The sequence below is a fragment of the Eurytemora carolleeae genome, unplaced genomic scaffold (genome assembly GCF_000591075.1).
Source record: "Eurytemora carolleeae unplaced genomic scaffold, Eaff_2.0 scaffold225, whole genome shotgun sequence".
NCBI classification, from domain to species: Eukaryota; Metazoa; Arthropoda; class Copepoda; order Calanoida; family Temoridae; genus Eurytemora; species Eurytemora carolleeae.
The window spans coordinates 139,499-211,587 of NW_019396157.1; the positions used below are offsets into that span (position 1 = coordinate 139,499).

At 31.9% G+C, this 72,089-nt stretch overlaps 4 protein-coding genes across 8 annotated transcripts in view; 3 read left to right on the forward strand and 1 right to left on the reverse strand.

The window, feature by feature from the left end:
• The window catches only part of LOC111696692 (uncharacterized), a 9,841-nt gene extending 6,547 nt beyond the window's left edge, over positions 1 to 3,294 (forward strand). The window contains exons 2-4 of the mRNA XM_023466393.1: positions 1,287 to 1,494; positions 1,756 to 2,425; positions 2,978 to 3,294. Coding sequence (XP_023322161.1) covers positions 1,287 to 1,494; positions 1,756 to 2,425; positions 2,978 to 3,062 — 963 coding nt within the window. The 3' untranslated portion in view covers positions 3,063 to 3,294. The remainder of the gene's footprint in view (positions 1 to 1,286; positions 1,495 to 1,755; positions 2,426 to 2,977) is intronic.
• A 2,260-nt stretch (positions 3,295 to 5,554) lies between these two features.
• On the forward strand, positions 5,555 to 11,654 carry LOC111696698 (very-long-chain 3-oxoacyl-CoA reductase). 3 transcript variants are annotated; one of them, XM_023466399.1, is made up of 14 exons: positions 5,566 to 5,646; positions 5,934 to 6,014; positions 6,629 to 6,709; positions 7,209 to 7,358; positions 7,603 to 7,710; positions 7,883 to 7,983; positions 9,093 to 9,164; positions 9,246 to 9,360; positions 9,743 to 9,807; positions 9,951 to 10,004; positions 10,577 to 10,648; positions 10,782 to 10,835; positions 11,228 to 11,337; positions 11,527 to 11,654. In XM_023466399.1, exons 1-14 carry the CDS (start codon positions 5,581 to 5,583, stop codon positions 11,532 to 11,534), a joined length of 1,137 nt encoding a protein of 378 aa, XP_023322167.1. In that variant the 5' UTR covers positions 5,566 to 5,580; the 3' UTR covers positions 11,535 to 11,654. The 3 variants fall into 3 exon arrangements, with proteins under 3 accessions (XP_023322169.1, XP_023322167.1, XP_023322168.1); XM_023466400.1 differs by having other exon boundaries at positions 11,530 to 11,654; XM_023466401.1 differs by lacking the exon at positions 5,934 to 6,014 and having other exon boundaries at positions 5,555 to 5,646.
• Positions 11,655 to 29,269: 17,615 nt separating this feature from the next.
• Positions 29,270 to 44,646, forward strand: LOC111696701 (calmodulin-2/4). Of its 2 annotated transcripts, XM_023466406.1 has the most exons (8): positions 29,270 to 29,337; positions 30,920 to 31,000; positions 32,783 to 32,831; positions 33,369 to 33,421; positions 37,973 to 38,053; positions 39,639 to 39,689; positions 42,231 to 42,342; positions 42,386 to 44,646. In XM_023466406.1, exons 1-7 carry the CDS (start codon positions 29,281 to 29,283, stop codon positions 42,294 to 42,296), a joined length of 438 nt encoding a protein of 145 aa, XP_023322174.1. In that variant the 5' UTR covers positions 29,270 to 29,280; the 3' UTR covers positions 42,297 to 42,342; positions 42,386 to 44,646. The 2 variants fall into 2 exon arrangements, with proteins under 2 accessions (XP_023322174.1, XP_023322173.1); XM_023466405.1 differs by having other exon boundaries at positions 42,231 to 44,646.
• A 5,382-nt stretch (positions 44,647 to 50,028) lies between these two features.
• On the reverse strand, positions 50,029 to 67,716 carry LOC111696697 (uncharacterized). Of its 2 annotated transcripts, XM_023466397.1 has the most exons (18): positions 67,130 to 67,716; positions 66,419 to 66,544; positions 66,190 to 66,316; positions 64,884 to 64,958; positions 63,876 to 63,928; positions 60,333 to 60,420; positions 59,649 to 59,834; positions 59,085 to 59,227; positions 58,404 to 58,521; positions 57,979 to 58,016; positions 57,365 to 57,454; positions 56,912 to 56,996; positions 55,587 to 55,754; positions 53,796 to 54,983; positions 52,906 to 53,743; positions 51,465 to 51,548; positions 50,863 to 50,921; positions 50,029 to 50,187 (listed from the first exon to the last, which is right to left on the reverse strand). In XM_023466397.1, exons 1-18 carry the CDS (start codon positions 67,153 to 67,155, stop codon positions 50,044 to 50,046), a joined length of 3,636 nt encoding a protein of 1,211 aa, XP_023322165.1. In that variant the 5' UTR covers positions 67,156 to 67,716; the 3' UTR covers positions 50,029 to 50,043. The 2 variants fall into 2 exon arrangements, 1 of the variants encoding a protein (XP_023322165.1); XR_002764142.1 differs by lacking the exon at positions 50,029 to 50,187 and having other exon boundaries at positions 50,906 to 50,921; positions 52,824 to 53,743; positions 67,130 to 67,715.
• Positions 67,717 to 72,089: the final 4,373 nt, after the last annotated feature.

Below are 72,089 nucleotides of genomic sequence, written 5' to 3' on the forward strand. Positions count from 1 at the left end.
TAAAGTTTAAGAATTTGATTTTTAAGAATTCAAAGTTTTAGATATGAAAAATCAGGTTGCACAGATATAGAAAAATTGAAATTAGTTTAATTTTGAATCTACATTATGTGGCAGACTTTTACAGTTCCTGTAAAAACAAGATTTTTTGATTTGTTTGCTAGATTAAGCTCTCATGATAAAATAGTAGAAAACTCTAAAGAGTGAATTAAAGAGTGAATATTCTTGCTTTTTTTTCTGAATTGGGTTTGATGAAGAATAGGTTTACTTCTATAATTTTTCTCTTTTAAAGGGTAAGTGGAAATTCAAGTGAGCTTTAATATTCAAAGATGACAAAGCCCGATTCACAACAGTACCCTACCTTTTCTGATCGATAATGCGGGCGCATATTGCCTTTTTTTGGTTTAAAAGTATTTAATTCTGATAATTCCTATATATTTTCCTGAAGTTGAAATGCGCAAGTCACTTTTGGAAATAATTAGTTTTTAAAATTCTGAACGTTGATATATAATTCATCCTTAATCACTCTAAGGTTGTTTAGGCCGGGTACCCTTGTGAATAGAACACTGTAATGTTTAGGCCGGGTACCCTTGTGAATAGAACACTGTAATGTTCACTAATTACGCTTACAGCCCCTTCACGGTTTTTTTCTTTAAATGAAGAGGGGTGAAAGGTTAGACCATGAATTAAGATTCGTCTGTACCTTGGGAGGACAAAAATATGGTAAAAAATGAATTTAGCTCTGACAGATTAGCCGGGAACTTCTTGCCTTTTGGGCAGCACAGACCTACAGAAATTTCAGGGTCCATCTCGTTGTGGTGGTTATATAAGATTCGCTCTACAAAAACATCAGAAAATTTTTTTTTTAAATCGTTAAAAATTTAAAACAGTCCATTTATTTTCTATATTTTTTCACAGACACTTTATAATTTCAACCCTTTTTAACTATATTGAAGAATCTGGATATTGATTCTGAAGCCAGTGTAATTATGTAAGAAAATGTATTAAATACATATTTTTTGAGAGTATATACAATTTAAAGTAATGTTCTATTTTAAATTGATATCGAAGTCATTTGTGAGAGTATATATATAATTTAAAATAAAGTTCTATTTTTAAATTGATATCCAAGTCATAAAATGTCATTAAAATTTTTGTAATTTTGCAAATAAACAAACATATATGCCATGAACATACAATCAACAGTTTTGTGGTTTTAACTATATCATTCACATCAATGTATGATAAACACGGATATTTTCTTCTTGAACCCTGATCCTTTTTTCTAGGTTGTGACGTGTTTCGCGGTCCTACTCTCTTGCAATTTAGTCCTACATGCTGCAGGACAACATTCAGACAAGAACCGGTTTTTGAAATCACCGAACGGCGAAGAACCCCAGTTTTTGACCCAACAAAATGGCGAAGAAAACCGGTTTTTGACCTCACAAAATGGCGACGATGTGGTAGGGAAGGCTGGAGTTACCTGGAAAAACACAGGTTAACAATGAAGTGCTCATCAGAGAAATTATATTTCGATTAAATGACAAATATTCAAAATCTTTCTTTAGTCTTCCATATATTTGTTTTACGATTTGTACATACATTCATATTATCATGGACAAAAGTTTTTAGAAGTAACCTAAATTTTTTTCCAATTAGTAAGATTTTTATGTATTTGAAACATTTTGAAATCATTATGAAAATGTTTAGAAATCTAAATCATAAAAAGTTTAAAAATTCAGCAATTTTTAATTTCAGGTAGCTACAATTTAATCACAATCCCCGTATCTAAGAGCAATACGATCGCATACAACGGAACTGCTGCGGAGAGTGTCTCAATTCTCGGAACTTTGGGAGCAATCGTCGGCGGTCTTTACTTTCTCGCCGGGTTCCCGTATGGAGGTCAATCGAGGTCAGGTCCCCAGGGAGCTGGAAGCAGAAGATTTGGACCTCCCCCACCTCCGCTCAGGTTCAGAGAGATAGATCACAAATCTGGATCGCTGCCTCATAGATCAGGGAAACTACCAGCCAGGGCGCCCCAGAAGAAACCAGTTCCTCCTCCCAGAAGAGAAGTTAGAAAACCGTTCCGTCCCGTCTCCTTATCCCGTCCTGGATCTAACGAAAGGTCGCTGTTTCGTCCTCGTCCTGTGAGCCTTCGTGGTCCTCCACCTCCCAATAATAGGTTCAGGAGACCCAACCCTCCTAGGGGAGCTTCCAACCGGAGACCTGTCCTAGCCACAGCTCCGCAGTTCAGAAAAAATTTAGCTGAGCCTTTGACCCGACCTGTAGCTAAGGTTCCTCAGGTCTCTAATTTCAGGGACCAGGAGAATACAGTCCTTCCGGAACCCGTTTCATTCCGCTCAGAGTTCCAAAATGATCTTAGTTCAGGGTTCCAGGAGGATCCTTTTGAAGAGTTTCGGAATTCAAAGTAAGTATTTAACTGTTTTTAATAAAAACCTTAGACCACAAACACTTCAGCATATTATCTTATTACTAAATTTTCTAATTCTTATATCTTTGCAACATGAATTTAATGAAATGGAGAAAAGTTCGCTGAACTACCAACCGCTGGTCCAAATCCTGAATCACCAATTCAAAGTTAAAGATTCGTGAGGATTGAAATCGGTGAGTTAAGATTTGAACCGGTGTATAGTTCAGTGAACTGGATCAAATAGTAAAGATTTAAACTCAGTTTAAAATTACATAAGGATCAGGAAATTAGTAGTTTGTGATGCTGGACAAATCAATTTCTTTAGTCTTTGTCACAAACTCTAGTTTTCTAATCCCTTTATCTTTACAATCCAATGCCGTAAAACTTACATATTTCAAACTCATGAATTCTGTTAGATCAAATAATCTAAGTTTAAAATATCAAAGGGTTACACTGTCAGCTTGCAAAGAAATAATAATGAGAAAATTGTAGTGTGTGCCAAAGGCTTAATTTGTTATTCCAAAGACTTACTTTTCTTTATTTTTTCAGTTTCCCCGATTCAGCATCTTTCCGTGAACTTTTAGACGAGCAGTTTGGAGATTTTACTTTTGAAAAACTCGGCAGAAGAAGTTAACAATAAACAAACTTTTTTTTCTCGATAATTGAAAAGTGACCCCTTTCTAATTCTTACAGTGCAATAATCATCAACTTTGTGACTAGTGAAAAGTGCATGTTCATATGATTGGCATGAGTAATTTTCATAAATTTTGTAAATCAAAGAAATTATAGTCCTTGTTATAAACTCAAATTTTTTAATCTCTATATCTTTGCAACTTGATTGTGTAAACCTTTGATATTTCATACTTAAACTATTTAATCTAACAGAATTTATAGTTTGGGTTGCAAAGATTTAGGAATTAGAAAACCAGAGTTTGTGGCAGACACTCAATTCCTTTCTTTTTGTATTGCACAGCTCTGCATTTCTAGAATTTGCTTCCAATTTATCAAATAATTTTAAAGTTATCGATTAGATTTGTTTCAAAAACATGATTAATAACTTTTTATGAATATTCAAAGTAAAATTATTTCGTCTCAAAATGAACAATGTGTGAACGTAATCTCTTATTAAAGATAAACTAATATTATCATAATTTTCTTTTTTATAATTAAAATACAATCCATGTGCTTAGTCTGCGATTATGAATAAAGCACCTTTTTAACTGTCATTTGTAAATTATGTAAGACGATTACTCTGCCATCTGGTGGTGGTGTTGTGTAAGCATATTTCATTAGAATGTTGATTAGCCTTCGACTAAACCAAATATTATGCAATATTAATCCACGCAATGTGAGACCAATATGTTCTCCATATATTATGTCGTTTTTTAGCCAAATAGCTTGTATCATACTATAGTTTATACTGAATATATTACTGTTCATTTAGAAAATAAACTTACATTGTAAATATCTATATTTATATATTAATGTAGTAATCTCTGTTTGTTTGTTTGTATATCCGATCTGGAACTACTGAACTGTTTTGCCTCCAATTTAGATTAAGGAATTCGTTAGAATTACGTTAATATTTTTAGATTGGTTGACAAATTCTAAATTGAGTGGATTGACTGTAATAGCGAAGCTTTAAAGACAAATCCATGGGTTCCCAAGCTAGTACACATACATCTCTATATAGCAGCATTCCTATCTTTCACTGTATTTCCACCGACCAAAGCCACAAAACTTGCTCGTAAATATTTCTAATTTGAAATGGCAGAACATCAGAAATGTTTGAATATGTTTTAAACGTAACCAGATAATTTGTCTCTTCTCATACTTTTGCGTAAAATCAAGAGGAGCTACGAGGTCACATAGTCTCACCAGTGATGACGCATGAAGTTTATCTTTTCCTTCTGTGTAGGCCACAATGGAATACCTTGACCGATTTGTCTCAAATTTTTATTTGGAAAACTCGGGAAAACCACGAGAATGTTCTTAGCTTGGTTTTCAGAATCTAAGTAAAGTGGGTCGACTTTTAAAGGGAAAAATAGCTAAAATCTAAATTTACGACCAAGCGCGGGTAAACGGCGGGTTGTAACTATGAATAAACTAAGCAACGCTGGGTTCTCAAACTAAAGTGTTTAAATACAACCTCCAAGATGAAGGATGCAGAAAATTATTTTAAGTTTCAGCAAAATTTTAATCAAAGATCCAATCTAAGTTTTCAATCAGTTTTCTTTTCTTTGAGAAGATTCTGAACAGTTTTATACTTTTCATCATTTCTACATTTTATTCAGTTAGACGCTTCAATCAACTAATAAATTTGATAATATGATTTATGTTGAAATGAATTAAAAAAATTAAAAATAGATGAATTGATAAGTAGGTGAAAGGATGAATTTATAAATGAATGACAAATCCGTTGAATTTAAGGGGACCCTTAGATAGATCGTCAAGTACACTCTCAGTATAGCTGTATTCTTACGTCACAAGTGTCAACGCATGTCTGACAAAATTATTAATAATAGTGATAATTTTAGACTATAGTGCTTATCTTACAGTAAAATAATTGCAACTTTATGTGTTCTTTATTTTCTGTTTTTCACTGTTTTATTTAATCTTGGAAAACATGTCAACTAATGTGCAAAAATTTCGTTTTTCTTTTTATATTTGACACTTGTGACGATGTGTATAATTGGTTTATTTCTCTGTAGCCACCTAGTGTACTTGAAAATCTATTTGGTTACCCTTAAAATCCGATTCACAGCGTTACCAACAAAATTAAGTTTTTCTTAGTTTTAAAAATTTTAATTTTGATCATTACGATATGTTTCCCTTAGAAGAGATACCACAAATGAAAATGAATAGGGTAGTACTTGAAAACCCCTCTCTAAATCTATAGNAAGTTTGTTTGTATTCTGACCTCTAATTATACCACTAACCCTCATTTTCCAGGTGTAATATCAATTACAAGGATATAGTAATTAAACAAGGAACCATTGTAGACTGTAGTTAGAACCAAGGTAGGTTTACAAAAGGTAGGGGTGTTTCGATTAAAATTTTTACTTCAAATCTCAGTTTCTAACATGAGAAATCCGCGAACGATTTAAACAAAATTCGCAAAATTAATTTTCCACTTGAAGTCACACGTGAAAATGGATTCTCTCAGTGAACTGACTTTGGCTATTCAAAGTGCGATAAGTTTAGTTCTGAACTGTCAGGTATCTTTCATAAAGATTATACAGGGATAACCACAAAGGATGAAACTGTAAAGACGACCTGAAACTCTTAGAATATGAAGATTTCAAGGTTTGACTTTTGCATATATAAAGGCATATTTTTAACTATTTCTCAAAGATAAAAAACTTACAGGTACTGGGGATTTTAAATATAAAAAAACAGACAAAATAAATTTCGTACAATCGTCTATTAAGTTCCATCTTTTGTGGGTAACCCTGGATATTCATCCTGTTCTTGTTTCATGTCTCATATTTTCTTTTTTATTCAGAAACTGATGATGATATTCACGGTTATCGGAGTTTTGTATTGCATATGTTTTGCTATCCATTTGTTTAGATACTTGTCAAAGGTAATTTTATAATTTTGTCTGTTTTTATTCTGATGCTTTCATACGTTTGTATATGTTTCCAGAGCCAAAAACTTTAGAATGGTGGATATCGAAATCAATGCTTGATCTCCTCTTTTTCTTAATCTCCAGATTAAATAATGCTTGTTCTCCTCCTGTTATTAATCTTCATATAAATTAACCGATCGGGATTAAAAATATCCCATTCTAAAGTTGTCAGCACCGGATAAACAGAGGCATTGTATGGAGTGAATTTTGTTTTAAAAACGCTATGGTAAATTTAAAGACTGCCAAGTGTCAAATTATTCAACAATTCTCAAATAATAAAAATTTTTCTAATGGTTAAAACGCTATCGTTATCTACTTTTAAGTTCTAACTCTATAATTTGCAGTGGTTCAGTTGTTATAAACACAAACTGAAATATACGTATGTCATAAGTTAAAAGTTCCATTTTTAAAGTGTTAAAATTGTGAATTATTTTATTGGGAAACTCCATTGTACGTAATTCGTGAAATTTAACTGCTAAATATATTCAAATCGTAATTTCGATTAAAAATTTTACTTCAAATCTCAGTTTCTAACATGAGAAATCCGCGAACATTTCTTTTTTATTCAGAAATTGATGATCTTATTCACGGTTATCGGAGTTTTGTCATGCATTTATTCAGCTAACCATATGTTTAAATACTTGTCAAAGGTAATTTTATAATTTTGTCTGTTTTTTTCTGATGCTTTCATACGTTTGTATATGTTTCCAGAGCCAAAAACTTTAGAATGGTGGATTAAATAATGCTTGTTCTCTTCTTGTTATTAATCTCCGGACTAATTAATCGATCGGGATTAAGGATGTCCAAATCTAAAGTTTTCAGCGCTGAGCTGACAAACTTAGAATTGAATACCTTTAATCCCGATCGCTTAATTTGAATATCCACTGTGGAAACTTGATTTCTGCTTAATCCTGCTCTTTTTGGATAACAATACTTTAAACTGACCTGACTAAAGATAAAATTAATCTTGGGACTAAAAAAAAGATGAGATTTAGCATTGATCTCGATATCCATAATTTTAAAGTTTCCAGCCCAGGATGAACTAATTTTTGTAATTGAAACAGCTCATACATTTTTTTACGAATAATGTTTTACTATGGATACGATAATTTACCGTTACGATTAATGTAAAATCATCTGTTTTATCAGTTTGTTCGTTGTGCTGTGGATGTGACTACACTAGGTGACTGGGCTGTTGTGACCGGCGCTACCCACGGAATAGGGAAAGGATTTGTAGAAGAGCTGGCGAGCAGAGGAATGAATATAGTTCTAGTTAGTAGAAATCAAAGCAAACTAGAGGTTACAAATTTATAATTTTGATAAAAATGCAAAAAAATGAAATTACATCCTTTTATTCAAAATTTATTTAGAATTGATTCTCGCACAAAAAAAAAGTTTTACTTGAGGATCAATATCTCCCTCAACGGGTGCCGTTGTCAATCTTAAATGAACTTGAAATTTATGCTTATAGTTACTTGAATGAGTTACAGGTCGTCATTAAAGTGTCAACTTTGTGAGTAGCCCTGTTTATTTATTTGTTTAGGATTTAGCTGAGAAGCTTGAGCGAAGGTTCAATATCAGAACAATAATAATTCCTGTAGATTTTACTCAAGCTGACACAGTTCTAGAGAAGATACAATATGGCATAATGGTAATTCTTATCAAATAATATATTGTAAACTTAGGTACAGACCACAGAATATTCAAAGTTTTGACCTCTCAACTAAAAACTTTAAACGCATTTCAGATCTTTCTTTTCCAATATAACTGATGTTAAAAAATCCACTAATGCATGACAAAATTATATATATAAATTGTTTCAGGATATAAAAGGAGATATTGGTCTGCTGATCAACAATGTTGGGATGGGATATGAACATCCTGAATATTTTCTAGATATTGAAAACTGTGCTCAAGTCTCAAGGTATATTTCATTACAATACAAAATTCATATTTATGGGGTATAATAGGAAGTTGGGAAGTTACTTAGGCATAAATAACTATCTATAAAACTATCATTTAATTATGCATGGCTATAACTTTTTAGACAGACAGTTTCACCTCATTTAGATCGGTCCTATAAGAGCTTGCACGTTCTGTGACACACTGTATAAATAAGAAACTTTGAAAAGAAAAAGAGGTTTTGCCAAAAACTTTATTTTTTATTATCTCTACATCTTTTCAACCTGGTGTCGTAAACCTTTCATATTTCAAACTATGAATTCTGTTAGATCAAATAGTCTAAGTTTAAAATATCAAAGGTTTATACCCTTAGGTTGGAAAGATTTGTGACAAAAACTCTAAAACCAAAAGTTCTGTAAACTTATGACGCATGCAAAAAATGACCACAGATATAATGAAAATGTTTGAGAAATATTCAAGGCTAAAACTACCATTTGTGCAATGCAAAATAACCTTAGGTGCGTGACATGTTCTGAATTTTACTGATTAACCCTGACAAGTGTTTAAAGACATGTATTGTCGAAGGGACTGTAAACATAATTTCAAGCGACCCTACATTTATACATTAAGTGATAGGTTCGATTTACAACTGTACCCTTTCCACGTAGAATATAGAATAAATAAATATGGAATTATGTTTTTTTTGTGGTTTCTTTACAAAATGAACATGAACATTTCTTCTGTTCTCACCAACTCAACATCACAACAGAGAGGTTGTAAGAATTAGACAAGATTTTATGGGTACCCTTGTGAATAGAGAAATCACTTGAAGTTACGACTATAAGTAGAATGTACGTATGTGTATTACATACGTTCAGGGTACCCACAAAGAATGAGACTGTTAAAACGACATGAAACTCTGTTAATATGACGATTACAAGGTTAAATTAAATTGTCTGTCTATCTGGCTTATCTAATGATTTGGCAAAGAGAGAATCCAGTTCACAGATGCAGAGAACCACGAGCTTAAGTAAACAGACAAAATATGTTTCGTACTGTCGTCTCTGAAGTCTCATCTTTTGTGGGTAACCCTGTATGTTATTATTGTACACATGACTTGACTAATTTCAGGGATATGGTGAGTGTGAATGTGTCTTCAGTTATAAATGTAACTCTAGCAGTTCTCCCCGGAATGGTAGAAAGGTAAAATTACTATTTTGGGTAAAGGATCGACGTCAGCCTGGTCGAATACTGGTTATAAAGGGTCTATTTAATTATATTTAGGAAACGAGGAGCTGTGATAAATATTGGTTTTCTTTCTACTCTACAGACCTCACCTATATTCTCTGTATACTCAGCTTGTAAAGCTTTTGTTAGACAATTCAGTCAGGATTTAGAGGTACAAATTACCGAGTTCAGAATGATTTTTTATTATGATATCTAATAATAGGGTCCAAACTCCACCACAAAGAAAATTACATTGAATTGGAAGAAACCAAATAAAGATTTGTCAACAAAACTCTTAACAATGTAATGCTTCTCTCTTAACAGTATCTTTTAATGCCATCTTGCTTTATGACTACATGCATAACTTTCATAAATATGACGGTCTACATCTGAAGGTTATCAGGAATTTGATAAAACAATACTGAATAAATCCCGTTCTCTCTGAAGTCTGAAGTTGCCTTAACCTTTGTGTTTACAAGCCAACTTTTTCACCTTAATCTCTTATTCCTTACCTTCATTCATTGTTAATTACGTAAATATATTTAATATTGCAGATCAAGTATAGAAGTAAAGGAATAATTGTTCAAGCGTTAGCTCCAGGTTTTGTTGTTAGTAATATGTAAGTAAAATATTACATACAAATTAACCATTTAAAGCACAATGTAAAGCTTTATTTTGCAAATAATACCATAAGATATAAAATATATAAATAAAATTAGTAAAAACAAAAATGTTAGAATAATACTAATATTCATCATTCAGGTCAAAAGTTGAAGAACCATCATTCTTTGTAGCTACACCACAACAATATGTGAGGTAAATTTACATGGTTTAGGTTTAGGGTACAACAATAATACAAAGTACTCACACAACTGTATTCTTTGTACCTACACCACAACAATATGTGAGGTAAATTTATTTGGTTTAGGTTTAGGGTACAACAATAATACACAGTACATACGCAACTGCATTCTTTGTAGCTACACCACAACAATATGTGAGGTAAATTTATATAGTTTAGGTTTAGGATACAACAATAATACACAGTACATACACAACTGTATTCTTTGTACCTACACCACAACAATATATAGGTAAATTTATATGGTTTGGGTTTAGGAAACAACAATAATACACAGTACACACACAACTGCATTCTTTGTACCTACACCACAACAATATGTGAGATAAATTTATTTGGTTTAGGTTTAGGATACAACAATAATACACGGTACACACACAACTGCATTCTTTGTACCTTATCTTTGCAACCTGAAAAGCTAAATCTTTATATCTTTGCAACCTGAAATACAACTAAAAACTAAAATTTCAAATTAATTTTGATATTGCAGTAAATTGCCCATGTTTATAAATAAATCAATTTTTAGGAATGATGAAGGAATCAGTAACAAAGGTTCTGATTCTAATGAGCTCATGAGGAAACAGGGGGAGGGGGAAAAGTAAGCATATTCATATTATTATGATTATTGTTATTATTATTATTATTATTATTATAATTATTTTATTATTTCTATAATTTCTAAAATCTTAATATCTTTGTAACCTTAAAACTTNTACAACTGAAATTTTTAGGACTGCTGAAAGAAATGCAGATGAGCTCATGAGGAAACAGGAGAAGATGAAAAAGTAAGCATATTCATATTATTATGATTATTGTTATTATTATTATTATTATTATTATAATTATTTTATTATTTCTATAATTTCTAAAATCTTAATATCTTTGTAACCTGAAAACCAAAATTTGTATATTGTTGTAACCTAAAAACTTAAAATGTTTATATCTTTGCATCCTGATAATTTAAAATCCTTATCTTTGCAACCTAAGCACTTAAATGTTCATATCTTTGCATCCTGATATTTTAAAATCATTATCTTTGCAACCTAAACACTGAAAATGTTCGTATGTTTGCATCATTATAAATTAAAATGCTTTATCTTTGGAACCTGAAAAGCTAAAACTCTATATCTTTGCAACCTGAAATACAGCTGAAAACTAAAATTTTAAATTTATTTAGATATTGCAAAGTGTCATGGATCAAAAATGGGAAGCAGGACATTCTTGATATTCAGAAGGAGGTGAAATCTAAAGGAAACCGAAAGGTTAAGAAAGTGGTAGAATCCAAAGGTGAGAGGCAGTCCACCCCTCCCCCTTCTTGTCCTCCCCCAATGAGCAATAAAATTAGTAAAAACAAAAATTAAATTTACATGGTTTAGGTTAAGGATACAACTATAATACACAGTACACACACAACTGCATTCTTCCTCCTACTAAGGAACAAAGCTACAGAGAAATTTTAATTTAATTTTTGTTAAGAAGAATAAAGAAGAACTGAAGAGAAAACAGGAGGAGGCTGAGGAGGAGCTCTTGAGGAAACAGGAGGAGATGAAAAAGTTGTTGTAATTCTTGCTAATATTGATAACAAAATAAACAATTTAAAAATTGATAGATTTCAGTCTAAGTATCAATTAAACCTTTTGATGAAATTTATAAGACTTCTAATATTTAACAGTGTTAAATGCTAAGTTAAAAACCAGCCCAGTTTATAAGGAAAATTTTACAAGTATAAAAAGATGGATAAAAAAATGTTAAGTTAAAAACAAGAAGATATTAGAGAGGGAGGGTTTAGGGGAATATGAATATATAGAGAGACCTGTGGCCGAATTTAAAGAATTTGAGCGGCGGTTTAAATTTAAGCCGCGGTTTAAATATGGTTGTTTCCACTTAAAATTGTATCAAATGTTTCAAGATTTAAGCTGGCGCTCAATTTAAACCGGGTTTTGGCGGATTTAAACCGCGGCTCAAATTCTTTAAATTCCATCTCTGGTTAGAAGAGTAGTAGTAGTTCTGCCTGTGAACCCCAGACTGAATCTACTACGAAAAGGTGGCCTTTTTATACGGCCGGGTATTGCATAATGATGATGAAAAACTAGGACATATTTGATGGCTTGTAAGGGAGAGAACGTTCTAGAATATGCATATTGCACATTGATGACAAAAATATAGGGCTTGAGAAGATAGAAGTTGTAAGAATGAACTAAATTTATAATTCAGAATGTTCTAGAATATGCATATTGCATAATGATGATAAAAATATAAGGCTTGTGAAGGTAGAAATTGTAAGAATGAAATCAATTTATAATTCAGAGATTATAAAGATAGAAGAGGAGGGGAGGGGAGAAAACATGTACAATAAATACAAAACATATATTTCTGTAAACTAAATAAAATTTTCTTGATTCTTAATTGTCCAGAGTAACAAAAGGAAATGAGCTCCATCGATGCTGAATATCTCATGAGAAACCTCTCCGTCATATATCTCATCTCTAGTAGGAGCCAAACAGTTATTTTGATAGAAAATATCGTTAGAATTTATAATCTTGGAGATTATAACAAAGTATGCATATTTTCTCAAGAAACAGGATCTTGACCTCTTGCAAGGATCTTGGAGGTTCATTATCTTTGAAAAAAAGTGTTCTCAGATAATCCCTGTCTTTGGGAAGGAAACATCTTTTGGGAAAGAAATGTGTTCCTTGACTGACTTCAGAGGCCAGAGTTTTGGTTTTCTTTGCAACAGATGGAGATGCAGAATCAGAAATAGATGATTCTTCTGAATCCTCCCTTCTCCTTTTTTACTGGCAGCCTTGTGCTCAGTATCTGACTCATTATCAGGAAACTTGACAATATCATCAGGAAACTTGACAATATCATCAGGAAACTTGACAATATCATCAGGAAACTTGACAATATCATCAGGAAACTTGACAATGTTTGACAGGATTGCTCTGCCAAATTTGATGACATTTTCTGGGATGGAGTCAGCATAATTCTTGATCACTGTTGCTGTGGACTGACCCATAGCCTGTTGTCCTGATGGTCTTAAAGGGGTTCTGATGTTTCCAGTTTGCCCAGCCATGTCTCCAGATTTTGGGTAGAAAGTTGTCACTCTCAGTTTTGTTTGAGAAGTAACCATCTAGGTATTCACTCTTGAACCAGGTGTGGTTCTCCACTAGATTGAGCAGAGAATACAGCATAGTGATCCTCTGCATAGGATTTGAAGTAGGAGATGTATGATGAGATTGCATCATACACTCCATTATAGAAGAAGGGTAATGGAGCAAGTCCCCAGGACATGATGGTCTTTGAGGCAAAGACCTGAGCCACCATTGTCCCATCTTCTGTTTCCACTGCATTTTTGAACTCCTTGATTGTTATTCTCAGAGCAACTGATGGCCTAATTCCTCCTGAGAATATAATAAGAATACAAACAAGGAGTTTTCTTGCTGCCTCCTCACTCCAACTCTCTGGATTGTCTGTGATAGATTGAACTGCATCAAACACAGACTTCAGATTTGCAATGTGTTGGAAAATCTCCCGAGTTCTTTTGGAATTGTGTCTCAAATCTTGGCCTGAGGACCTCTGCTCCTCCTTGTTTATCATTGTCTTCAAACCTGCAACCTTGTTGTGAGCTCTCATGTCTGCTGAGTTGCTTAACATTCTTAAATGTATATGTTGCTCAAATGCTGTTTTTTCCTAAAATGAATAGTCAGAAAGTGATGAAGAAGTTTGTTGAAAATGAAACAGCACAAACAAGCACAAGTGCTTGTATGCTTTTGCTGCCTCAAATCTTGTAATTACACTTTTGACAGTTTTCAAAAAATCAGAAACATTTGGCAACACAGCCTATGTTTGCAAGGAATGAAGAAGATTTGAAGAGAAAAAGCCAACAATTTTTGCTTCCCAGTACATGAGGATGTCCTCAACCAACTTGATGTACCTTGTCTTGACCTTGGAAGTATTTGGACCATTAGATTTCATATAATTAGTGAATAATTTTATGAATTCTACTGGTCCTTTGACCTTCTTTTTAGGAGGAAGCAAAGATAAAGTTGGCTCATTTTCTGTTTCAGCATTTTTCATTTTTTGAATTGATTGTAATTTCAAAAATTTTTGACAATGTCTATGGTGTGTGGTTAGGTTTTTTTTCATGACCCCACACCATGTACATTGCTTGACAGTGTTTTGAATTTGAATTTTTTTTACTTGATTAACATCCATGAAATGGATTTTAATCATATGCCTCCTGATATTTGAGGCATTGTAGAACAACTTGTCACAGATGGTACAAGATGTTTGGAAGATCTTCTCAGAAGATTTCATACTTGAATCAGGTATATTCAAACATAACTAAAAAAGTGGGTGGAGCACTATGGCCACACCCACTTTTTCATTTATTAATCAATTTTCTTCGTTTTTTTTGCAAAATCCTCATATTTTTTTGAAGATTTCATACTTAAAATAGAATTCTACCTACATAACCCAAAACAGGGCGGAGCACTATGGCAACACCCACTTTTTTGTTTATTAATTGATTTGCTTCGTTTTTTTTAGAAAAACCTTCAATTTTTTTTGACGATTTCAAATCTAAGATGGATTTCTACATACCTAATTGATGAAGTGGGTGGAGCACAATGGCCACACCCACTTTTTATTTATGAATGGATTTTGTTCGTTTTTTTTTTACAAAATCTTCATTTTTTTTGAAGATTTCATACTTGAATCAGGTATCTCCAAACATAACTAAAAAAGTGGGCGGAGCAGTATGACCACACCCACTTCTTTATTTTTTAATGGATTTGCTTCATTTTTTTTGCAAAATATTCAATTTTTTTAACAATTTCAAACCTAAGATTCATTTCTACATACTTAATTGATAATGTGGGTGTAGCACTATGGCCACACCCACTTTTTTATTTTTTTGCAAAATCTTCAATTTTTTTTTTTAGATTTCATACTTGAATCAGGTATCTACATACATAACTAAAAAAGTAGGCGGAGCACTATGGCCATGCCCACTTTTTCATTTATTAATCAATTTTCTTCCTTTTTTTTGCAAAATCCTCAATTTTTTTTTAAGATTTCATACTTGAAATAGAATTCTACCTACATAACTGAAAACAGGGCGGAGCACTATGGCCACACCCACTTCTTTATTTATTAATGGGTTTGCTTAGTTTTTTTTACAAAATCTTAAATTTTTTTTGACAATTTCAAATCTAAGATGGATTACTACATATTTAATTGATAAGGCTCAAATTTCTTGGGGAATCTCTCAAAGTATAGAACATGACTGAAAAAAAATTCAAGTCACTAGCTCTCATGGTTCATAAGGTTATGGGCTCCAAATTTGAAAACTGAAATTCATAATGTACATATATGTATAACAGTACAAAATTTGAAGTTTGAATTTGAAATACTCCAAAATGTATGAACTAAAATTTTAGAGCTGTAGGTCAAATACTTTTTGAGTTATTAAAGATCAAAGTTGAGGAGCTAGGCTATATGGAAGCTTAAGCTTCCATATGGTCTAGCTCCTCAACTTCAAACCTTAATAACTCCAAAAGTNTTATCTAGCCCCCATCCTTTATATTCTAGTTCCAGCTAATATTATCTAGCCCCCATCATGTATATTCTAGTTCCAGCTCATATTATCTAGCCCCCATCCTTTATATTCTAGTTCCAGCTCATATTATCTAGCCCCCATCTTGTATATTCTAGTTCCAGCTAATATTATCTAGCCGTCATCATGTATATTCTAGTTCCAGCTCATATTATCTAGCCCCCATCCTTTATATTCTAGTTCCAGCTCATATTATCTAGCCCCCATCATGTATATTCTAGTTCCAACTCATATTATATTCTATTAGGACAAAAATAAAGACAAGGAATGCCATTCCAAACTTTCAATTTTTTAGTACTGTGATATTTTTAAAATTGTTCGGATTCTTAAAATTTTCGTTTAACAGATACAGATATGTCTTATGAAATATTTATAAAATATTAAAATTTCTATTTTTTTCCTCAAGTCTAGCACACCTCATATTTTAAACCCGAAATTAAATTCAAAATTTTTAAAAAGATTTTGAGATTTGTTTAGAGTTGAGAAAACATGAAGGAGCTCAAACTTGAAAGTTAATTTTTATTTTTGTCATTCAAGATTATCTTGAAAAAAAATTGCCCCTCTACCCGACCCCATAAACGATCTTTTTAATATTTAAGCGTAAAGCGGACAAATAAAGGATTTTAATAAATTTTTGTTTGTGAAAATAATAAATATTTGTGGAAAATTATATTTCTATATTTCTCTCCTATTACTTCAGACAGCACATAATGAGTATATTAAAATCATATTAAATCGTTATTTATCCATTTCGGAAAATATTTTCAATGTTTTTGGTCATTTTATTTTGTTTCAGACGAAAAGTAATTATATTGCAACTACGTTTCAAAAAAAAGATTGTATGTCGTTTTATAACTAAAATAAAGAATGGGGCTAGATAACATGAGCTGGAACTTATTGTGAAGAGAGGGTTGGGTGGTTTTTATTTATTAAAGAGAATGTTCAACTAAATAGTAATCAATGTTCTAATTCAGGTTCATCAGCTCTCGGTAGGTGTTGTCCGAGATCTTCTAGAGTGCTTGTAGTAGAGTGTGCAAGATCTGGGTTTTTTCTCATCATCAAGAATTAGATAATACGAGTTACGAAGCATAATCAATACTCTCTACAAAATTATGAAATATTAAACATCAATTATGTACAAAATAAAACGAGCACTATTTAACTTCCTTTTTTCATTTACTAGTTAGAATTACATAGTGTAGAGTATATTTAAAATAATCGGTTCTTTGTANCCGTCATTTTTTTGTTGGTATTTTGTCCAGACATCAGGGATGGGATTATCTCTGATTAGGGAGGAGAGAGGATTCAGATTCTATAATTGTTAGGTGCAAGAGATTAGATCTATGGGAAAGAACAATAATTCCATCATTTACTGCTTTTAACGTTGAAATTGTCTGAAATCAAGGATTCAGGAAAACAGGGATTCACTACAAACTAGAATATAAAGGATGGGGGCTTGATAATATTAGCTGGAACTAGAATATAAAGGATGGTTGATAATATTAGCTTGAACTAGAATATAAAGATTGGGGGCTAGATAATAGTTGCAATTAGAATATAAAATGGGGGCTAGATAATCAGAGCTGGAACTAGAATATAAAGGATGGGGGCTAGATAATATGAGCTGGAACTAAAATATAAAGGATGGGGGCTAGATAATCAGAGCAGGAACTAGAATATACAGGATGGGGGCTAGATAATATGAGCTGGAACTAGAATATACAGAATGGGGGCTAGATAATATGAGCTGGAACTATAATATAAAGGATGGGGGCTAGATAATATTAGCTGAAACTAGAATATATAGAATGGGGGCTAGATAACATGAGTTCGAACTAGAATATAAAGGATGGGGCTAGATAACATGAGCTGGAACTAGAATATACAGGATGGGAGCTAGATAATATTAGCTGGAACTAGAATATACAGAATGGGGACTAGATAATATGAGTTGGAACTAGAATATAAAGGATGGGGCTAGATAATATGAGCTGGAACTAGAATATAATGTATAGTGGCTAGATAGTATTAGCTGGAACTAGAATATAAAGGATGGGGCTAGATAATATGAGCTGGAACTAGAATATAAAGGATGAGAGCTAGATAACATGAGCTGGAACTAGAATATAAAGAATGGGGGCTAGATAAAATGAGCTGGAACTAGAATATAAAGGATGGGGGCTAGATAATATGAGCTGAAACTAGAATATACAGGATAAGGGCTAGATAATATTAGCTGGAACTAGAATACACAGGATGGGGGCAAGATAATATTAGCTGGAACTAGAATATAAAGGATGGGGGCTAGATAATATTAGCTGGAACTAGAATATACAGGATGGGAGCTAGATAATATGAGCTGGAACTAGAATATAAAGGACGGGGACTAGATAATATGAGCTGGAACTAGAATATAAAGGATGGTGACTAGATAATATTAGCTGGAACTAGAATATACAGGATGGGGGCTAGATAATATGAGCTGGAACTAGAATATACAGAATGGGGGCTAGATAATATGAGCTGGAACTATAATATAAAGGATGGGGGCTAGATAATATTAGCTGAAACTAGAATATACAGAATGGGGGCTAGATAACATGAGTTGGAACTAGAATATAAAGGATGGGGCTAGATAACATGAGCTGGAACTATAATATACAGGATGGGAGCTAGATAATATTAGCTGGAACTAGAATATACAGAATGGGGACTAGATAATATGAGTTGGAACTAGAATATAATGTATAGTGGCTAGATAATATTAGCTGGAACTAGAATATAAAGGATAGGGCAAGTAATATGAGCTGGAACTAGAATATAAAGGATGAGGGCTAGATAACATGAGCTGGAACTAGAATATAAAGGATGGGGGCTAGATAAAATGAGCTGGAACTAGAATATAAAGGATGGGGGCTAGATAATATGAGCTGGAACTAGAATATACAGGATAAGGGCTAGATAATATTAGCTGGAACTAGAATATAACAACTTTCTCTTTATAGACGCAACAGATAGAATTGATTAGTAGCGATCAAAAGCGCATATTTTTCGCCCATACCCCATACCCCCTTTCAGTTTTTGCGAACACTCCCTTTAACGACCACCGCATTGTATTCGGAATTCTTAGGGTTTCTATTTAATGTAATATCTAGATTGTTTTCAAGTAATAGATTTCATATTTCTGTTGAAAGAAAGAAAAATGCTGATCCTCGCACTTTCTTCTTTTTTCTTTTTTTCCTTTTCTTTCAAGTATATACTTATTTTATCTTCACTGTTCATTAAACATTCTCGCAATAATTACTCGGATAAGCTTTCAAATTTTTTTCTTCATAACAGTATTGTTTGGCTCCATTTTTCTAAGAAACGATTTTGTCTTCCGAACGATCAGGATTTTGAAAAATGACTTTGATTGTTTCTTTAGTGACAAAAAAATATTGAAAACAAAAAAATTGTTTTTGAAATGAAAGAAACAAATTAGAGATAGTTTTTGAAAAGAAAAACGATTCTTTTTTAAAACGACAGTTTTCAAAACGAATTTTCAAAGGTAAGAAAAAAGAGTATTTTTAAAACGGAACGATTGTTAAACAAAAATTGTTTTCAAACTGATCGTTTTTCGAAAGAATAAACAATCCGTTGTTCGAAATTGAAAACGATTGATTTGAAACAAAAATCGACTTTTCCTTAAAATGTATATGGATCAAAGTATCAAAACTTGCTATAATTTTGTTATGGCCATGTTATGGTCATAACAAATTAACAAAATTGACTTTTTAAAGATAACATTCATAAACCATGCTTATTCAGAAAAGTGTTTTAAATAATTTTACTATTTTTTTGGGTCAAAAGCTATTGTTTTGTTTTTGCAAAACTCAAGGTATTGACGTTACATTTTTTGGTTTCAAAAACTTAAAACTAACACTCAGTTCAGCTGTTTCTTGATTAAACAAAGTCGTTAAAATAAAATGAAAAGATTATTTAAAGAATGTCTATAACTTTGAAATGGATTTATCTATTTAAAATTAAATTTTCATAAATTCAATTACTAGGTTAGAAGCAAACAGTTTCTTCGTATCAACTGTGCTTTTTTAAATATTTGAAAATTGTGCGTCAGTTGTTTGTTGCAATCAATGACCTGCCTTTGTAAAAAACCGGTTCTTACTGGACCTGTAGAAGTGAGAACTTGTATGCTGAGTATCGTTCATCTTGAACTCTTGAACTCTATATCAGATTTAGGCACATTTAATTTTAGGATTAATGCTTGATCAATTTAATTAATCCCTAGATCTTCAAAAGATAAATGGGATCAAGGCTTGATCACGGAATTCCAAACACGATTTTTACATAAATGCGATTTATGCAATCCCTATATCTTTTATCCTGATGGCTTAAACCTTCGATATTTCAAACATGGATTATGTGTTTTAACAGAATTCATACATAGTTTAAAATATCAGAGGTCTATGACGTTGGCCGTTTCAAAGATCGGAAATCGGAGATAAGAAAATCGGAGTTTGTGACAAAGACTCAATTCCTGAGTGAGATTTAATGAACAAATTTTTATAAAGAAAGATTTTTTCTCAGTAAATGCTAAAATTGAATTTTGATTTGGGTCCATTTGAATATAATTCCTGTTTTACCAGGGGATAGGTTCATGCCCTGTCAGCATATTTTAAACAGAAATAAAGAATACTTGAATGGAATTATTTCTTTATTTGGTCTTGTTAAGAGGTTCTCAGGGAAGTTTTCCCAAAAATAAAAGAAGGTGATGTAGCGACGCAAAAAACCGTTTGTTTGTATCCAATAAAGGTCAAAACTGCTAAACTGATCAAGCCTTTTTTTGTGGAAACTCACATGACCAAGAAAAGGTTAAACAATGTTGCCTCTTTAAAATTTTGATTTGTCAAAGTTTACTTGAAATCCACCAATAAAAACAGAAAGCCTCTAGTTTTATTTATAAAAGCAGATTTTTCTTCTGAAATTAAATAATCAGAATTTCTGTTCCTGTCATCTAACTTTGAATTTTTATCCTAAATTAAACCTAACAAGCTAAAACAAGCTCTAATTAGCAAAACTCATTTTTTATCATTTTACCTTGTTTTGTTGCTTTCAAATTCTACATTGTATTTCCTAAAGGGGCTGTAGACACAATTTCAAGTGAGTAGTTTACAACCCTTTAAACCTTTAAAGGGTACCGTTTAAAAAAATGTAAAATTCTGGTAATTTCCCTTTAATAATTTCTTTAATAACCGCTTCTACAGAGAAACCTCAGTAAAAAATTATGAATTTTCAGTTGATCAGATTATCACGGATTAATCCTTGATTAGACAATTGTGAATCGAACATATCCCACTCTATAAATTGAGGCTCATATGTATAACAGTACGTCTATAACAGTCTCCTAAAAAAAGGAAGAATCAAGGTTATAATGCAAAGAAAGTTAATTGAAGTTGCGTATACTCTGCGTACATATTGAAACCAGCTCTCTCTGGGCGGAATTTGTAAACTTTAGTATCCGAGGAGGTTAAAAGCATTAAATTTTGATAATTTTGATAATTCGCATAATAGTTTCCGAGACCAGAATATTTCATAAAGGTTTACGGCGTGACGGAGTTTATTCAATATTTAGAAATTATATATTTAACCTTCTGCGGTGGAAAAATACTTTAGCGCGGTTTGGTTTTCTTTATTTTAGTATTTAGTGATATTATTATACTTAGTGTTGGCAGAAGGGGAGGAGGGGGGGGGGGCATATAGTTTGCAAGGTAAATATCAGGTTTAAATGTTGTTTATTTTGTTCATCAGGATATGACGAGAACCTAATATATGCAGGGCAAACGGAGCAGGGTTAATTCTGTTAAAAACTGTAAATAGGGTTCTGCTAGATACTGGAGTAGGGTTCTGCAAGGCACTGGAGTAGAGTTCTATTAGGAACAGGAGTAGGGTTCTATTAACAACTGGAGTAGGATTCTGTTAGGATCTGGAGTAGGGTTTATTAGGATGTGGAGTAAGGTTCTACTAGAAACTGGATTAGGGTTCTATTTGAAACTGCAGTAGGGTTCTATCAGAAACTGGAGTAGGGTTCTATAGAAACTGGAGTAGAATTCTTTTAAGAACTGAAGTAGGGTTCTATTATAAACTGGAGTAAGGTTCTATTAGGACCTGAAGTAAGGTTCTACTAAAAACTGGAGTAGGTTTCTACTAAAAACTGGAGTAGGGTTCTACTAGAAACTGGAGTAACGCTCTATTAGAAACTTGAGTAAGGTTATACTAGAAACTGGAGTAGGGTTCTACTAGAAACTGGAGTACGGTTCTATTAGAAACTGGAGTAGGGTATTATTAGAAACAGGAGTAGGTTATATTAGAAACTAAAGTATCATTAGAATCATACTAAGAGTGGGGTTCTTTTATACAAGAACAACCATCAACTTTGGAGTGGGTTTCTTTATACAGGAGAGCCTAGAGTAGGTTTCTATAATACAAGAGAACCTGAAGTAAGGTTCTATTATACAGGAGAACCTGGAGTATGGTTCTATTACACAATAGAACCTGAAGTAGGGTTCTTTTATGCAGGAGAACCTGGAGTAGGGTTCTATACTACAAGAGAACCTGAAGTAGGGTTCTATTATACAGGAGAACCTGGAGTAGGGTTCTATTATACAGGAGAACCTGAAGTAGGGTTTTAATTTTCAGGAGAACCTGGAGCAGGGTTCTATTATACAGAAGAACCTGAAGTAGGGTTTTAATTTTCAGGAGAACCTGGAGTAGGGTTCTATTATACAAGAGAACGTGGAGTAGGGTTCTCTTATTCAAGAGAACATAGAGTTCCCCGGTATCCGGGTAAGGCCGGAGGCTGGTTGTGAGAGGCTGCAGAGGTTGAAGGAATACTTGGATATAGCATCATTTCTCCTCCGGCTCAGCTCCTGATATATTCTTCCAGCCTCTTCTTTTCATTCTAATAGTTGGTAATACACTATAGTGGGGGGAAGTGGGGGTGCAAGGATATTTGAGGCTGATTATGGATTATTTTATAATGTTGACAGCTTAGAGCTTTCGTATTATTTACATTCAGTACAGCTGATAGCACAGTATAGAGAACTACAGGTGGATAATACTTTTATAGAAACTTTGTAATTGTTCCCTTGTATAGGGGGACATGCACTACACATGTGTTTATGTTTAATATGTTGCATATCTTAACAAGTACGATGTTACAATACATTAATTTTTTTTAACGTTTTCATTATTGTTTAATAATGTAAAGACACATTTTATATATATACATGCAACGTAACTTAACATAATATACATTTTTGTATTCAAAGTTACACGTTCATGTTACAAAATTTATACTATTTGTATTTATACATAAATGTTACATGGTATCAAATATGTTACATGCATTTGTATTCACTGATATACAAATATGCTACTTAATATCAAATGTGTTACATGGTATACAGCATTTGTATTTAATGATAGACAAATATGTTACTTAGTATCAAATATGTTACTTATACTATAGTATAACAGTATTTTTGTTTAATGTTATACAAATATGTTACTTAGTATAACAGCATTTGTATTTGATGATTTATAGATATGTTACTTAGTATAACAGTATTTGTATTTAATAATATACAAATATGTTACTTAGTATAACAGCATTTGTATTTAATGATATACAAATATGTTACTTAATATAACAGTATTTTTGTTTAATGTTATACAAATATGTTACTTAGTAATACATGCATGATACATTTATATAAGCATTTGATAACTAAGTGCTTCAAACTCTAAATGTCTGATCCCAAGAAATCGTTGATATTTAAAATTTCGACTACTTAATCTAGATAGTTTGAAGTAGTCTGGTTACAATAATATAAGGATTAGAAAATCAAAGAATTTATAACATAAATCAATAGTTTCCTTCTTTTGCTTTTCATAAATTAGTTGATTTTGCAAATTAAAAATCATACAAAACTTAAAAATTGCTAGAAAATTAAGTTTTATAATATTTAATATATTTTCATTTTTAAAATAACGTGACGTAAATCGTTTGTGTTGTAAAATTAAAATGTTCTGCTTCAAAAAGTTTTTTTTTGGTAATTTACAGAAAATAGTTTCACATACCAGATATTTTACACTTGTTTCAAATTGCATAAAATAATTCATAGATTTTATCATACACCTTTATATGGTCATTTTTTTTTATAAATTCATATAGCTCCCTGATAATACCTGAAACATATTTCTATAAAATGTACAAGTTTATATTTATTGTTAATACAATTTCAAATTTAGAATGCTAATCACATTCAAAGCTGCAAAACTTTACACATATTTGAAATTAAACTGTTATTTTTATATACACAAAAAGTCAATACAATGATTTCCCCTTGCGGATATTTTGCGCCTTCTTTTTTTATTGCAATAAACTCAAATTTTTAAATCTTTTTATCTTTGTAACCTAATGGTCACTCCTGTATGCCGAATTTAGTACATACAGTAGCGCATTAGTTTGTTGTCTATTCTGAACCAATAGAAATTATAGTATAGTAACATTTATCTTTCTATATATCTCACCAATCAGAGTTATGAATCCTTCAATCGGCGCTATCAGTAAATGGAAATATTTAAGTCTAGTGAAACTATAGTTTGGTGTAAATCTTAGATATTTCAAACTTATATATTTAATTTCATGGTTTGAAATATTTAATATCTACGACATCGGGTTGAAACATAGGGATAGACTTTGTGTTTCTTTTACTGTTAAATTGTTTCTTTGCATCCAATAACACACCAATAGCTAAACCTATCAGGACCATATAACACACCAATAGCTAAACCTATCAGGACCATATAACACACCAATAGCTAAACCTATCAGGACCATATATTTTTGGTGCAACTAACATGATCCCAGAGAAGCTAGGATAAGCACCAATTGAAATTTGAAAAACTTCGTTTAAAAACAAATTTGGTTTTTATAAAGATTTCATAACTCCGCCATTAAAAACAAAAAATCCACCAAATTTTCATAGTTTTTTTTTATTAAGTAAAAGAGAGGCATAAAGTCATTTTATGGTAATAATATAAAATGCATGAACTTTCATGACAAACAAATTGAATAATGAACATAAGTCTTATGTAAGAATACATATGATTACACATCATTGATATTACGGGAATAATGTATATATTGTGTATTGTGTCTTAATCCTTTATATCTATGTATTTATAGTGGATACTTTAGATTAAGTATGTAAGTACATGTATACATATTATATCTTAGTACAGGGTGTCCCAAAAACATCGGAATAAAGAGACAAATTCGAGATCGTCTTTGTTAAGAATCAGCGATGTACAATTTCTAAATAAAGATACGTCTGCCAGAGTATATTTTATGTATACAGAGGCCGAATTTAAAGAATTTGAGCTGAGGCTTAAATTTAAGACACGGCTCAAATATGGTTTGTTCCAATTAAAATAAGGCGCTCAATTGAAACCGCTTTTTAGCGGATTTAAGACGAGGCTCAAAGTCATTAAATTCGGACACAGTACAATTATTGTTATTCAGCAAATCGTTGTTTTATCTATTTTATTTCTAACAGAAATTTATCAATTTACTAAGTACCGGGTTTCCCACGAAACATGACAGTTGGTAAATAGTTTTGAATGTCTTCTTCCATATACAATACTAGATATTAAAGACTTTTTACAGCTTTAAAAAAAATCTTTTACACAAATTCTTTGAAATCCATTTTACTGTAATATGACTGCCATGTAATATTGTTAATTATTCTCCTTGGTATCAGACAAATAATGAAAGAGGACATTTTAAACTACTCACTGTCATATTTCGTAGGATACCCTGTACACCAGTATATTATTTATACATAAATAAAAAATTCTTAACTCTAGCAAACAAAACATCTACGGTTTACAGTTTTCCTGGTAGCAATCCCCATAATAAATCAAAAAATCATTTACAAAGACGAAATCAAAATCGTCACTGAATTCCCATATGTTTTTTGGGAAACCCTGTATATAACTTTACAAGGTATATTGACCGGAATTAAATGAATGCCGAAGAAAAATTACCAAAGTTATTGAATAAAATGTTCGCTAAAAATGACAGGAGGTATGAAGCTATTAACTCAGATTAACATTTTTCAAATCATGAAATTATTTTTATTTCCATCTTGTTTTTGTAATAACAAAATTATAATGCAGTGGGACTTATAAAAATGTGAACTAGGAAGATTACATGTTTTTTCTATTGGTATAAAGTAAATAATTTGCACAGTAAAAAATCTACATTTTCACAGCAAAATTGTTGTGTCTAGTGTTCATTGAACTTTTTAAAATCATAATTTAAAGGGACTGCAAAATGAAAAGGGGTGTAGGCTGAAACCTAAGCATTTTAGGAGCATTCAGATCCTGTCTCGAGAAATTGATATAAAACTGAGTCAAATTATACGAAAATCTATAATCTATAATATAAAATTATGCATAAAATTTTTTATATTTAAGGATCCTTTGGATATGAAACACAAAATCTTCAAAAAAGACTGAATTCATAAATGTTATGTTCATGTTTAACATTGGAGTATTTCTTTACAAGTTGTAAACTTAGGCCTACGTAGCCCACCCTGTGAACGAAGATAAGCATTAAGCAGTCTGTGTAGTCTGTGGGTATAACTATTAAGAAACGTCACAACACGTTCGATTTTGCATAATTTCGGGATAGTTTTATTGAGTCATTTTTTGCATATATATTCTGTTAGGGTCAACATTTAACATTTAGTGAGAAATGTTCAGAATTAACAATTTTAAAACATTTGCTTTTTTAGAACTATGCAAAATGGTGAAAATAATTGCAATATATGCAATTATTTAGGTTGAGTGTCGTTATGGTTGATAAGCTGCCTACATCAATATATGCAATTATTTAGGTTGAGTGTCGTTATGGTTGATAAGCTGCGACCAGATGAGTTGGCTGCCTACAAATCTGCATTTGATATGTTTAAATTAATGAAATATATAATTGTAAACAAAGATAAACTAAAGCTGTTAAATAAAACCCAACACAACTATTCAACAACAAACGTTTTGACCGTATACAATTTGTCCGGAATTTATTAGGGCACAAGTCAGCTGGGTTAAATTAGAACTGTCTGATGAGAATTAGATTAAGTTAGTCCTCTGGGATAAAACAAAGTTTGTTGTTTATAATTGATTAATATTAGATTTTCTGCACACAAAAGCTATTGAATGAGATATCGCTAAACCGTATAACAGGTTGACTTTTATTTTGTTGATATCTCAATGGCCGAGAGCAGATTTCTTTGTGACGTCGGATTGAATTAAGCTTTAAAGTTGTTCAAAAAAAAATAACTTAATCCGTTTCACTAAAATGACACAGATTAACGCTTTTGTCAGAGAATACCAATACAATAGTTACTATCTCAGGTCTCTAGTTCAAAGCTGCAGAGTTCGTACACCAATGTACCGTTTTACATTACAGTTTAACATATTTTTCATATTCACCCTTTCTTTATTTTGATTATTTATATCATTAGGTGCAGAATATTTGTACTGTTGTACAGATATTTATATCATTACGTGCAGAATATTTGTACTATTGTACAGATAGTATATCATTATATGCAGAATACTTGTACACAGCAATGTTTTTTATTGTCTCTAGAGTTGTTTTGTGCAGGTAGAACAGCATACTTGATATTGCAACTGATTTATAGACTTTGTCTGGGACATACAGGGTTACCCACAAAGGATAAGACTTTTATGACAACCTGAAACTGTATACAACTATGGTTTCTGCTGGAAATACAGTCTAACAATGGTAAATTAGAAGGTTTGGATGTGATAAAACAGGTTTAGAGCTGAGCCTGCAGGCAACCATAACTGTGAGAAAACAGACTGAATAAATTCCCTGTCTTATCCTTTGTGGGGAACCCTGTATCATTCTCTTGAGACAGCTAGGGGTATTGGCGAATGGTTTTAAGTGTTCTTATTTACTGTGGTTTAGGCTGGAGCAAGCCAAGAAATAGTTTTTTAATCATATCCTAGTTCACTTACTGAAGTAAATCCTACCCTGGTTCACGTTAAACTTAAGGAAATTCCAACCTGGTTCAAATTAAATTAAAGTAAATTATATCCTGGTTCACGTTAAAGTAAAGTAAATTTTATCCTGGTTCACGTTAAACTAAAGTAAATTCTATCCTGGTTTACTTTAAACTAAAGTAAATTCTATCCTGATTCACTTTAAACTAAAGTAAATTACACCCTGGTTCACGTTAAACTAAAGTAAATTCTATCCTGGTTCACGTTTAACTGAAGTAAATTATATCCTGGTTCACGTTAAACTAAAGTAAATTATATCCTGGTTTACTTTAAACTAAAGTAAATTATACCCTGGTTCACGTTAAACTAAAGTAAATTATATCCTGGTTCACGCTAAACTAAAGTAAATTCTATCCTGGTTAACGTTAAACTAATGTAAATTATATCCTGGTTTACTTTAAACTAAAGTAAATTATATCCTGGTTCACGCTAAACTAAAGTAAATTCTATCCTGGTTCACGTTAAACTAAAGTAAATTCTATCCTGGTTTACTTTAAACTAAAGTAAATTATATCCTGGTTCACGCTAAACTANTGCCAAAGTCATTTCTGCAAGGGGGGGGGATAAAAAGAAGGAAACGAAAAATTTGAAAGAAAGAAGGAAAAAAGGGGAAAAATTGGCATAAAATCTTATTTTTGTTGCCAATATTATGTGTTCAGCTTTTTTTTTTCTTCAAATGAAAGACAAATTGAGTACTTCCTGAAATAAATTAGGGAATATTTATTCTATCCTATCTTGTGAGATGAAAGCTGTTTATATTTTTTTTTGCATTAACAGAAGCTTATTCTTTTCCCTTCTTTTATTAGATAAATGATTCTGATGAACCATAGAACAGCAACATGGAGACAAATTTAAATTTTATACAAAATATGGCCAGGTTTAGGAGAAGCTGTTCTTTTCGAGTTTTAGTTTTAAGAAAATTGAAGATTTTTATGCATGAGCTTTTTTTGATTAAATCTTCAGTTTTGTCAAAAACTCCCCTGCAAGCTTGAGGATAAGTACAAACAGATTCTACTAAGCCTGCATTTACATCATATACTTTCCATTGGCTATTCGTGATTAAAATATTATCAGTAGTATATTTATTTAAAGTTTAACTCAAAACTCTACGTCTTATAATACCTCCAGCTATTTTTGTTCTGATGCACATAGCTTCTCAGTTATTTATTATTTTAATAAACTATAATGTGTGACAAGTTACAAATCTAGTTTTTTAGTCTTAACTCATTAATTTTTACCCTGATAGAGTTTTTTTAGGTAAACCGCCGCTCTTTACTTATCCATCTGTGCTATTTATAACTTTTGTGCCCCCTCCTTCAGAAATTCCTAGCTACGGGCCTGACTAGAAGATGGGCGCGAGGGGCTCTGAAAGTCTAGTAAGCCTAGAATTAGCTTAATTTTCAACTTTACCCTAAAATTCGTTTAATGATTCCACTTATTAGGAGCTCCACGCGGCAATGCGGCGCGCCGGTCAGAATCCAACAGAGGCAGAGGTTCAGGACATGATAAATGAGGTAGGTTAAACAAAATTTATAAAAGTTTACTTTATCATTTTGAAAATTGTTAAACTCTGACACAAAAAATTTCACACTTATTGAACAAATATTTCAAGATGGTTCGACTTCTCAGGATTTAAAAAAAACTAACAGACGGAATTAATTGAGTCTTTACCCTTTCATATTTCAAGTTAGATTGTTTGATCTAACAGAATTCATAGTTTGAAATATTAACGGACCTGCACGACATTGGGCTGCAAAGATATTAGATTATAACATCAGATTTTGTGGCAATCACTCAATTCTTTAATGTTAAAAAGGATACACAGCTTTAATTGTAGAAATTTAGGACTGAATAATCGATTATTGGTTTTTTTGTAAGAAATGAAAAGCATGAGATTACGGATAGAGAAAAGGAAAAAGGAAACTCACCGAAAAAAAAGGGTTTTAAGATGGAAAGACAGGATTAAATGCACTTTATTAGGACAAACAAACAAAAAAGTTTAGTTGGATGGATTCAAAGAGAAAACAGACAAACTTAGATTGTTTTCTTCTTAAATCATATTTTTTACTGATATCTATCAAATAGGAATTAAAATTGAAAATATCCACAACATTTCAATTCAGGATTAATCCACTACATTTCAATTTAAGATTAATTCACTACATTTCAATTTAGAATCAATCCACAACATTTCAATTTAGGATCAATCCACAACATTTCAATTTAGGATCAATACACCACATTTCAATTTAGGACCAATACTCCACATTTCAATTAAGGGCCAATACATTACATTTCAATTAAAGATCAATAAACTACATTTCAATTTATAATCAATCCCCCAAATAACAATTAGGATCACATCACATACATTACATTTCAATTAACGATCAATCCACAACATTTCAATTTAGGATCAATCCACACCATTTCAATTGAGGATCAATCCACCACATTTTAATTTTGGATCAATCTACCACATTTCAATTTAAAATCAATCCACTACATTTTTAATTTAGGAGAAATTCATAACATTTCTTTTTTTGGATCAATCTACCACATTTTAATTTAGGAATAATCCACTTAATTTTAATTCAGGATCAATCTACTATATTTTAATTCAGGATCAATCCGCATCATTTTCATTTAGGATCAATCCAACTCATTTCAATTTAGGATCAATCCACAGCATTTCAATTTAGGACCAATCCACCACATTTCAATTTAGGATTAATCCTCATTATTTCCATATAGTATCAATCTACTACATTTAAATTGTAGATCAATCCACCACAGACAAAATTAGAATCAATTTATCACATTTTAATTCAGGATCAATTTACCACATTTTAATCCAGGATCATTCTCCACCACATTTCAAATTAGGATCAAATCTACTTTATTTCAATTCAGGATCAATCCACCACATTTCAATTCAATGAAAGTTACGTACATTTACAAAAAGAGACCATTTAAGTTTTGCTTTTAAAAGTAGTGTATTTTCACCTCTAATCGATATTCAGAAAATAGAATTCAATATAAACTCTCTTTAATCTATTCAAAATTCATTATATCCATTTTTCATATTTTTGATAGGTGGATGTTGATGGATCTGGATTCCTTGAGTTCCCTGAATTCTGTTTGATGATGCATAAAAAGCTACAGGATACAGATACAGTAAGTCTCATAATCTTATTTTAAAGGAACTGGTCACTAATATTAACAATATTCTATTTTTACAAATTACATCGCCCTTGAGCGAATAATGTAAATTAACATGACACAAATCGTAAGATCTTCATCTTTTAGAACAATTTAAATTATTTTGAAAATTCGCTCAGTGGGGGCTAGTGAATAAACTGCTGATATATTTTTATTATTATTGAAACTGAAACATCTCTGCATGTCGAAGATACAGTTTAAGTTCAAAACAGTTACAAAATCCAAAATCCTATGAGGCACTTTTATCTTAAAGAAAGAACGAAGCTGACAAATTTTCCTCTAATATGGCACGCACCCCTGACCATTTAGTAAAAGTAAATCAACCTAAAGTCTGACCGTGTCAACCTTGTTGCACCGGCTAATCCTATTGAGTGTCTGCTTAATTTACCCGATGTCCGGGGATTCAGTACAAACTGGGACCGGAAACGTTGAGCCGGCTCGGAAATTCAAATGTACTACGACTGCCCATGATGGAATTATTACTGAATTTCCGCCGTTTCGTCTTATAGCCTTTGACAGTTTATCGTGAGCATACTGTCAAATGACCAAACCTTAGAACAGAACCTTTGATAAAAACTTGATGATCTACAGCAAAGTAACCTTTTGATAAATGTTTTCTCTTGAAAACTTTCATGTTATCTTGGGTTAAAACAAACTAAAGGAGAAAATTGAACAAAATTGGGAAAATATTATTTTTATTTCAGTTTGAACAACTTTCAGGTGAGAGAAAGTTAAATTTTACAACAAAGGGAAAAATCAACAAAATTTCAAGCGATCCTACATTCACAAAATTACGTACTCAATTTTTAATTGTGTCCTTAACACCCCTATCTGAGTAACAATGAGAATTATATCGTTGATTTTCTATTTCATATTTCATTTTTTTTCTAGTGCATATATAGATAAGCATCAACTTAACACAGTGAATTTGAAATCGAAAATTATCAATCATAATTTTAAATCGACATCCTCTTAAAATAAATTATATTATATCCGTTCACTTATTTGGGTGATTTCATGGTAAACTAATTAGTCTATTAGCTATTCATTGGTATTAATTCTTACTTTTCAAAGATGCCTATGACCGGAGAAAAAACCGATTTATCGTTTAGAATTCCAGCGCAAAGGTCTGATACCCTTGCAAAGACACTATTTACACGTTTTTCAGTAACAACAGTCCAATAAAATCTAAAATTATCATATTTTAATGACATCATGTGTCAGCCATAATACAATAAAATATAAAAACTTTTGATTTTGGAATTAGCAAGAAATTAACGTTTTTTGAGTTCAAACATGATTTAACAAATTAACATATTTATACAAAGACGACTTTCTCTCTCAGACAAACCAGTTCCTAGACTCCAACTCTTGAATAAATCACGGGGATTCCCGGGGAAGTAGGAAAACGTATAAAATCGTCAAATGTTTAAAATATTTTAAAAATAGACAATTTTAATATTATTTTGAAAAGAAATTAAAAATATCAACAATTAGATACTGCAATTAAATTTGATATTTTAAATTCTTTTTTAAATCCATGACTATGACAAAAAAAACATCAATTAGTGTGAATACCTTGCGCTGGAATTCTGAATGATAAATCACCTTTCTCGGCCATTATTTTCTTTGAAAAGTAAGACTAATACCAATCCTTATGGCTATTTAGTTTACCCTCAATTACCCAAATAAGTGAACAGTCCCTTTTATCATAATAATTTAATATATTTTTTACAGGAAAACGAGTTGAAAGAAACCTTTAGAGTGTTCAGTAAAGACGACGAAGGTAGAAATATTGTTGATCAAAATAAACTTGCATGATTGAGATAGCACAAAGCATCCGAACCTCTTGCTGGTCGACTCCGGAAAAGATGACCAATTAGTGTCGTGATTTGAGTCGGATGAAACGGATAAGATTAGGGTTAACGTAACGATTAATCCCAACGGATAAGGAGGAACACAGATTGCATAGTGGTTTATAAAGTTCTTGTTATCATTTCAATACTCAAGACATTCCAACGTTGGACCGAGTTTAATGAATTTGAGCTAGTTCACTAAACTGCCAAACTACTGCCGGTTCAAAGGAATTGAGTCTTTGCAATAAACTCAAACTTTCTAATCCCTATTTCTTTGCAACCTGATGGTTGATATTTCAAAGTTAAGATTATTTGATCGAACAGAATTCATAGATTTAAACATCTTAGGTCTACGGGATTGGGTTGCAAAGATAAAGGGATTGGAAATTAGAGCAAAGTTGCAGTTCAAATTTACTAATCCTATTCTCAAACTTGTGATTTCTTTATATTAATCCATTGTTGTTAAGGTTGTATAACTGCTGAGGAACTGAAGTTTGTTCTAACCCATCTTCCAGGAAAGGTAGAAATCTTTAAACTTTAATCCGGAAATAGTGGTCATAACTTCAACTGTGGACTGTGGACGTAACTTCAATTGACTCTCTTTTTAAAGATTTTTTTTGATTAAAAAACTTGATTATTTTCAATTTTTGGGTTCTGTAAAAAAATGGTTTCCGGAATTTTGGTGCAGAAACATTGAAGGGAATTGTCGGATAAAGGATTAAGTACCGTTAATCTTTTAACAGTGGTCAGTGGACTTAAAATTTGTAAGCGGACTTTGAATTTATAAATGTGGACTTAAAATTTTTAATAGTATGCTTTAAATTAGAAACAGCTTATGACTATTAATAATACAAAGAAGTACTTGACTTAAATTACCATTTTTTAACCCTATTCCTGCATGGGGGGGGGTTAATTTGACTCCCCCCTATAGTTTTTTTTTACATAACTCAAAAAGTATTGGTCTGAGGCTGTTGAAATTTTTTGACTTTTCCTACATACTCAAAGCCCTCCTTTTAGGCCTAAAACCGGGCTTTAATACTAACTGCATGAGTCCTCAGGCACACTGCGTGAATGACTGCTATTCCTGTAACAAACTAAATCTTTGTTTTGACCCACTTACACTTGTCAGATTTTGATAAAATTTAGCTTTTTGGAAAGCCTTTGACATAAGGAAACGAATTGCACAAGTTTTGCGAAAAAAAATTCAAATTTTTTGCAAATAACCTGTCAAAGGAAAATTGCACATTTTTAGTTTTTCTTGATATAAAATCAGGTTATTTAAAATTTTGCAAAAAATTTTGCATATTTGAAATGGCATAGTCAAGGGCTTTTCAAAAATGTATAATTCTTCATTTTTTGGACATATTTTTTTTGCAAACATTGTTACTATATAACTAGATTTTGCGATAAAAAATTCAATTTTTGCAAATTTGCAAATTTTTTTGCAGATTCTAAAAGTAGAGCACAAGAGCTTTCCAATGATGTATCATTTGTCATATTTTTTGCAGAGAAAGGGTTAAAATCAATCCAAAAAAAACTTTACTGAGGAAATGCGTCCTACCTCAACCTAAGACAAGGAATGTAGGAATGTAACTTTCAAGATTAAGATAAATGTTTTTCTGCGTCCTAACTTTAAAAGGAACAGAGCGCACTTAAAAAAAATGTTCATTAATGGACATAAAAATACATGATAATTATTAGTATTAAATTAAAGGAAAAAGCATGTAGATATTTATCAAAATGGTGTCGCGGTTGCTGCAAATGTTTTCTTAAAAACAAGAGAAACCGAGCGCCATAACTTGAGAAGGGGGGTTTCTTTTCTGTTGTATTGATGCATGACAATAACATGAATACCACTTCCAATTAAAGTTAATTTCACGAAAGAAAACCTTTATTGATTAGCTATAATAGAAGAAGAATATTTATGTATTAATAAGTGTAACCAAAAAAGTTTGCTTTTTCATAAATTTTTGAAAAAAAATTAAACTAGATGAGCTGAAATGTCACAAAGTCGTACCAATAATATTGCATTGACCTTCTCCATTCTGTCTATAGTGCAAAGCGAGATGCAGCAGTTGCTCAGTACAATGATTGTAAGTGTAAACCCATACCTGGCAATCACATTTATCAATTTGAATAAATTCGATATCCAGTCTAAAGGGTGAATATTGAAAAGGTTGCGGCAAAAACTTAATTCCTTTATTACAATGAACTAAAAATCCGCGAAATGATAAACGCACACATAAGGAGGGATTTTGAGAGTGTTTATTATCTAATTTTAGTGAAAACCTTTTTTAATGTACACCCTTTAGTTTTATCTACTGGCAGTGTAGCTGGGTCTGATAACTCTAGAGCTTGTGGAGTTTAAATTTCCTCTTTAATCTTCCATCTTTTATATTTAAATCCTTCTCACATTTACATTCAATGTAATACTTAAAGAGACAGCTCAGTAAAAATGTGGGGATAGGATGCAATTTGGACTACTCCTGCCAGGCCTTTGATTCAGCATACTGTGAAAAGTTTTCTTTATTTTTAAAACTGTATCGACTCTGAAGTGTCGCATGGATTTGACCTTTAATGTCTCCTCATTAACTCTCTTTATTTGTAGCCCTTGGCATGTTTATTTTAAAACTGACAAGCTTACTGTATTTCTATCGGACAAAACAAGACTTACTCATAAGTATCTTGTGAACTTACTGAACTTCATTAATGATACATTAGAACAGAACTGTACTGTATGTAAACATACACTGAACTTCCTTATAGAGAAATAAATTAGAAAAAACCTGCATTTTTAAATCAGAAATACCTATGGAAAAGTACTTTTTTGACCGGTGAAAATACAGTGCTCTTGTTTTAAAATGTAAAAAGGAAACAAAATATAGAAACAAAACTGTATCGAAAAGTGAAAAGTGAAAAACGAAATTATGTTTGTAAATAAACTCCATACTTCATAAATACAAATTCTTAAACTCAAAGAGAGTTTTCAAATTTGAATTCATATATTTAGTATTCAGTGAAAGCCTGGTTTGAATATGAATATTGAATACTTTGCTTGGTGAAATGCATTCCAAATTATGCATATTTATACATACACCAAAATATATATAATTATATTAAATATTAGAAAAAATTTTTTTTTAAAAGCTACATTCATCTTGTATGTGCAAATTTTTCCCATGAAAGTTTGCAATTCATCACTTTCTCTCCCTTGGGCAAAAAAAAATTATGATTTTGCACACGACGAGATGACACACTTTTTTTAGAAATGGTTCTCTTACTCATTTAACTTGATAGATATGACATTCCTTTACCCACCATTAAAACCACAGACTACACACAGACTGCTCATACAACTTGACCTGGATAGGCTGAGCAGGCCTATAATGTTTTTTGACTGACATCTGACGGCCACTTGTTGCATTCAGGGGTTAAGTTTTACAACTTTTAAAAATTACTTTTTTAAACTTAAGCTAAAAATATGTACTTTGCAAATTTAAAATGTGTTTGTCTAGGGCTACAAACAAGTATAAGTGGTAAAAAGTATTAGAAGTAAAACCAAAGTCTGGATATGTAATGATAACTATCAGAGTTTTCTGGAGATATCAGTGCTCACTAAAGTTTCAATAGAAGTAAATATTTCCATTTAATGATAGCGCCGATTGAAGGTTTCATATCATAAGTAGAAAGATAGATGTTACCGCCAAATAATTGGTTCAGAATAGACAACAAACACATGTCTGAACCCTGATTGGATCAGGCGCTAATGGACTCGGAATCAGGAGTGTGCTCTGGGTGTTTTATAATCGTTCAAAGTTTTTTTACTACAAGTAACAAAGAAGTTTAGTGTTTATCCGATAAATAAAATTTTAACAACACTAGGCTTTTAGGGCGCTTCACACTCTCGTTTCTGTTTATCAAATTTAGCGTTTTTTTCCTAACTTTAAAACAAAATTTTTCGGTGATTTTTATGATTTTTTTTATTAGTGAAAATTAAAAAAATAGATGTAGACATTTTTTTCGATAAAAATTGTTCAACATTCACGTGAATTTCCACAAAAAGTTGAGCCCGTTTAGTTCAGTAATTTTGACGTTTATTAGATACAGATGCATCTCGGACTCTTGTGGAGCCTCTTAAAAATATTTTAAAATGAAAAAAACACACTTAAATCTCTAAACCTTCCTGACCTAATGTTCTCACAGCCCTCACTCAACCCCTCTAATCCTTTTAGCTGCTGAATATACATTAATCCCCAGTCAGCTGGTTAGAGACCGTGTTTATATATATATATTATATACACACAATATATAAATACACTATATTGCAAATAGTTAGAGCTTTTTCAGTTTTTCATATTTTCAATACATACAAAGTTTTAAACTTTTCTGAAAAAGTTGGTAACGTTTCTCGAGACGAATTGTGTCATGTTGGTTGATTATATATTGTTTAGTGTGATCCAATGGGTGCAAGCTATTACGTAAAAAATCTATGAAAATTTTGCCCATTTACTTTTAAAAACTAAAGCTGAAAAGAAGTACTTTTAGAAAAAAAAATAAAAATTCTATAATTCACATGTCTAGGGCTACATATAAAAATAAGAAAGTTATGGAGGTAAAATCAAAGGCCAAGGTGTTGCGACACCTAAAAATCGATCCAGTCTGTAAACATTTTCAAGGGATATTTTCAATGTATTTTCACATTGAAGTCAAATAAAGTGATTACTTGAAAGCTATCAATAAGACAGAAAAATTATTTCGATTCAACTCAATTCTATCTTTAGGGTTAAGTAAAATGAAAACTACTAAGAGATAAAAAAGTCTTAAATTGTTTAAATGTAACCAAAAAATGTAAGATTATACTACAAGATGAATAACAAGGTGCCAAAGTCATTTCTGCAATTCTCTTTGAAATAAATGTTGAAATAAAGAGGTTAAAATTGGGCCAGATACAAATATACCTGATGAGGCCAAGCCAAGCCTCACACAATAATAAAAAAGCAGAAGTTGAAGCTGAACATTTGTTGACGAACAGAGTTTTTTATTTTTTTATTTTGTATTCTGATTTATTTAGGTGACTTACAAGGAGATAGATGAAATGATAAAAACTGTGGATAAAAACGGAGATGGGAAAATAAATTACAGTGAATTCAGAGTAAGCTCATTTTTATGTTTCCATTCCGTCGGAATTTCGTTGCGCGGAATTGTTTGGAATTGATGGTTTCGCGATTGCGCGCAAGTAAAATTCACTTGCGTTGCAAACCCTACTTTCATGTTTTATATGATAAGATTTACTGTCAAAAATTTGAACAACTTGTTTATTTGAAATTGAAAAATGTTTCAACAAATTAATTGATTAAACATATATATTGAGGCAATGACAATGATTATGCAAATATCTTCGTCTCAAAATAAAATCTGCAAGGACGATTTTTCAAGAAAATTCTTAAATTTAAAATAAAGGTCAATTCGGAATTCATTCAACCTCTTTCATATCACATAGCTATCAATCTGTTAGGTTTTATGACAGTTTATTATATCACATATCTATCAATTTGTTTGGTATTTTAACAGGTTGTTATTTCACATGGATATCAATTTGTTAGGTATTTTAGCAGGTTGTTATATCACATAGCTATCAATTTGTTAGGTATTTTGACAGTTTCTTATATCACATAACTATCAATTTGTTAGGTATTTTGACAGTTTGTTATATCATATAGCTATCAATTTGTTGGTTATTCCGACAGTTTATTATATCACATAGCTTTCAATTTAATTGGTATTTTGACAGTTTTTTATATCACATAGCAATGAGTTTGTTATGTATTTTGACAATTTTGTTATATCACAAAGCTATCAATTTGTTAGGTATTTTGACAGTTTGTTATATCACAAAGCTATCAATTTGTTAGGTATTTTGACTTTTTGTTATATCACATAGCTTTCAATTTGTTTGGTATTTTGACAGTTTGTTATATCACATAGCTATCAATTTGTGAGGTATTTTGACAGTTTGTTATATCACAAAGCTATCAATCTGTTATGTATTTTGACAGTTTGTTTTACCACATAGCTATCAATTTGTTAGGTATTTTGACAGTTTGTTATATCACAAAGCTATCAATTTGTTAGGTATTTTGACAGTTTATTATATCACATAGATATCAATTTTTTAGGTATTTTGAAAGTTTGTTATATCACATAGCTATCAATTTGTTAGGTATTTTAACAGGTTGTTATATCACATAGCTATCGATTTTTTAGGTATTTTGACAGCTTGTTTTATCACAAAGCTATCAATTTGTTAGGTATTTCGACAGTTTATTATATCACATAGCTATCAATTTGTTATGTATTTTGACAGTTTGTTATGTCACAAAGCTATCTATTTGTTTGGTATTTTGACAGTTTGTTATATCACATAGCTATGAGTTTGTTATGTATTTTGACAGTTTAAGCTATCAATTTGTTAGGTATTTCCACAGTTTATTATATCACATAGCTATCAATTTGTTAGGTATTTTGACAGTTTATTATATCACATAGCTATCAATCTGTTAGGTATTTTGACAGTTTGTTAAAATTTTGAAATTATTATTTGCCTGTTCAAACGTTCAGCTATTTTATCTTCAAAATTTCATAAGATAAAATATCAATTTTTTATGGTTGCAAAGATATACGTTCTATTTATCTATTCATTTGTTTCTTCAAGAGATTAAATATATATTTACTTGAAGGTGATGATGGGAGCACACCCCCTTATTATTCCTGGACCAGCTTTAGCTAAGGTACCTTTATACAACTTTTATATGTTACAATTAGTTTAGTACGTTATTTAGCACGTTACAACGTGCCATTTATACAAAATATTAGTTGCTAATAAGACCAGAAATATAACACTTAGCACTTTATAAGACTTAAATAAACGTTTTAAAGATTTTTCCAACACGTGTCAAATTTAGCCATTAGTTCTGTCAAAAAGCAAAATATACATATGTACAAGAACTTTTGCCTTAGGATCAATTTAACCCGGGTTGGGCTATTTTTGTCTAATATAGGTTAGGCAGAGGGGGGGAAATCCCAGCCCCCCCCCCTATGGTTTTGTCCTTAGAGTTGAAATAGGGGAGGGTTATACATGTCCTGAGTCCAACTTTTCTAGGCCTGTTCATTAAAAAAACCCCGCTCCACCTGGGGGGGGGTATCCCCCTCTCCTTCCCCGCTCCACCTGGGGGGGGGTATCCCCCTCTCCTTCCCCGCTCCACCTGGGGAGGGGTATCACCCTCTCCTTCCCCGCTCCACCACACTACCCAGTTGCGCAGTGGTAGTATCAAGCTATTATCATGCACTATAGCTTTCATTATTTTATATTTCTAATGACTTTACATCACACAATATTTGTTTTATTTCATTATGACTATATTACATAATGTATTTAATGAAGTTTGTGTGTTTTGTTATTTCCCAAATAGAGGTTAATAATAGAATGGATTGAGAGCTAGCTGGTGGCCAAAATAAGAAAAACAATTTAGTAAATGAAAAACATAGATATTGATGTTTACCATTGCTGTATATTCTAATTGATGAGAGGCAAATAAATGCTTAAAGGGACTGTAACTGTAAACTTAAGTGACCCTCTCTATTTATATATATATACATATCCGGTCTGTCCCTTTAAAGGGACTGTAGCTGTAAACTTAAGTGACCCTTTCTGTTTATAAAATAAAAGAGTTGCATGTCCTATTCACAACGGTACTGGTGCTTTATTAAAATGAACCACTTACAGTTTGAATTTTAGAAAAAAAATAAATAGTGTTACTTTTAGTTCTCGTTGTGCTTAACCCTATTTATCCTGCCCCCCCCCCCCAATTGTTTTTTGCGATAACTCAAAAAGGATTTGAGCAAGGAAGCTTACATTTTCTGACTTTTCTAACTAACACATGCCCATCACTTAAGGCTAAAAGCTGTACACTGCCTGAGTCCTACTTTTAGTCCTTAGATTTCAACATTGATGGAAAACCTTTAACAAAAGCAACCAGATTGCATAATTTTTGCAAAGAAATTTTGCTCAGATTTTTGCACAGACGTCTCTAAAGGGAATTTTCACATTTTCAGTTTTTCTTGAATAGACATTTATGTTATTTTAAAAATTTTGGAAATGTTTTTTCATATTTAAATTCGTTGGTTAAGGGCTTTTTAAAAATGGAAAATTGGTTGCAATTTGCGAAATTTTTCTTCCCAGTGAATATTTGGATTTATGCAAATTTCCCATTTATTCTCAGAATATTGAAGTAGAGCCGAAGAGCTTTCCAAAAATGTATCAAATGTAATAGATTTGTATCATATTAAGAAAATAGAGTGGGAACCAGTCATGAAACCAGACGCCAGGATAACAGAGTTAAAAATATGTTGGACATAGTTTCTTTAATTGATATTTGCACTCGAGACAGGGAGAGTTACTAAAACGTTAATCATAATTGATGTGCTTAAACCTGACACTTAGTGTCAGGTTTGGTACATAAGCACGGTTTGGAATTTTCTTCCCCTGAAATCCACAAGTCACATTTACAGGCATTGTACAGAAAAAAAACATTGATTTGTCGTTCGTTTTTGACAACTTAAAGGTGACCGTATATTGGTCACTTAATAATGTCTACAGTCCTTCACGCTAAACTATGCTATTGAGTAAGCCAAATAGGCCAATGATAGGCCGGGTACTGTAAAAAGTCTGGCCGCGCCTTAAAGTTGAAACCAGGCCGAGATAGGATAGGGCAAGGATACGGTCGGGCCGAGATAGGATATGGTCGGGCCGAGATAGGATATGGTCTGGCCGAGATAGGATAGGGTCGGGCCGAGATAGGATAGGGTCGGGCCGAGATAGGATATGGTCTGGCCGAGATAGGATAGGGTCGGGCCGAGATAGGATAGATCATTTTGGATTTTGAAATCTCACTACCGCCAATACCACAGTTTGAAAATAAAAGTTACAATTTTTTATTCTCATTTTGGATTTTCAAATCTCACTTTTTATTTTTTTCATGAATCTCACTACCTTAGAACTTGACACTATATACTTGTATTTTATAAAACTGGGGCATTTTATACCTACAGAGATAGGATAGGGTCGGGCCGAGATAGGATAGGTTCGGGCCGAGATAGGATAGGGTCGGGCCGAGATAGGATAGGGTCGGGCCGGTAAAAGCATTGTAGATTAACACTATTTCACTGAAGTATTTAAAAACGGATTAAAAGGGAAAGCATTTACTAATATTAAATGCTTTAAGTCAGCCAGAATTTGTTCCAAGCGAGTTTAAGGATTGTTTATATTTTAGGTTGTAAATAGTGCTGGAATTCTTAACCCTGGCATGCTATCTTCCATTCAAACAGCACCAAACTAGAACATCAAGTAACATCCCAGATGTTCAAACAGCACCAAACAAGAACATCAAGTAACATCCCAGATGCTCAAACAGCACCAAACTAGAACATCAAGTAACATCCCAGATGTTCAAACAGCACCAAACTAGAACATCAAGTAACATCCCAGATGTTCAAACAGCACCAAACTAAAACATCAAGTAACATCCCAGATGTTCAAACAGCACCAAACTAGAACATCAAGTAAAATCCCAGATGTTCAAACAGCACCAAACTAGAACATCAAGTAACATCCCAGATGCCCATCTAAAATAAAACATTTAAAACAGGTTCAAAGTATTGGAAACAAATTAAAGAATGTTTAACTAGCTGAAGGGCCCGGTGTTGCCCGTGGAAAACATTTTTTTAAAATGTTTAATTAGTTTTTGTCAACCCCAGGATACCCATAAGTTTCCACAAAAAATGTCAGCCCATTCGGTCCAGCGCGCCTTTTGGCCTGCTATAGGGAACATATATACGTCTTGTGTTATTATATAAATTGTTGTCACAAATACGCATCAAGAACCTACTTTTCATAACCAACAAATTCAGCACTGAAAAAAAACCCTAAACGCTCAAAATCTTTTTCATCTTATTTTAAGGTGATCACGAACATATTTCAAATTCTCTTGACTTGTATATATTTCGTAGAAATTTTAATTTCTGATTTAAAAACTACGAGTCTTTCTAGATTTTATAATTCTTATACTTTTTCTATTTTCTCAAATTTTCTAGCTTCTCAACAAATTGTTTAGTCTCAATTTTGTGTGTATTTTAGATTAAACAAAGATGTGTAGACATTTTCCAATTATTGTTTTTTTTATCTGCTTTGTAGTTTTTTCTACTTTATTTTATCTTTAAGTAATTTTTAAGTTTCAAATGAAATGAACCCATTTGTGAAAACCTTATCATGCAAAAAGAGTTTGTATTATTCATGCACAACGTACATTTATGTACAAGTACATGTTCAGGTACATGTACATTTATGATCTATATGTTTTCAAACTCTGTTTGTTCACAACAAGTACAGCTCAAACTACCATAGTTCAAAGTTTAATATGTGAAGTTAATATTTTATGTATAAAGTCTATCTATGTATTGTAGTTTAGAAAAAGATCCTTATGATATAGGACCCTTAACCCTTGTAATACATTCAACCCATGATTATGAAAAAAGCACAAAGTATCTGAATTTCTCTCAGTCCTGGCTTTCCAATTTTCATAATTTTTAGATTTATCAAAGCTTACTAAAATATTTTATCTTGCTTGCATTTTGGACATTTTGGATTTAACGGTACAAATTTCTTTATGGACTTGGACAAATAAATTTGATTCAACTCTACTGTGCAAGGAAACTTTTTCTTTCTTGAAACTTTTTAAATTTGTATTTTTAAATTTCTTTAATTTCCTTTTGTAAAGTTTAACTAAAGAAGGTGCGCCGGTGACTCTAGTGTAGGTTAATTCTATCAACTGGGAGGCTAGCTGCCTTTATGAGATCTAACATATTTCAAAATTTTATTCTTTACAAGTTTGCCAGCTTTTATTATATGATGCAAATTTTTGCCTCTAACAGAAAATATTTTCCTTTATAAATTAAAACAATTCTTGTTAAAGGGACTGTTAGCATAATTTTAAGTGACCCTTCATGGAAAGATAGCAAGCCCGACTCACAACAGTTCCCTTAAAACCTTTGACTGTTTAATGTTGTCAGACGTATTTTCATTAATCTACAAAACCCGCGTTTAATTCATGAACAGCAGCTGTGATGAGGTCAAACTGTACACAGCTTTACACCGCATTTTAAAGATATTCAAGCGGATTTCAAGATATTTTTTCTCGATATACAGTCAAAGGTTTGAAGAGTACCCCTGTAAATCAGGCATTGCCCTTTTTGCACAGAGGGTTATTTGAACTTACGGAGTTAGAATCCCTTTACAAACAATTGAGAAAATTATTTAGGCCTATAAACATACCATCTTTATTAGTAAACATTTTGAAAAGTGGAAAAAAAACTTCTAGGACATTATTCTTCAGAATTTTATGACTCAGCTTGAAATGCAAAAATATTTAAGGTTTAAAAAATGAAGAGAAAAATTACCAACCTTACTGATACGTATATGAACTAGCAATAAAGTGCTCCCAGCATCCTTAATAGACGACCACCCTGATATTAATGTGCATATCAAAATAGAATCTGTGTGATCTTTATCATTATTGCCTCCCTATGTAACCGTCTTACGTAAACTCAGATAAATTTACGTAAACAGGTTACTAGGGTAATAGTTTATCCTGCATTTATGTATCTGAGCTTATAAATATATTAGTAAACTCATTTGCACATGTTAATTTGTTGGTTTTACGTTAAATCAATTGTTGTTATATGTATATATACTTACAAACAGTTACCCTGAACTAGGAACATATTGATATAGAGAGAGATATACATTTGAAAGAGTGAAAATCTAAATTAGAGTTGGAAGTTTCATTACTTTGAAGATTTACTTTATATTTATTTTCTATTTATTTCCCAGATTGTTCTAAAACAAGTTTAACAAACTCATTTTTTTGAAAAGCTATTGAAAAGAAGAAAATGTTATGAATTTTTGATAAATTGAATTTGCTCACGTGTGTGCCTAAAATCAAAGCTGGAGGAGCTACAAGGCCACAAAGTCAGACCAATATACTCACATAATAGTTTGACCGTTTGCTTTTGTAAAGTATACAGTGGTGTACATGTATGACCAGAAGCGTGCTGTAGATGTAAAACAGGAACTGTAGATTTAGAACAGAAACTGTAGATGTAGAACAGAATTTGTAGATGTAGAACAGGAATTGTAGATGTAAAACTGGAACTGTAGATGTAAAACAGGAACTGTAGATGTAGAACAAGAACTGCAGATGTAAAACAGGAATTGTAGATGTAAAACTGGAACTGTAGATGTAGAACAAGAACTGTGGATGTAAAACTGGAACTATATATGTAGAACAGGAACGGCAGATGTAAAGCAGGAACTGTAGATGTAAAAGTGAAACTGTAGATGTAAAACTGGAACTGTAGATGTAGAACAAGAACTGCAGATGAAAAACAGGAACTGTGGATGTAAAACTGGAACTATACATGTAAAACTGAAACTGTAGATGTAGAACAGGAACTGCAGATGTAAAACAGGAACTGTAGATGTAAAAGTGGAACTGTAGATGTAAAACAGGAACTATAGATGTAAAACTGTAACTGTGGATGTGAAACTACAGACGTAAAACTGGAACTGCAGATGTAAAATAGGAACTGTAGATGTATAACCGGAACTGTAGATGTAAAACTGGAACTGGAACTGTACATACAACTGAAGGTGTAGATGCAAAACCAGTTTAAAAATGTAAAAGAAAATTTAGATAAACAATTTAGAGATTGTAGATCTACAGCCGAAAGTGTATATGTAAAAGTGGAATAGAAATTGATACGATTAAAAACGTACCAATCAAACAGCCTGCTTTTGAACATGAGACACACATTACTCTCGTGAGAGCGAAGCATTGTATGTTTTCTACTCCTATAATCTTCATATTAGGGAACAGTATGAGAAGAACAAAGGAATTGGGTCTTTGCCACAAATTCAAATTTGCTAATCGTATTATCTTTGCAACCTGAAGGCCTATATATCTGAAATTTCCATCCTGGATTATTTTATCTAACAAAATTTGTAGTTTGAAATATCTAAGGTCTACTACGTCATGGTTACACAGCTATAGGGATTCGAAAATTAGAGTTTGTGGCAAAGACTCAATTCCTTTATTGTTTACATATTAAAAATTTAAAACATTACACAAATAGGAGTAATTATTTAAAAAAAATAAGATTTCCATCTAACGTTCCATTTACTTCAGTTTATGACAGAATCATAAAGTAATGCATAAATACAGAATTAATTATATCCATCTAGCTCTACCTAATTTGTAAAGAAAGTATCACAGAATATATGAGATATCAAAGATGAATGAGAAATTCTACCTTTATTTTACTGCAAATTGATTATTCAGAATTGTGGCTTCTCTATAAGTAAATAATAGATTTATGTTGCAGATATTATGATGGGTATTAAATGTGTATTTAAAACTTTTAAGATAGAAAAACAACAATATCTTCCTCATTGTTACTTTTTAAATAAGGGGCCGATTAAAATTACCTCTTCTCTTTAAGTTTTTTAAAAGCACAAAGAAATTTTCGTTATGAAAACATATATTTAATAAAAAAGAACACTTGGAAAAAATGATGAAACATCACAAATTATATTTATGATATCACAGGTTTACATGAAATGTGCAAAAATGCACTATTTGAGATCACGATTTAGGTTACCATGGATAATTAACTTAAAATCAATTATCGTTATTTTAATTCATATTTTGTGTGCATGTAGAAACCTTAATTTTAAAACGTGAAGAAAAGTGGAAACAACAGAGCCAAATACAGTATTACATTAAGAATCAATTATCTAAACATATTTATTTTTATTAAATTTTTAAATAAATTGTCTAATTCTGTTTCTAGTTATTTTAATAATTCTCTTTCTTTCCAAAGATTATAAAAAAGAAACTAATAAAGTAGAGTTTGACAGTTCAAGCATGTTATTTAAAATTGGCTTTAAAAAAGACTGTGATGTAACAATTCATATAAGAACAAATGTCACTCTTTAGTTAAATCTTAAAAATATTTCATCACAGTTGATTATGAAATTTCACACCTATCGAACACAAACATGTCTGTTGACTAGAAAGTAAAAGTTCTAAAATTTATTAAAAGTTATTATTTTTTTCAAGATACTTTAATTTCGACTTATTACTTAGAATAACTGATAATATTTATGTAATGATCATTAGAAAGATGTGTGATTCAAGATTATTATTAGATTTATTATTATTAGATTATTATTATGATAACAGCTGATCCAATTTGCTGTTATTATTAGATAACAGCTGATTCAAGATGCTGTTATCATTAGAAAACTGCTGATCAAATATTCTGTTATTATTAGAAAATAGCTGATCCAAGATGGCTATTGATATTGGAAAACAGCTGATTCAAGATGCTGTTATTATTAGATAATAGCTAATCCAAAATGGCTATTAATATTAGAAAACAGCTGATTCAAGATGTTGAATTTATTAGGAAACAGCTGATTTAAAATGCTGTTATTATTAGAAAACTGCTGATCCAAGATGCTGATATTATTAAAAAACTGCTGATCCAAGATAGCTATAATTATCAAAAAACAGCTGATCCAAATGCTGTTATTATATTAAAAAACAGCTGATTCAAGATTTAGTTAGAGGATTTTCTTAGTTGATTGATAAGAATTGAATCAAACGAGCAATATTGACTATTTTTTTAATGTTTAATCAGTAAAATCGACCAACAGTTTTTATGTTGTATATTGTAAATATTGTATATAAAACATCCAGTTCATGATTATTAGTTTATAATAGAGTAATTTTTTTTCCAATCATGACATATTTTACCATTTCTAGCTAAAGATGAATCATTACTGGTGGTTTCATGCTTCTTGTTCATTGGAAATATTCAATTTTCATCTTTTAAGAATTCATTTTCTAAATTCTTTATAAAGCCTAGTACAGAAAAAACGTGATTAATCATAAAATAAACATAGGCCATTAAACTGGGGAAAAGATAGACAATTTTCAGCGATTTTATTTTTTTATTTTGTTATGAAAAACATTTTGCCAGTGCAGTGACTTAAAAATAAACTTTTACACTAATCCCAAGTGTATACTGTAAATTGCTCTAACGCAAAAATATATCAGTATTTTCTTAATTAATTCTAAACATTTTAAACAAAAGCTAAAAACAAGCACGAATTGTACTTTTAAAATAATTAAATGAGTAATGTAAGTAAAACCAAAGGATAAGCGTATCAGATGTTCAGTTAAATGTTTATTGGATTGACAGACTATTAAAAGTCAGAACAGTCGTCTTCCTTTGGACTAACATGTTCCGTTAATGAACGGCCTAAGTTTTCGAAAATCATAGCGAAAGATTCCGTTAACCAACGGCAAAAGTTGTTTGTTTAAAACCGTTCTATGAAAAAAATATATGTGTTTAAAAAATTGCATGAAACTAACCATGAAAAAAAATTGTTAAACATGTTTTTACGTGTTTTTAAATGTCATATTTTTTACTTATCGTTAACGGCAAGCGTTGTTATCGATTAATAAAACAGCGTCCATTAAAGTTGTAAATAGAATTAAGATCGTTAACGAACGGTAACTGTGAAAAATAACGCAACTACTGTTAATGAACGGATCGCAAAATGTTTAGCCTAAGAAAGAACGGATATCTGAAAAGTTGGTAACAATTAGATATATTTTAATTAACCGTTAACGAAATTGAACAACACTTTGAACGTACCAAGCCCTAGACTCGTAATGTGGTTTTCCCGGACGGAGAGGATTAAGACCTATGTATATTGCTAGAGCCAAATAGATTATCAAGTATGTTAGAGCTAAGAATGTTTTCAAGAATTGTCTAAACTTGTTTTTCTCCCGCTTCAAAACATGTACAGGGTTATCCGCAAAATATCAGATTTACTTAAATTTATTCAAAAATGTTTTAATAATATTTTTGAAAAAAGATACGCATTGAAATGTAAAAGATTGGACGCACTATGGAAAACCCACAGTAGTACAAAAATGCAACTATGAACATTCTTCTATATCATGCTTTTTACAAGTTCAGACAAACTGGTAAAGTCTCATTCTTTTTGGGTATTTCTGAATCAGACGGATAAAATATTTACTGCAGGACCATTTTTAAAAGAGAAAATGGTGCAGAAGCAACAAATTTATTAAATTGGATTCTTTTCTTTTCTTTCTCCAATTTCTTATAGTTTGATAAAAAAAGACATGACAGGGATTTGTTATCACAAACATTGGATGAAAGAGGACCTAAATGACATTTTTTATTTTATGTATAAATTGCTTTTAAACTGCTGCTTGTTAGAATTAACCCTATAATTGTGATCGACTCGTTTGTAACAGAGTTAATCCTATCCATGATTATGCCCCCCCCCTCCATTGTGATTTTTTCTCCTTAACTTAAAAACGGCTTAAACTAAAAATTTGTTTTAATGAGATCTATATTGGATAAGAATAGCCCAATCGAGATAAAGGATTAAAAAACGAATATGTAATCAAGTCAAAACTTTTGAATCCATGGGATCAAGCATTGATCCCAATATATTTGCGGATTATTTTCATACTATTTCGATATCAGTTAAACACGGCGTTTTTGGATTACGAGTTTAACGATAAGAAAAAGTTCGTTCTTTTCACTTTTCCTTTCCTATTGGCTGGATACTGCATTTATTAACTTTCGCTATGGTTATTAATATAATTTGATTGACTCTCTTAACCCAATCACGATTTTTTAATGCATAGGGTAGGGTAGGGTGAAGGATGGTCAAACGGTGGGTCGGTGTTTCAAAATAATCAGAAATGCTGAATAAAATTTTTTTATTAATCAATAAAAAAAAAACCTTGAAAAATGGATGTTAAAGCATGTGTCACATGTTAATATTTGTAAAAAGTAAAAAAAAATTATTTGAACTTTTTTTTAATCCTCCCCTGCACCCTAACCATTAATCTTTTTTTTCTGATGAACAGGTTTTGAAAAGTTGGACTAGGGACATGTATCACACTCCCCTATATCAAGATGCTAAGATAAAACGTTTTTTAGAATATAGATCAAAGAAAATAAAAATAAATTTTTAATTAGGTTTACCTTGAAAATCTTCATGACTGAGTTTCCACGATTTTTGACTTCAAACCCAACATTTTCATTCTCACATATACGAGTAACCTGGAGAAACAAATATGCTTTTCATGTAGTTTCTTCTTCTTTAAATTATTTCTGTCAATACTCAATATACCTCTGCAAAATAGATAATAAATGCAATAATGGTTCTAAAACCATAAAGCAGAGGAAATTTACTATGTATTTAAATTTTTTATTGTATTTAAAAATCACTTTTGATTTATATATTTATATCTAAGGGAGGAAGAAGATGCAAAATCAACTGTAGCTGTAAAATTTTGAGAGTAAAAAAAGACTTTTCGCTCCCCTCCGAGCAAGAAAGGATGGATGAGGACAAACTACATTTTGATACTCCTAGAATTAGTATTTCATATGTTTTAAAGGGACTGTACGGCAACTAACGTAATTTCAAGTTATTCTCTATCAATGGTCATGTCCAATTTACATTGGGTCCCTTAAAAGCTTTGTGTAATCAAGCATTAATTGGATATTGATTTGTATCACTTTTAAAACTAATTATTTTCTATTGTGGGTTTTCTGCCTTATTGACTTGCGCTTTTCTACTGCAGGAAAACATTCATGGTAATTAAATAAACTACAAAATTTTCCACCGTTGTGAATCAGACATTGCCATCATTTGAAGCTACACTTACTTCCACTTTAAGTTCGATGTTTTGATTATATACCATGTTTAACATAATTATTAGAAGGCCCCGGTACCTGGGAGTGTACTGGAAACTCGGAGTTTGAATCCAATCTTGAAATCAAGATCTCTTTACCTACAAAAATATATAAACCTCAAAACCTATTCCTCAAACTTCCAAAAAAGGTGAATTTAATCATGTTTATTAAAAATATTTACTCATTTCAGCCTATTACACCTAAAAATGATTTAGTGCATTCATTGGTGAACAAACATAATTTTGTTAGATTCAACAGTAGCCTGCAAGGAGTTTACCTATAATCAAACCTTTTGCAGGTCTAGTGAGCCATATTTTTAAAAGTTTTGACAGACGCGAACCAGAACTTATCCTACAGGGCAATTTGGTTCAGCAGTTTCTGCGTTTTTTAGAAATATTTGTAAAGAAAGGAATTGGGTCTTTGTCACAAACACTGATTTTCTAATCCCTATATCTTTGGAACCAAATTTTGCAGACCTCAGATATTTCAAACTATGAATTCTGTAAGATCAAATAATCTGAGTTTAAAATATCAAAGGTTTACAACATCGAGTTCTAAAGATATTGAGGTTTAAATATTTGATATTGTTCCAAGGACTCAATTCCTTTAAATAAATTTCAAATAAAATGTAAATTTCGTACCTGCATATTTCTTTATAGGTCCTGTTATAGTTGCAATAACCTTCATAGATCTGCCAGGATGTATTGTTATACGATCAAGTGTTCCTAAACAAATAAATTGGAACTGCCTTTTACCGGTTCAAATTTGAATTACCGATTCAAATTCTTCCTTAATTTTTAACTTTGAATCTGTAAATTTGTTCAAATTGGAATCGGCAGTAGTTTAGCAACGCGACGCAGCTCAAATTCATTAAATTCGGTGGTAAATACATTACATATTGACTTAAAGGTCAATGAAAACCATGTTTCTATTAAGTTTTATAGAAACGGAGAAAAAGTCGATTTTGTGCTTTGGTAACAAGAAAATTTGAAATTTAAAAGCATTATCTTGCAAAGATAGAGGGATATGAAGATTAGAGTTTTTAATGAATTGTTCAGTTATTTAAAAACCATTTGAGCAAAAATTAATCAAGTCTTTGCCACAAACTCTGGTTTTCTAATCCATATATATTTGTTACCTAATGTTGTAGACGATAGATGTTTCAGACTATGAATTCTGATAGATTAAATAATTTAGATTAAATAATTTAATATCAAAGGTTTACATCAATAGGTCGCAAAGAAATAGGGATTAGAAAATTTGAGTTTGTGGCAAAGACTCAATAACTTTGAAAAAGTTTGATTTTGCCAAAAAATTTGTTTCCTATTTTCTTACATTGCGATTAAGAGTTTGAGATAACACTATTTTCAATTTCTATTTTTAATGTTCTCCTCTTGAACATAACATGGGTTTAAATGAAAGTTTACCCAATTTCACAAAAAGGGGACTGTGCAAGCTATTTTCAATAAACCAACATTTAAACAAAGGAATTATCTTTGTCACAAACTCGGATGTTCTAACTCCTATATTTAGCAATCTTGTGCAAGTGTAAACCTTTGATATTTTAAACTTTTAGACTATTTGATCTTACAGAGTTCATAGTTGGAAATATCCAAGGCCTGCAACATTTAGTGGCAAGGAAATTTGGATTAGAAAATCAGAGTTTGCGTCAAAGACGTATTTCCACTCTAAATTTCTAAAGGTTTTACGTGTCACCTTTTATAAAAAGCCAAGGTTGCATTTTATCCAAACATATCCAAATTTTTTATTCAAATATATCCAATCAACTTTCTTTTCGTTGATAAACAAATTTACACGAAGGGTCAGTTATATTATGTAAATAGTTCCTTAAAGAATGCATGCACATTTAAAACATACAGATAGAAGTACAGAAAAGGAAGACTAAAAGTGTTAAAAATTCACCTATAAATGGTCAGACTTTAAAATTGAAACTTGCAAAAAACTTTTTTTTGTAAAAATGTTAAGTGATGAAATCTTACCTGAACATGTTGATAATTTTCAAATAATAAGCAACATATAATAAAAGAAAACACATCTTGATACAGGATTGATGATCTGTACCTTTACGGTGTAGAACTACAGATGATACACGGAACCAGCGTTTATCCCGGGTTTCAAATGACTCCGGAGAAACGTCCCTATTAAAGAAGCCAGGCTTAGCTGGTCCGGAGAGAACGGAGAGACACGCAACTTTATCCTGCCTCTGTAAAAATAAGGCTTTATCGGCGAATGGGTTTCTAATCTCAATCTCCATTGATGATTCGTCATCAAGAGTGACTATCTGGGGTCGAATTTGAATCCCAGGGATTGAGTCTCTCCCAGTCCATTTTGTAACACGGACCATGCATCCCTCATTTTCTCTATATCTGAACTCTTCCTTGGCAGAGATCTTAACCAGCATTGTGCTCAAGGGTTCAAGTTCTATACTTTCCGTGACAGCACAAGGACTGACGGGTATCCAGGTTGGGTGTCGAGGAGGAGATCTAGACCTAGACCTAGAATGTCGGTTGTAGTTTGACTTATATTCCCCTCTATAGCTTGGCTTGTATGGATACCGTTTAACTTTAGGACTCCGGGATCGGGTACTACGCCGGCTTCGTGGAGTAACAGACCTTGATCTGTTTCTAGACCATGATCTTGTTCTTGATCTTGATCTAAATCTTGATTTTGATCTTGATCTTGATTTTGATCTTGATTTGGGCCTGATGTTAGCCAGGGGTGATGCAGTTCTAGACCGTGATAGCTTTCGCAGTTTTAGTGCTGGTGATTTAGAAATAGATTTCGGAGTTTTAGATTTAGACTTGGATCTAGTTAGAGACCTAATCCTGTACCCCCGGGGTATTTTACTTAATAAATCATCATCATCCTTGTCTTCAATAACCTTGTCTACCATAACAACCTAAATAAAAAGTTCATATTTCTGATCAGAATTAATGATTTACAGAAAATACCTTTCGTTTATTTTCATTCTTGTCTGGTTCTTCAAATACACCATCATCAATCTCATTAACAGTATCTTCTGCATCAGTGCCGTGAATCTCTCCGTCTTCAAGAGATTTCTCAATCTTTACATCATCATCATTTTCTTCATCATCGTCGTTGTCATCATACAATTCCTTATTCAGCTTGATTTCATGTTTTATATCTGGTTTCCACACAGCAGCTTCTTTCACATGCTCCTTTGCCTCTTTTTTTCCAGGTTTGGGATCGGAAACCTTTATTGATTTTGGAGTTGTCAGCTGAAGACCACTGCAGGATTTTAGAATTTCACTAACTTGTTCCAAGACAGATGGTTTCTTCTTCTTTTCTTTTTCCTTCTCCTTCTCTTTCTTTTTTCTTTTTGAAGCTTTCTCCTTAGGTGGCTCAACGGGAGCACCTTCAGTAGATTTCATTTTTTTCTTTGATGACACTGGTCTCTCAAATGATTCCTGTTTTTCTAGATCAAAATCATGTTCAGACAGTTTTCTTTTTCTATCAATTAAACCTAAAGAATCTACTGATGATCCTCTGGGCGATGATTTCCTATCATGGCTTAATGACCGAGCCCCTGGTTCTGTATAGTGATAAAAAGTTGTTTTACCGTCAGAATCCTCAACAGAAACATATCCGTCCTTCTCCTTGACCTCCCTAGCAGCGAAATGTGTGCATGGAACCTTCTCCGTCCTAGCATCAATATCTCTCAACTGTTTTCTGTTGTCTCGGGAGTCAAAGTCTCTTATATCTTCATCATAACTGGAATACATCTCTTTACCTGACTGTTCTTCCTTTCTCCAATCTTTGCCGGGATATCCTTTGTTCAAATGCTCTTTGACGGTCTTTTTTCTATCATAGTCAATTCTGGAGAGACGGGACGGATAATCATCTTCGCTATACCCTGATACATATCCAGGTTCATCTAATGCAACATTCTTACGGAGCCGATATGGTTCATGATCCTCATCAAAGCCGGGTCGAGGTCGGATACGTTCAAGCTCACAGATGGATTTGGAACTTGATTTCTTCAAGTAGTCTTTAGGTAGGGAAACATCATCATCATGGCTTGTAAAAACAGGTTTGGAGCGGCTTGAAGACGTGTGGTTTGAGGGTGGTCTCTTTGTATCAAGCTCCAATGCACTTCTCAGATCAGCAGGGGGCATTTCCTGGCAAACACACTTTATTAGTAATCTGAACCATAAGGAACTTTAGATTAATTGATTTTTGCAACTTTTGTTAACTGACTTAATAATTCAACTGTTTAGTAATTTTTTTGCACCCTTTTCAACTCTATAGAACTAATTTGTTTGTTTGATTTGTTAATGAACGAAACCAATATTTTCTGAATGTACGAATCTCATTAAATTACATATTGAAAGCATTAACATTGAATTTTGAATTAGTAAAAATTTCAATTTCTAAATGGGAAGATTTGCAGACATGTATAGTAGCACTGTAATCTTGCCAGGCACATTAGTTGCATAAAACGGCTCTGTTCCAGGTAGTCCGACTAGGCAGTTTACGACTGAATGCATATTCAACTGTATTTACGTGTTTACTCTGCTTTTAAACTGCATTTATCATTTCTTTATAAGGAAAAAAGTCTGTTCCTGAAGTAATTTTCCTCCCCTATAATAGGAAAGATAAATCCTTCAGAAATCCTTCCGAGGCATTTAACATTTCGGACTCGGAAATACAGTGCAGAGCATTACCATGGTGTACCGTTTCGGATTATGCAACTTATGTAGCAGTCCATGGTTAACACAAACCTCATCAGGAAGTTTCCCAGAAGTGAGCGCGTCAAATAGTTTTAGTTTCCACGTGTTAATAAAACCATAGAGTTGGTTGAGTACACCTTCTGTGTCCATACCAATCGGGAAATCGTCTTTGGACATATAAACGAAGGGAATCAATTTCTTCTTAAACTTATCCTGGCCCTAAACATAAAATAGTAATTAGGAAAATTAATTCAGAATCATTTTCTAGATTTTCCAAAAGATTTTTAAAAAAACATTATTCAGGGAGTTAACAATTGGTGCATTACATTTATTATTCCTCCGTCATTTGTTGAAAAACTACTTAGATGTACTCCTGGATTTTCATGTTTTGAGATCCAGGATTTGTAATTTTGCAATATCAAAAATAATCTTATTAATATCCATAAACACAATAATAATAACTAGAATGGAAAGGAGTTAAATGATATCCATTATTTAAAATGAATACATTAAATAAATACTCTTTTCGGAAACATTGAATAGAAAAGTGAGTAGGACAGATCATTTCTATAATTTCATCAACAATTGTTTAACCCTATTCGACGTACGTCTGGTTTACCCTAAATAGAAGCGTGGGGGGGGAAAAATATTCGAACAGCCTCAGAGTCAGACCAATACTTTTTGAATTATCGCAAAGAAAACGACAGTGGGGGCACTGTGAGGTCACTGTGAGTTGTAACTTGTAACCCCCCTCAGTAGGAATAGGGTTAAGTGAACAATGGATAATTGAAGAACTACCTGCGTAAATTAAAACCTGTAAATATTTCTCTGAAACGCAAAAATAAAATAGAAAACAATATTCTTGAAATTGAAAAAGTTGAGAAAGAAAAAAAAATACTTACATTTTATAAAGTACAAAAACAACATCTCCATCCAACAAAATAAATATAACATGGGGTTCAATTCAAGATCCTTAGAATACACTTTGTATACAAAAAGTACTAAATGGTAATTATCTTTTGTAAAGAAGTTTTTAAATAATGAAAATAAGTTTTTGATTTGGAATTATTATAATTTTAAAGATAATATAGAATTTTTGTAAGTATGGAAAGTAATTTGTTAAGAATTAAAAAAAGTTCGTCTTTGTGAATTAAATGTTTAAATAACTTATATAAAGTTGTCTTAAATTTATTTGTATATTTAAAAGTGCTTTGTAGAAAATTTGCAGGTCCACTGACTATTTAAGAATTATGCAAATTGTTAGCCGAGCGATGTCTATGTATGATAAATATAGTTTATTAGTTAATAATTAACCCACAAAATTCTTAGTGTTCTCTCCTACATCTCGAGTTTGCAGCATTGTAGTTCTCTCCTACCTTAGAATGATACTGGAGCACTCTATCCCAACCGTATCCAGCAGTAACAAACCTCTCCGTGATATCTCCAGATACAACCATACACCTGATCCCCATATATTCTCAACCATCAGGTCTAAGTACTGTGGTCACCAGAAAGCAGTGAAATGCTTGGAGTCTCCTTATTTCTTTTAAAAGCATGGATTTTGAAATGAAATTGACCGGTAAAGTTTTATTATTCTCTTATATATAAAAGGCTTTATTATCCTATAAGGTACTGAAGAGTGTAGAGGTATATTAACATGATCGTGTTTAACTGGGCCTTTAAAAAAGGATTATTTTAAATTGTGTTTTCTGTTGTGAATCAGGCATGCGCCTCATTAAATGGATGGTCTTTTGAAATATCGCTTACAGTCCCTTTTAGCACAGAATATTAGAAGTTTGTTTGATTTAAAATGTGAAGAATATATATTCCTGGTTTTATTAAGTCCAGCTCTTTCAAGGATAGAATCCAAACAGGAGGTGACAGGACGTAATCCAGCATACTTGCTGTTCTTCCGAATCCTGATAATAAACATTTAATAAACATTTAATAAACATTGTGTTGGTGATTTTTACATCAAACTCATTTGTTAATTCCTACAGAGAGACCCATTAAAGACGAGTGTTAAACTGAAGTTTTTGATCTTTCAAATTTAGAACTGTCTGAGAAACAAGAAATACAGCAATTGTGTAATGTGCACAGACCCTTTTAACTTTAGAAGTTGATTTTAAAAACTTGTTTACATGTCGTTTGCTTATACCATAGTTTTATGGGTCTCAGTCGTCTCACTGTATTTTATTAAATTTCTAAAATAACCATTTAAAAGCAGGAGACAATACAAATAATCCCGGTCAAATTTGTCTCCAGTTTGAGTTCCAAAATTAATGCTTTTACTTGTCACATGTGTGTGTTATATATGTATCCTAATCCTAGAACAAATTATCATATATAGTTTTAAATATTTTGAAAAAAGTATGTACATAAATAAATTAGGATCAAATTAAATATTATATTGTTATATCACCATAATTAATATTTATATCACCTTATTTCTTCATTGGCATTCATACTTCCACTTTCAATCTTAAACATAAATAAATATTAAGTAAATTGGAAAAAAAGTAATATTGTTTTTTGTCTATCAAAATGTCTAAAACAAAATTCTACACTATGAAGCAACAAACATGAATACACATTTTAGACTCAAGTTATGACTTTACATAGTCCAATGTTAACGAGACACAGCAATTGTGCAGTGTACATAGACCTGCTGGACTAAATAAGTGATTTAATTAGTTATTAGTTAAACTATTTGCTTTTTAATACACTAAAATCAAATCAAATACACTAAATCATTTCTTTGTCGTCTTCACATTCTACAATTTTCCAGTTCTCTCTGTATCAAAGCTTCAGAAGTATATCTCTATTTAAGTTTTAAATTTTTACTAGATTCCATCAAAGATTGAGCACCTTGTGTTCCTGCTCCTGAATCCTCCTAAGCTTGTCAACTACCCTAGGTTCAGTGTTGAAGAATTTAATTGTCAGGTTTACCAGACGAGGGCATGAAACACCTTGAGGAAATCCATCCCTAAATAATCAAAAAAAGCTTTTACTCAAAAACTTATGAGAATTTTTCCAATTACGTCTTCATAACTAAAGCTAAAAATGAATGATTTTTGGTCCTAAAATGACATGTAAATAGGTTATTTTTTCCCTTTTCAATGCTGATAAGATTTTTTGATTATTTATTACACCGTTCTCTCCATACACTTCACGCAAAATTTTACTGTTTTTTCAAAATTTTTGAAATATTCTAAAAAGTATAAAAAAGGCAGAAAAACGGGTTAAAGCAATGCAATAAAAAAAATAAACTTTCGACCTTGTTTTATCTTTTAATAATAAAGAAACAGCACTAAAGATTTTGCAATTTACAATTTGTTACAACTGAGCTAAAAACTTAAGTTAAAAGTGTGTCCATTGGATACTCAGATTAAATAATTGGGATTAAGAATTTTTCATTCTAAAGTTTTCAGCTCAGATAGATTTATATTTCAAAATAGTTTAGTTGCAAAATACAAAACTTTTAGCATTACTTCATAATTAAAGAAAACAAGATGACGAAAATTCCATTTTTTTCTGGTTCCCCTGTACCTATTGTCTCCGATTGTCTTCCCCAGCTCCCTGGCCAAGAGCTCCCTGTCGTGGGTGTCCCTCATGTTCACGAGATACATCTCCTCTAGGTCCGAGTAGAGATACTTGTTCTTCTTCCAGCAGTCAATCATCGTTGTAGCACACTACATACATAGATAATTGTAGAATTAAACTTACTACATATATAGTATAGGCATTGCCCGTGGAATTAAAAAAAAACTTGAACAAAAAATTACCGAAGTTAAAAAAATCGAATTTTTAAGAATTTTTTTTAAAAACTTTTTGTAGCCACTGTAACCCACGGATTCCCTTAAATAATTTTAGCCAATTTGGTCCAGTTGTTTGACCAGCTATATATATATATATATATATATGAGCAAAGTGCTTTATTATATATAGACGTAGATAAATAAAGTACCTCCTTCCACCTCCTTATTTTAAAGCATATACCTTTTCTTTCTTGGGATGGGGGGGGTGGGGTACGGTATGCCCCCTATGTTTTTTTTAAGATTTCCTTTGTGTTGAAATTTTTTACTTCAATTCAAATAAAAACATTTAGTTAACCTTATTAGCAGTGTTATCATCAAAATCAAGTTTAAGCTCCTTCTGGAAAAATCTACAAAGATCTCCAAAGCCAAGTGGTCGTTCATGCTGATGATCCTGTTGACGATCTTGTTGCCGATCATCTTGACGATCATATCGACGATCTTTATCCGAGCGAAGAGCTGATCCCCCTTGGGAACGGAAGTCCTTAAAACTTTCCTTTTAAGGCAAATATTGATTTCTGCACGGAAGCGAATAAAGTATATTGTTTTCAGAAAAATATTCTATATTTAAAATATTTGGTTTTGCTACTTTTCTTCTTAAAGCTAAGTATGTAAAATTTTTCTTTGTTTACATCTCAACAGATCGGTCGGAAATTTTAGTGAAGAATTGATAGTCTTAAACGCTTGATCTCGATATCCAATGTGAGTACTTTCAAATAAGATGAATCCTTGATCCCTCTTGCAGGGTATCACGAGGTATCGAAGAGGAATTTGATTAATCCGTCTGCATTAGATGGAGATCAGTGCTTGTCCCAAGATTTATAACACTCAAATTCTGAAATCTGAAGACATTTTTTACTCTGGTTCTTTCACTATTTTCGCATTTAAAAATTTCCAAAATTAACATCTGTGCTGGAAAAAAAAAGATATTTTTGTAAATAATTTAGTAAAAAAATGTGAAAACGCATTAAAAGAAAGTTTCCTTGTCATGGTGTCGTTGGTATGATGATGATGTAAAGAGGTTTTCCTTTCCAGAGCCTCGATCCTGTCCCACAAACCTATTCTCATACCTGCAATTTACGATTTTAGTGAACACTCCCATTTTAATCTTGAAATTGGATTTAATAAAGTTTCCTTTTCCAGAGTTTTGATTGAGTTTTATTAAAACTTTTTATAAAACAATGATTTTGGTTCGCAATGCAGTTTGTGGACAAGCTCGGGACAAATCTAAAAATCTTCTCTATAAAGAGAAAATTAAAGTTAAACAACTTGATAACATGGAGCGTCGTCACAAAATGATACTGTTATATGTAATCTTATTAATGTTTGTGTACTGGACTTGATGCGATGATTATTTCTAGACATTTAAAAATAAAAGTTAGTTAAGTTAATTTCAATTTTATTTTATATAAATCAAAAAAATATATATTTTTTGACAATTCAGTTACGGATTACACTTTACAGTACAGTGTGGTATACAACTTATTAAACATTATAGCATGATGTATACTTTATGGCGCATCTATAATAAAATTTACAATGAAATTAACAAATCTGACAACGTTTTATATCTATACAATCTTGATTGTTTGATTTTTCAAAAATTATGTGAGATTTAGACCATAATAAGAGTTAATTGCAACAAATTTGATTAAATAATTCAGTTTATAACAAATAAAAATAAAATAAATAAGCGGTAAAGTATAAAACATTCTTTTTAAAGGCGGGAAAAAATAAAAAGGATTACATTTTCTCCTTCCAATTTGGTTTTAGATTCAAAAACTAGATCCAAATCAGGCCTCCATGCAAAAACTAGATCCAAATCAGGCCTCCATGCAAAAACTAGATCCAAATCAGGCCTCCATGCAAAAACTAGATCCAAATCAGGCCTCCATGCAAAAACTAGATCCAAATCAGGCCTCCATGCAAAAACTAGATCCAAATCAGGCCTCCATGCAAAAACTAGATCCAAATCAGGCCTCCATGCAAAAACTAGATCCAAATCAGGCCTCCATGCAAAAACTAGATCCAAATCAGGCCTCCATGCAAAAACTAGATCCAAATCAGGCCTCCATGCAAAAAATTTNATTAATATATATATATATATATATATATGAGCGAAGAGCTTTATTATATTTATATAAACACACAATCAGTTAAAATAAATATATTCATCTGCACAAGGTCATAAATAGTACATTTATAACACCTTGTAAAAAAGTATTAAGAAGAAAGAACAATAAAATTTTGTTTAAATAGAGAATTCAAGGTTGAAAGTGATATATTATATGACTCATCGGTCTGCTCTCAATACATTTACCTGTAAAATTGCATTTTTATACGTATTTCCATACGCTATCCATTCTTCTATAAAACTGAACATATTTTAAATAGTTTTAATTACTTGCATAATTATCTATCCTACTCTACTTCCAGATATAAAAGATGAATGCAACATCTGCTTAAATCAATCACGTGATATAGCACATTAATCTCATTAAAAGGAAAGCATTCGCTGGGTTAAACTGTACATTTCCAAATTGCCGTCTGTATAGTCTATTCATGATACAGTACAGTGTACAGCTGCCTAAAAATACCCCGTAGTTCGAAGAAACTCAAGGAAATAAAGTTTACACTTTTGTAAATATGTAATCCGATAAAAAAAATTACCCAAAAAATTGTCTTTACTTTTTAAATGATCAAAAAATGTCAAGACATTTTGTAAACCTAATGAAAAATGTCTGTACACTATTCTAATAATACTAGCCTTAGAGGGCGCTTCGCGCCCATCTTCTAAATTAATTGTGAACATGTTCTCTTTGTGTACATCGTAAAACAAAACAAAAATAATAATTGGATACAAACAAACAGACAGACAAGCCAAATTAATATATAGATGTCTCTGTACTATATTACTTTGACAAAAATGTCTAAAACCTATAAAACGGACTAAACATATTTGTATAACTATAGAAATGTCAAGATGTCTGCAGCATATAATAAATCTGATAAATTTTATCTCTACACTGTTAAAATTTGATACAAAATGTCAGTACCCGAATGAATCTGATAAATAATATAATTCTACACATCTGATACAAATGTCTGTATACTAGGTTAACAGAGGCAATGTTTAAAATCCCAGCTACAACGGAACTGTCAATAATATTTCCTTATCTAGCATACTATTCATTGATAAGAAATATAGTGAAGTCAAAATTAAAATTAAACTTTATTGAAGAACTGATTCCTTCTTTATTGGCTTAATAAGTTCCTTTGGAAAGCAAACAATGATATCTTAATACTGTAAACACGTAGGATTAAATGTATCCCTGCATCCTACCTGGTGTCTGGAGTAGGATGAACTGTATCTCTAGATATCCTACCTCGTATATGAAGTAGGATTAACTGCATATTCCTATATCCTACCCGGTATTTGGAGTAGGATGAGCTGTATCCCTGTATATCCTACGTGGTATCTGAAATAGGATGAACTGTATCCCTGTATCCGACCTGGTAACTGGAGTAGGATTAACTGTATCCTTGTATCCTACTTGGTATCTGCAGTAGGATCAACTGTATCCCTATTCTATCTGGTATCTGGAGTAGGATAAACTGTATCCTTGTATCCTACATGGTATCTGGAGTAGGATGAACTGTATTCCTATATCTTACATGGTATCTGGAATAAGATGAACTGTATCCCTGTATCCTACCTGGTATTTGGAGAAGAATAAACTCTATCCCTGTATCCTACCTGGTATCTGGAGAAGAATTAACTGTATCCCTGTAGGCTGTATATCCTACCTGGTATTTGGAAAAGAATGAACTCTTTCCCTGTATCCTACCTGGTATCTGGAGAAGAATGAACTGCATCCCTGTATATCCTACCTGGTATTTAGAGAAGCATAAACTCTATCCCTGTATCCTACCTGGTATCTGGAGAAGAATGAACTCTATCCCTGTATCCTACCTGGTATCGGGAGAAGAATGAACTCTATCCCTGTATCCTACCTGGTATCCGGAGAAGAATGAACTGCATCTCTGTATATCCTACCTGGTATCTGGAGTAGGATGAACTGCATCTCTGTATATCCTACCTTGTATCTGTAGAAGAATGAACTGTATCCCTGTATTCTACCTGGTACCTGGAGTAGGATGAACTGCATCCCTGTATATTCTACCTGGTATCTTGAGAAGAATGAACTGTATCCCTGTATCCTACCTGGTATCTGGAGAAGAATGAACTGTATCCCTGTAGGCTGTATATCCTACCTGGTATCTGGAGAAGAATGAACTGCATCCCTATATATCCTACCTGGTATCTGGAGTAGGATGAACTCTATCCTTGTATCCTACTTGGTATCTGGAGAAGAATGAACTGTATCCCTGTATTCTACCTGGTATCTGGAGTAGGATGAACTGCATCCCTGTATATCCTACCTGGTATCTGGAGAAGAATGAACTGTATCCCTGTATCCTACCTGGTATCTTGAGGAGAATGAACTCTATCCCTGTATCCTACCTGGTGTCTGGAGAAGAATGAACTGTATCCGGAGCAACTATCTCTGTGTCACCCTGGAAACAAGATGAATAAAACCTTCTCTTCTCTCTAATCTATAGTTTATAGATTTAGTTCTCCGATCCTCTTTCTCCTCTTATTCTTTATGTCTATACTAGTCTCACGTCTTAAAAGTTCAGAAATCATTTTAGAAATAAAACTGCATTTTAAAAATATTGAATCGTTAAAATTAATCATACTATTAATTATTAATACTTTTGCTGTTGTGTATATAGAACATATTTTATTTAAATGCATAACATATCAAAATAATAAATCTATCATATTTTTCTACTTTCTCTGGAAGAATGAGGGTTTAAAGTTTTAGTTTGTATAGTTCCGTTTTAAATCATTCTAATGTTGCAATAACACATTTGCCATAATATTTTTTGCTTAAATAAAATTGATGATGCATTTGACATTAAACGGTATCATTCAATATTATTTATGTTGTAACTGACACGTCTTATTCTCTTGTGGGGGATAGTAACGCTATAAAGTTTATACTATCTTTTCGAGAATTTTACTTAAGGTCGGACTTTATAATACTACGTCTGATACCTAATGTATGTACAGTCTGTTCTGGTATCTCTAAGCGATACGTCTGGTACCTAAGATATGTGCAGTACTGCTATAGTATCCCTTAATGATAACTTTGGGGTCTGATATATGTACAGTACTGTTTAAGTAGCCCTAAGTGATACGTCTGGTGCCTAATATATGCGCAGTACTGTTCTGGTAGCCCTGAGTGTTGAGTATGTTGCCTTCTTTATTTACATTACTGTCCTGGTATCTGATCTATGTCACGCACAGTACTGTCCAGGTACCTGATCTATGTACAGTACTGTCCTAACACCTGATCTATGTCCAGTACTGTCCTGGTACCTAATATATATACAGTACTGTTCTGGTACCTTATCTATGTACAGTACTGTCCTAACACCTGATCTATGTACAGTACTGTCCTGGTACCTGATCTATGTACAGTACTGTCCTGGTATCCCTGGCCGAAGACGTAGAACCAACTGGATAGCTCATTTCCTCAGTCTAATGTTCAATATTTCAAGTTTATAAGTAAATAGAGGTTCAAGGGAGTGACAACAAATTTTGAAGAAGGGTATAGGTTGATCAATTAATATATTGTCTTTAGTGTGAAGTCAACATTGGATTCTCTACAATAACAGACCTTATAATTTGATCTTAAAATCCTGTGATACGTAAACAGCAGTGAAAAAATAAGCTTTCTTAAGGCACCCCTTTTGTAGAGAGAGAGGGGGGTGTTCTTTCTATTGTAAATACTTATAGTGTAAACTTTACTTAACGAGGTCAATCGATATTTTTGTTCATTTTAATATAAAAACGTTTAAGGAAGGGGAACATTATATTTTTTTTCGATAAAAAAATATTATTAATTTTATAGTTTGGCCTCATTATGAGCAGTATTCTGGCAACTAGTACGAACGTAGGAAATTGTACCGTCGGACACGTTTGTAATATGATGTTTGTACTGTCCGAACATTGTACCGTCCGACGTCTGTAGATCTGACGTTTGTACAAGACCCATTTTCTGATAAATACCACAGTGATAATAATAATAAAGTGGAATAATATTTGAAATTCATGACTAAATATAATTGAATTATGAGTATCATACAAATTATTTCTATCCGATATTTCTGTAAACAGATTATGTAATATTGATCCAAACATTAACCAGAAAAGTTATGGAAGGATTCTAATCCAGGGAAATATATAGGGTAGACCAAAGATAGTCCTAATGCTCTTTGGGATTGACAAATTTAAAGTTTTATAAGTTACGGAAACATTAGATAGAATAGAATGACTCATAAATGGATTCATTTTTTTGCAAAAGTTGTGGATTTAAATTGTTTAAATAAAACAGCTAAAAGTTAAATTACACAGAAGCAAACATATGTTGGAAAGTTATAATTCATCTTTTTAACAGCATCTGTAGACGTTATTCATCATTATCATCATTATCATCATTATCATCATTATCATCATTATCATCATTATCATCATTATCATCATTATCATCATTATCATCATTATCATCATTATCATCATTATCATCATTATCATCATTATCATCATTATCATCATTATCATCATTATCATCATTATCATCATTATCATCATTATCATCATTATCATCATTATCATCATTATCATCATTATCATTATTATCATCATTATCATCATTATCATCATTATCATCATTATCATCATTGTCATCATTGTCATCATTATCAGCCACCTGAACCTTCTCCCTAGCTAGCAGTTTCTGCAATTCCTCTCTAAGTTTAGCCCTTCTATCCTTTTTGCAGGGTTTAGACACTTTTCCTCTTTTTGGTTTCCTGCTCCTTTCTAGCATATCCTGAACCCTAAATAAACATCCTTGTTCTAAATCTAGAAATCTGTTCATAATCTATAATTTTTAACAAAGATGCCAAATAAATATGAGGACAATCCCTTTATAATATCACCTAGCGATCAGTTCATCTTCTGCTGAAGGATCATGATCTTGATCATGAATATTCTTGACAATATGTTTATTTTCTGTTTTCTCCAAATCACTTTCAGGATCAATATCAGAGCTTTCACTGCTCGTCCTAGACAACAAGATCGTTGGTACAGCCTGCAGGGCGTCATATAATACATGCACTTTTCTTGGTACAAGGAGATGTATAAAAACATACACCTCTATTAGTACAGGGAGTCATATAAAACATGCACATCTGTTGGTACAAGGAGATGCATAAAAACATAAACATCTATTAGTACAGGGCGTCTTATAATACATGCACTTCTCTTGGTACAAGGAGATGTAAAAAACATACACCTCTACTAATACAGGGCGTCTTATAATACATGCACTTCTGTTGGTACAAGGAGATGTATAAAAACATACACCTCTATTAGTACAGGGCGTCATATAATACATGCACTTCTCTTGGTACAAGGAGTTGTATACAAACATACACCTCTACTAGTACAGTTCATAGAGGAAGTCCCGAAAAAAACGCCCGATTGTTCACTCCGTGTCAAAAACACAGTTAAAGAACTATATAATGTTATAAGTGACCCTCCATACCTTTAACCCTATCCCTATTGTACTATTTTCTCTAATATAGGGGGGGGGGGGTGTTCCCCCACATATTATGTTGCCCTTAGATTTTTGAAATTTTCAACATTACCTTGACGAATCTGAGGTGCTCGGCATTTTGATAATTCTGAAGACAAAAAAATATAGAAATTATAGTTTAACGTCAGAACTTTAATCTCTGCAACAAAACAATACCCATTAATCTCCACTTTACGTAGACGTACATATTAATTAATTTGATCACTCTTCGAAATCAGGAAGTGGTTATAACACCCTACAGGGTTAAATTAATTGAGAGATCCAGCATTGATCCTTAGATTTAAAAATGCACACATTGAATATCAAGATCAAGCCTTTAAGATAAACAATGCTCCAAACACTAAAGTTTCCCCCTCTCTGTCTAATGTTTTGAAAGGAAACCCTATAGTTTATGCTCTGGAAAAAACCCAATAAACGAAATATTTCGAAAGAATCCGCAAATCTCACCATATAACCGGTTTTTTAAATTCACTTTTAATGCACAGTTTGGACTTTCTTGCTCCTAGGAATACCTTTACGTGGTAAGATAACCATAGTTGGGGTTCTAAATTAAAACCAATTATGATATTGTGTTTGTTTTCAAATAAATAAAAAATCTTTCCTTTTGAATCAACTCTGCACACCTTGATTAATCAAAGGTCTGATGATTAATAGACTTGAATTGAGAGTTTATTCCACTGAGACGGAATCTTTTCCAAGTAGAGTATATTTAATTCGACTTAAGTTTGAAATGCCAAAATTAAGCCGGAATCAAAGGTATCAGGTCCAGACTCTTGATTGATATCAGATTTCATTAAGAAATTAATCATTATTGAAGTAACAACCCCCCCCCGCTCTCTCTTCCAGACTCAAGCCACGTTTTTATATTAAAATCAATATTAAAATTTGATTTTTTACTTTTACTGTATTTTAAACGAAGAAGTATTAAAGATGACTCCGTAAGTTTAAAGATTGTTGAATTAGAATAGGATAAAGAATTTAAATTGGAGAAACTCAAATAGAGTCTAGTACAATAGATGGTAACGTAGAGTTTATACACTCTCACACATCTGTATTCTGACGTCACAAGTGACAATTCAGTTTGTGTGTCCAACAAAAATTGTCAAAAATAGTGCTTATTTTAGAATAAAGTGCCTACAGTAAAATAAGTGCAATTTTATGTGTTTTTTGTTTCCTATTTTTACACTTTTATATTCATCTTGGAAAACATGTCTACTATTGTGAGAACATTTTGTTTTCCTTGTATATTTGACACTTGTGACGTCTTGTATACTCGGTCCATTTCTCTGTTGCCACCTACACGTGGATTTAACGGTTCTGTCAATATTTCAGAAAACTGTGACTTTTGATCACAAAATGACCCGTTATACATAATATTTTATCCTGTTGTCTTAAATACTTTTTTGTCTGCATATTTTAAATGAAAAAAGTATAACATAAACAAATCTGAAGTTTAAAGATTGTTGAATTATAGACCAAAACACGTTTGATTTCAAATAAATGAAACCGAAAGCTTCTCACTCTGGTTAGTCCAGGGTGCCTATTGTACTTGATAATCTATTTGAAGAAACCGAACGTTTTTGCCTTTGTTGGTCCAGGGTAATAGTGCTCACGTTACGTGTATAATTTACAGTGTGCACCACTAAACAGGAGAATTAGAGAAAACCAAGAAAGGTACAGGGTTACCCTCAAAGTATGAGACTGTAAAGACGACCCAAAACTCTAGAAATATGACTAGTTGTAGCTTTATTTTTGGTTTCTGCATTCAATTTTGTAAGTTGATGGTGTATGGAATGATTAAGCACAGAAATAATACAGTTTTGGCCAACAAGGAACCCTGAATTTAAGAAAATGGACTTAATTCCGTACAATCGTTTTTAAAGTCTCATCCTTTGTGGGTAACCCTGTATAAAGATACATGCCTATTTGAAAGAAAAATTGGTTCTTCTAAAAATTTAACATTGCTTATTTTTCATTAAACGGACATAGCTATTAAACTGCCCTGTATTACTATATATATATATATAGTCTGCAAGTATATTGTGCAATATACGAGTAAAATGGGTCTGTCTACACTGCATAATTGCTGTGTCTTAGTCTTATGCTTATTAAACTTTCAAAAATAATAGGTTGACTCTAAAAGTCGTCTTCCTATTTCATAGATTTCTGTTCAATTCTGTTTTCATAGATCGATTTTCGTAAAAACTTTGAAAATCCACGATAAATAATCTTAAATCCGCACAAATTTGGTATTATTGTTTTATCGAAGAGTAAACGCTGAAAGATTAAGCAACAATTTGAAACAGAAGAAGTAAGATTAAGCAAACAGACTGAATTAAAAGAAACACCATGATAGCCTAGGCTGAAAACTTTAGATTGGGTCGACATCCTTAATCCTGGTCGGTTAATTAATCTGGAGATTAATAACGAGAGGAGAACAAGCATTATTTAATCTCGAGAATAAGAAAAAAGAGTGGATCAAGCATTAATTCCTATATCCACCATTCAAAAGTTCCCAGCTCAGGTATCATATTTATTGGATGTAAAATGTAAAATGTGCCCCCTATTAAAGATGANCCCCCCCCCTTAACATACATCCCTTCTATTCACTAGGAGACGCTCTGTATATCTGTATGTTTGTATATTGTTTTCACTGTTTTGAAAATAGATAAGTTCTATATCAGCTGAATACGACTGAATACAATAACAGGTGGTTTACATCATTAAACATATTAATTCAATACAAGCAGCCTCAAAGTCAGAATATTTAAAAAAAAATAACAAATAACAAAAAAGAAAATAATAAACCAGGAAATAATATAAAGAAATCGAAATTTGGACAGAAAAAGTATGTCTAGAATTAAAACCATTTAAAGATAAAACTTTTTAAAATTTGTATCTATGCCAAAAATGATTTACTTTAAAAACTATATTATAGACGATATTTGTTGTTTTTAGCTGATAAACTGTGGGTAAAAATACTACTGTATATTTCTCTATTTATCTACTATGTGTGTTCACTATTCAGCTGTCCTATACAACTGATACTAATATATTCTTCAAGTCTTCAAGCCGATAATACATTAATATTAAAACACAGAGTGAAAGCAACACGTTACAATGGTAGCTAGGATATCAGGGTGGGTTCATATAAAACCTTCGCTTCTTCGGGTATTAGAAAGTTATTATATTTTTCACCTATTTAAAAATTAACATCGATAGATATCTAACATCCATAGCTTTCTTTTTTATGACATTTAAAGGACGGAAATGCTAGCGAATCGATACTTATAAATAATTAAATACTAAAACCGATTCTTCAAAATATTTTTTATTAGATTTCTTATAAAATATTTATTAGAATAACAAAGATATTTATTTAAATACCGACAAAGTAATAAGTCTGATTCTTGAAGCTCTTTAAATATGACGATCTCATGTTAAAATTATGACTTTTGCCTTGAATTTAGCCTTTAAATGGCTTATTCAATGATTTGAGAAAGAGAGAAAAAGGTTACAGCTGCAAGGAATCAGGAATATAAGGAAACAGACATTATACATTTAGTAAAGTCGTCTCTGAAGTCTCATCCTTTGTAGGTAGGTAATCAGGGGCGTATTCAGGAATTTGTCCAGGGGGGGGCTTAAATTTTTTTCTCTTTCCAGGGGGGNTACAATTTGACTAATCAAAAAAGAATTTCCCCTTTTCTTTATTATACTATTTGTTGGTGGATGCGTTTTTAATTTAAAAAAAGTAAAGGAAGAAATTAATTCTATGAGGAAATACAGGAGGCAAGACTTTGCTACCACATATCTCCGATCGTTTACTTGTTAAACACAAGAAGAGGAAATCAAATATTTTTAAAGGCTTTTTATGATGCAAGATTTCAAAGTAAATTAAAAAAGCTGACTGCATAGGAATTGAATCTTTGTAGCAAAGTCTGATTTTCTAATTCCTATTTCTTTGCAATCCAATGTCTGAGACCTCAGTAGGCCTTTTATATTTCAAACTATGATTTCTATGATAAAATATCTGAGTTTGAAATATCAAAGATTTACACATTAAGCAAAGATAAAAGGATTAGAAAATTCGAGTTTGTTGCAAAGACTCAATTCCTTCTTGCAATATTTTAAAAAAGAAAGGTTTGAGTAAATGTGTGGACTGTATGATATACCTTGTGGTATCCTAGATACTGAACCCAAACCTGCAAACTGTCCAGGCCATGTTTAATGATTATAATTCTAATGTTTACATTAAAACTCCCACTTTTAAAACATAATTAAACTTTTTAAAAGGGACTGTAAGCGTAAGTTCAAGCAACCTTCCATGCAAAAAATAGAAATTCCCGTTTTTCACCGGTTCCATTAAAACCTTAATCTGATAAAAAATGTTAAAGATTTACCATACATAGTTTTTCTGACTCAAAAAGTATTTAATTCTGATAACTTCGTCATTGCTTCTTGTATGCGAGAAATGCACTGGTTACTTTTTCAGCGAACCCGCAATAGAAATTAAACAATTTATAAGAAAAAAAAACATTAATATCTCATTCATACTTGATCAGAAAAGCTTTTGAGTATACCGTTGTAAATCAGGCATTGTCATTTTTGTATGGAGAGTCACATGACATTACGCTTAAACATAATAAAACTTTTCAAACATTATAATTTCAGGCCATGTTATATTTTGGACTTTAACAGGTATGACATTCTGATAAAAAGGTTTACTACGTTATTAAAGGGACTGTAGCTGTAATTTCCAGTAAACTTTCATTTGACTGATCAAGGATGACCTATTTTTTGTACAGAACCACTTGTAATAGTTGAACATTTTGTTTACTGTTTTAAATTTAACCCTTTTCCTGCAGGGGGGGGGGTCAATTTGACCCCCCCTTGAGTTTTTTTTTACATAACTCAAAAAGTATTGGTCTGAGGCTGTTGAAATTTTCTGACTTTTCCTAGATACCCAAAGCCCTCCTTTTAGGCCTAAAACTGGGCTTTAATACTAACTGCCT

What these genes read in the sequence shown, in the direction of transcription:
- LOC111696698 (XM_023466399.1), top strand. Translation starts at nt 5,581, where the DNA reads ATGGATTCTCTCAGTGAACTGACTTTGGCTATTCAAAGTGCGATAAGT. An exon ending in GTTTAGTTCTGAACTGTCAG is followed by an intron (nt 5,647 to 5,933) that starts GTATCTTTCATA and finishes TTTTTTATTCAG; the next exon opens with AAACTGATGATGATATTCAC. An exon ending in ACACCACAACAATATGTGAG is followed by an intron (nt 10,005 to 10,576) that starts GTAAATTTACAT and finishes ATCAATTTTTAG; the next exon opens with GAATGATGAAGGAATCAGTA.
- LOC111696701 (XM_023466405.1), top strand. Translation starts at nt 29,281, where the DNA reads ATGCGGCGCGCCGGTCAGAATCCAACAGAGGCAGAGGTTCAGGACATG. An exon ending in GTTCAGTAAAGACGACGAAG is followed by an intron (nt 32,832 to 33,368) that starts GTAGAAATATTG and finishes ATTGTTGTTAAG; the next exon opens with GTTGTATAACTGCTGAGGAA. An exon ending in TAAATTACAGTGAATTCAGA is followed by an intron (nt 38,054 to 39,638) that starts GTAAGCTCATTT and finishes ATTTACTTGAAG; the next exon opens with GTGATGATGGGAGCACACCC.
- LOC111696697 (XM_023466397.1), bottom strand. Translation starts at nt 67,155, where the DNA reads ATGCCGAGCACCTCAGATTCGTCAAG. An exon ending in ATGATAACACTGCTAATAAG is followed by an intron (nt 59,228 to 59,648) that starts GTTAACTAAATG and finishes CTATGTATGTAG; the next exon opens with TGTGCTACAACGATGATTGA. An exon ending in AATGCCAATGAAGAAATAAG is followed by an intron (nt 57,455 to 57,978) that starts GTGATATAAATA and finishes GTTTATTATCAG; the next exon opens with GATTCGGAAGAACAGCAAGT.